Source organism: Schistocerca nitens, chromosome 1 (assembly GCF_023898315.1).
Source record: "Schistocerca nitens isolate TAMUIC-IGC-003100 chromosome 1, iqSchNite1.1, whole genome shotgun sequence".
NCBI classification, from domain to species: domain Eukaryota; kingdom Metazoa; phylum Arthropoda; class Insecta; order Orthoptera; family Acrididae; genus Schistocerca; species Schistocerca nitens.
Window position 1 is genome coordinate 423695808 of NC_064614.1, and position 72089 is coordinate 423767896.

Consider the following 72089-nt stretch of genomic DNA (forward strand, 5'->3'; position numbering starts at 1 on the left):
GTTTCAATAACTGCTACTCACAGAGTGGTTAAAATACGTCACCTCAATACAGGCAACACTGAGGATTAACTGTCACACATAATGAGCTCTAAATAAATGCCTACCACATAAAATGTTATGTTCTATCGTTATAGTAAACTGCGTTAGGTTACTGCAAACTGCAACACTAAAGCTGTTATGAGAGTCGCAGCAAGTTTTTGTTCTGAGTAGATCGGTTTTCTAGTTTTCGTCGATTACAAGAACTAGACTCAACTTACATTTACCAAGAAAAAATAAACATTAAACTCAAAACAGCAGTTTCTACCAAGGAATGAAACTGTACAATAAATTATCAAAAGAGATTAAAGAAATTGCAAAAATACACTTAATTAAAAAGGCAGCTAAAAAGTACCTGTTATGCAATACATTTTATACAGTGCAGGATTACTTAGATAAAACAGAGTAGGGGTTTGGTAAAAAAAATTTTATACAAATAAATAATAATAATAATAATGATTATAAAACATTTCACGTGACACCTTCACACTACGTTTTTTTCCTTCTTTTTTCACTTAATAGAAAAGCTTACTCCCAAGCTATGCATAGCACAATACTAACACCCCTTCCTCTTCCTGGGCTCAACATCTCACTCGTTATAGAGGGATGCTGGCTCAGTTTTTCAGGATAGAGTGATGGAAGTGTAATGAAACAATGTGTGTTTAGTGTGTGCAGTGACTGATAGAGAGATATGAGTGAACAGTGTGGCATTACATTATTTAATAAGATATTTGTAAGAGAAGTATTGTACACCAGGAGCAAATCTGATGATTTTCTCTAACTGGAAGCATGTAAATGTATGTGTATACGAATCAGCTTACTTTAAATTGGTCTAAACTTGCAAATTCTTTGACATGTTCCATATCCTTGTAAACAGAGATCTACAGATGATTAAAGCTACTACCACTACTACATAATGAGATCAGGAACAATCATAAAACGGTAATTCATCAAATCTGTTTACACAGAAATAAGAAAACATGAGCAATGAAATAGTAGCTGAGTGGTCAGCGCGACAGACTGTCAATCCTGAAGGCCCGGGTTCGATTCCCGACTGGGTCGGAGATTTTCTCCGCTCTGGGACTGGGTGTTGTGTTGTCCTAATCGTCATCATTTCATCCCCGTCGACGCGCAAGTCACCGAAGTGGCGTCAAATCGAAAGACTTGCACCCGGCGAATGGTCTACCCGACAGGTGGCCCTAGTCACACGACATTTATTTGTATTTGAAAGAATACACTGAGGCGACAGAAGTCATGAGATACCTCTTTATTTCGTATCGGAGCACCCTTTTCCCAGCATAGTACAGCAGCTCGACGTGCCATCGATTCAACATATCGTTGGAGGTCCCCTGCAGAAATATTGAGCTCCATTAGTGCTGCTTCTGTAACCGTCCACAATTGCTAAAGTGTTGCTGATGCAGGATTTTGTGCACGAACTGACCTCTCGTTTGTGTCGTGTCGGGTGTTCTGGATGGCCAAATCATTCACTCGAATTGTCCAGAATGTTGCTCAAACCAATCGCGAACAGTTGTGCCCGGCGACATATATCGTTGTTTAGGAACAAGAAGTCCATCAATGGCTGCAATTGGTCTCCTAGTAGCTGAACATAACCATTTCTTGTCAATGATTGTTTCAGTTGGATCAGAGGACCCAGTCCATTCCATGTAAACACATCTCACACCATTATCGAGCCACCAGCAGCTTGCACGGTGCCTTGTTGACAACTATGGTCCATGGCTTCATTCGGTCTGCGTCACACTCGAACCCTACCATCAGCTCTTACCAACTGAATTTGGGACTCATCTGATCAGGCCACGGTTTTCCAGTCGTCGAGGGACCAAACGATATGGTCATGAGCCCAACTGAGATGCTGCAGGTGATGTCGTGCTGTTAGCAAAGGCACTCGCGTCCGTCGTGAGCTGTCATACCCCATTAACGCCAAATTTCGCCGAACTGTCCTAAAATATACTGATTTCTGCGATTGTTTCAGGCAGTTTTCCTTGTCTATTACCATTGACAACTCTACGCAAAACGCCGCTGCTCTCGGTCTTTAAGTGAAGGTCGTCAGCCACTGTGTTGTCTGTGGTGGGAGGTAAAACTCGAAATCGGGCATTCTCGTCACGTTCTTAACACTGTGGATCTCGAAATATTAAATTCACTAATGATTTCCGAAATGGAATGTGCCTTGCGTCTAGCACCAACTACCATTCCGCGTTCAAAGTCTGTTAATTCCCGTCTTGCGGCCATAATCACGTCGTAAACCTTTTCGCATGAATTATATGAGTACAAATGATAGCTCCAGTAGTGCACTGTCGTTTAATACCTTGTGTACGCGATACTGCCGCCATCTGCATATGTGCATATCGCTATTCAAAAATGGTTCAAATGGCTCTGAGCACTATGGGACTTAACATCTATGGTCATAAGTCCCCTTGAACTTAGAACTACTTAAACCTAACTAACCTAAGGACATCACACAACACCCAGTCATCACGAGGCAGAGAAAATCCCTGACCCCGCCGGGATTCGAACCCGGGAACCCGGGCGCGGGAAGCGAGAACGCTACCGCACGACCACGAGCTGCGGACTATCGCTATTCAACCACAATAAAAATTTGGAATGTCTTCAATCAACTTCGTCCTTCTTTTGTATGGAATGGAACTATATATGGTTCCAGAGACCTATCCAAATCTCAAACGTCTATAATGTGTATATGGAGACCGAAGCGACGAGTGAAAATATACACCAAGGGGTCTCCTGCTAACTAGTTTAGCGTGTATGCCAAGCGAGGATTTGGATTGAGGTGGGAGGCGTTCCAGGGTAGTCTTTGCTGTTGTGCAAAGCTATTGTGCCAGGGTGACACAGTGATTAGCGCATCTGCCTAATGAACAGGAGACCAGGGTTCGAGTCCCGACCTTGATGCAAGTTATCATTCGTCTCTTGAGTCTGCATATGTACATTTTTCTATAGGGGTGGGGGGTGGGGGATGCTTAATGCCCATACTAAAGCCAAAATTGAGGAAAAAAATACAAAATTCGTTAATAGTTGTTGACTTATATTAATAACATACTTTTTAAAGATTTATGGATATGGTAGTTGTGTCCTGAACATGAAAATCTGTTTTAAGCACACTCAAAGCAACATCAACACACTTTCAAAAATTGGTTCAAATGGCTCTGAGCACTATGGGACTTAACATCTATGGTCATCAGTCCCCTAGAACATAGAACTACTTAAACCTAACTAACCTAAGGACAGCACACAACACCCAGTCATCACGAGGCAGAGAAATCCCTGACCCCGCCGGGAATCGAACCCGGGAACCCAGGCATGGAAAGCGAGAACGCTACCGCACGACCACACTTTCAATAATGTGCACTACCAAGGGTGGGGGGGGGGGGCTATTTTACGCCTACTCAAAAAAATAAATAAATAAAAATGCAAACTTCGTTAATTGTTGTTGACTTGTACTTACAACATACTTTTTAAGGATATATTGATGACTAAATAAGATCCTCAGTCTGAAAAAAATTAATGACATTCACTGGGTAAAGTGACTAATACTTAAATTCTTTTGGGTTAACTTTGAGCAATAAATTTCAAATACTTATGGAATCTGGTAGCAGAAATAATTAAAGAAAATAATTTTTTTCAGAATTTTAAGATATAAAGTAACTGACTAAATTACAATATTTTCAAAAGGTGAACACAAAATTCTCTCCTCCCTCCTCTTTGGTATTGCATGAGTAAAGAAACATTTCTTCTGTCAAATAAAGGACCTACCTCACATTGATGATTATTTCTGTAGCTGTCATAAACTGTAACCAGAAGCACAGTTGCATCGCTAACAAGAAACATTTTCGAATTTTTCTATGAAATAAAAGGATTTGCTGTAATGTTTTGAACGCGATGCCTGGTGAATTACTGAACTTCATCCATCACTGAATTCTTTTAGACAATCTGGGATGAAGATCACTTAACTTAAATAAGACAATGAGATAAAAGTAATATGCATCAGTTTCTACAGTTTCAGCTCCCTACTCTTCATAAACCGTAAGAGATGTGAAAATCTACTTAGGCATTGTCATTAGCACTGGTTATAAGAGCGAACGAAGAAACTGTCAAGAAAATCTGATAATGTTGACGTAGGCGGCAGTTGTGGGACAAGGGCGGCGTCACCCCACTCTGGATTGTTGCCAAATTTGTTCAAGATGCAAATCCAAGATGCCAGCGATAGATGTTGCAATGTCATAATGACGTCATGGCAGGAAGTTCAAATTTTGGTGGAAAAATAGGTTAATCAGGCTATGTCCACAAACCTGATCCCCCAGCTCCCTCCCCCTCCCCTTCCTCCCCTCCACCCAGCAAGAAAATGGAAAAAAGGTCACTTGGGCTACCTCCACTAACTTAAATATTTCAACCATCACCTCTTCCTTAGAACTGGCGGGAAAAGGACTCCGTCTGTGCCAGGCTTCTGGATAGGATAGGTGTAAGTCTTTATTTTGCATGCCTTCTTTGTTTAAACAAATTGAGTTGTCACACGCAGTAGCTCCATCCAGTGTGTTCAACATGATGTCCAGAGTCCAACTGACCTAGTACACAATACTGCCACTAGAGGGAGCTGTCATCCCTGCTATAAAATAATCCATGATGGCGGTCTGGGGAAAACTTGGTGGAAAAAGGATTCAGTCTGTGTCCAACTGCCGGAGAGGATGGAGTGTACTTTATTTATTTTCAGTGGGAAGCTGGAACAATTTATTTAGCGATGAACTGCACGTAGTTTATTTATTGTGCTGATACAAAACACTCGCCCTGATGTGATTGAGGTCACGATAAATATCCTATAGACCTACAAACTGCTCATAAACTACCGAAATAATACAGTGTGCTGAAGTACAGACAGACAAACAACTCGCAAATTGTTAAAATAATGCATGTAAAACAATCTGGAAACACGCTCACTAATTGTAAACTGTTGAAATAATGCACTGTACAGCCAACCGATATGTTCACAAAATCTATTCACTTATGTATAGACACATTCACTACACATAAAGTAATGCATGTATAAAGCTCTGCAAACACGCTCACAATGCTTAAACAGGCGAAATAATGCAGTGCACAAACACTCATTGCATGTAGAAACGCTTCCGAACTATCGTTAAGAAATTTGGCGACAATGTATCAGTGAACTGTTCCCTAAAGAGGTCCAAGGCATGCATGCTGGGGCAGCACACGCAAGCCAGCCCAGCCTGCCCCACATGCATGATGCCTCCAGCCACACATGTGTTTATCTAATTACCGTGGCTGGCACATCGCCTTTGTTCCTGTGGGTTCAGCAAGATGTTTGTCTAGCGATCACCCTCGCAGGTGCAACTAAAAGGTTGTCAGTGTTATACTGACACCTCATGTCTATGTAAATAACAGCCAAGTCTCTCTTTAGTCTCGCTATAGAAATCTTTTGCAATGCACTCAGAAACTGTCTGAAAACGAATCCCAGAATAAAACAGTATGCATTCTTCCTAGCGATCCTAGTGGGTCGGCGTGTCCATTACATGTCAACCCTTCCTGGAAATCGTAAAGTGTCGCAGAAATAGTCGCTTTTATTGTTGTAGGAGCTTTGGTGATGTCTCAGCTTGTCTGCATGGAAATTCTTGTCCTAACAGGACCTGTTTACGAAAATAGCCCAGAATAACAACGAATGCATATTCTACATTTGCAGTGCATTTGCTCTGTTTGCTGTGTGTCTGTCTCTGTGCATGTGTCACAGATGGCTCCCAGGACCCACAGTAGACCCAAGCTAGCGATCGAGTGTGGATCTGCCACAAGTTATATCTGGAACGATGTTGGTATGTGGATTCATAATATGCCACGTCTGGGGTAGGGTTTGATGGCGAATCCACCATGCATAATATCCGAGTTAGTGTGTTTGAGTGTGGATCCGCCACACATTACATCCAGGGTGATGTTCAGAGGCAAGCCCACCAAACGTCACATCTGGGATAGAGCTCGAAGGTGAGCAACCGTGCATTACTTCTGAAGATATGTTCTATGTTCGTAGCTGGTTCCACCAGCAGGAAAATAGATACTCGCGTAGTAGAGGAGGGGCGATTTAGCGATGATACAGACTCTGGGAAACATGCTGTCGCATCATTGGTCGGTGTTGAAATTACGATAAAATTGTTTGCATGATCCAACTTGACGTTTATTATTACAGTACGTCGACAGTGACTTTTCCGTCCCATCCATCGACTGGTGCGCTGTTAATTACCTCATAGTGGTTGACTGTCGTTGCTTGTTTAAGATGGAGAAAGAGACTTGGTGGAGGGCCAACACCACCCGGGGATGGCTAACACCGAAACAGTGATGGAGTGCGTAGCAGCAATACGAAGAATCAATCAAATGGGACACAGCGCCATTAGCTATCCCGTCAGTGTGACAGATGAGTTTAAATGTAGAGGCCATCAATCACCCTTGGACATCAGTTTGGGAATGCTCCACAACGCCGCAAAACTCGCCCAGTTTCCTTATGTTGTGACTGTCTTTTATTTCAATCATCCAGTGTGTATTTATGTGTGTGTGTGTGTGTGTAACTTGTCACTCTAACATTGCTGTTATGATTGTGTTTTTAACATCTGGCGGCTTGTAAGATGATTACGTTTCTCTTTCTAAGACACAGTGGTACCACATGTCCTCCCATCACTGCTTTTCGCTCAGTATTGTTTCATATCGCCAGCATTCAGTTATTGGCGAAGTACTGTACATAATAGTAGGGGATGTGTAATAGATTCGCCTTGAGCATCAGGCTTATAAAGTATGTGTGTGCGTTCCGGCTTGCGCAAAGAATATGAGTATGTCCTGTCGTAAGGGAAGGCATAAATTTGACATGGAAAACTGCAAAGCCGCAAAGGGAATGAAAGATTTTTTTTTTACTTGGAAAATTATATCGGGTCATAAGAATGGAACAGATATTTCTATTTCCAGAGCCATAGCCGTTAGCAGGGGGTATTTCCGATACTTCCTTCACTCATTGCCGAATGTCGTCTGATTGAGGTTGCAATCATAATGTTTAATTGTAAGTGTAGTGATTGAATATATATGTGACCAGTTTCCTAAGACGATTCTGACTGGGAGTGAGTGGCATGCGGCTGTGGTGGCCTGTGGCAGAAACGATTCACGTTTCTCGCTTACGGCAGGAGTTGTCCACATGGAAAGGCCGGTTGGTGTACAGGAATATAGCTGAACAAATCGTGTCGTCCTCTACATGGCTGAATAGTGAACTAATACTCAGTATGTGTTGGGCAGCCTTCGTGATCGCATGTGTTCTCCGTGGAAATTTGAGAAGATAAAATATGCACATGTGTTTGCTCTGGAGAATTGTCCCCCCCCCCCCCCCCCATTTAAATTGTCCAGTTGACTGCTTCTGCACATTTTCCGCCTTTGTTTGGTTGAGAGAATATCGATTGTGGTGTGTGTTGTGAGCATCTAGCAGGTTAAAGACGGATGGAAGACACGTTTGCTGGTTCTCTAGACATGAGAAACACCTTACATGAGTTGTAAATTATAAGAATGATTTGGAATCTGTTATATCACTGACATCAGTATTCGCGAGTGGAATTATCAGTTTCATCTATTTTTTCGAGTTCTCAGGTAAAGGACTTCGCAGACGAGATGAGTTATTAGTTACTCAGTGGTTTGCACCACGACCCACCTTGCTGCACCTCGCTAAAGTTTCGGGTTCCTAGAGATCTTAATATTAATGTGGTAATAATTAACTGCAGGAGCGTCTATAGAAAAGTCCCAGAACTGTTGTCATTAATAAACGGTCACAATGCCCACATAGTACTAGGGACAGAAAGTTGGTTGAAACCAGATGTAAATAGTAATGAAATTCTAAACTCAGATTGGAATGTATACCGCAGAGACAGGCTGGGCAGTGAAGGGGGAGGCGTGTTTATAGCGATAAAAAGTGCAATAGTATCGAAAGAAATTGACGGAGATACGAAATGTGAAATAATTTGGGTGAAGGTCACGGTTAAAGCAGGCTCAAACATGGCAATTGGATGTCTCTATTTGCCCCCTGGCTCAGCAGCTGTTGTGGCAGAGCACCTGAAGGAAAATTTGGAAAATATTTCGAGTAGATTTCCCCACCATGTTGTAGTTCTGGGTGGAGATTTTAATTTGCCAGATATAGACTGGGAGACTCAAACGTTTATAACGGGTAGCAGGCACAAAGAATCCAGTGAAATTTTTTTAAGCGCATTATCTGAAAACTATCTTGAGCAGTTAAACAGAGAACCGACTCGTGGCGATAACATATTAGACCTTCTGATGACAAACAGACCCGAACTATTTGAAACAGTTAATGCAGAACAGGGAATCAGCGATCACAAAGCGGTTACTGCATCGATGATTTCAGCCGTAAATAGAAATATTTAAAAAGGCAGGAAGATTTTTCTGTTTAGCAAAAGTGACAAAAAACATATTTCAGAGTACTTGACGGCTCAACACAAAAGTTTTGTCTCAAGTACAGATAGTGTTGAGGATCATTGGATAAAGTTCAAAACCATCGTACAATATGCATTAGATGAGTATGTGCCAAGCAAGGTCGTAAGACATGCAAAAGAGCCACAGTGGTACAACAACCGAGTTAGAAAACTGCTGCGGAAGCAAAGGGAACTTCACAGCAAACATAAATATAGCCAAAGCCTTGCAGACAAACAAAAATTACGCGAAGCGAAATGTAGTGTGAGGAGGGCTATGCGAGTGGCGTTCAATGAATTCGTAAGTAAAGTTCTATGTACTGACTTGGCAGAAAATCCTAAGAAATTTTGGTCTTATGTCAAAGCGGTAGGTGGATCAAAACAAAATGTCCAGACACTCTGTGACCAAAATGGTACTGAAACACTGGATGACAGACTAAAGGCCGAAACTCTAAATGTCTTTTTTCAAAGCTGTTTCATAGAGGAAGACTGCACTGTAGTTCGTTCTCTAGATTGCCGCACAAATGACAAAATGGTAGATATCGAAATAGACGACAGAGGGATAGAGAAACAATTAAAATCGCTCAAAAGAGGAAAGGCCGCTGGACCTGATGGGATAGCTGGACCTGATGGGATAGCTGGACCTGATGGGATACCAGTTCGATTTTACACAGAGTACGCGAATGAACTTGCCCCCCTTCTTGCAGCGGTGTACCGTAGGTCTCTAGAAGAGCGTAGCGTTCCAAAGGATTGGAAGAGGGCACAGGTCATCCCCATTTTCAAGAAGGGTCGTCGAACAGCTGTGCAGGACTATAGACCTATATCTCTAACGTCTATCAGTTGTAGAATTTTGGAACACGTATTATGTTCGAGTACAATGACTTTCCTGGAGACTAGAAATCTACTCTGTAGGAATTAGCATGGGTTTCGAAAAAGACGATCGTGTGAAACCCAGCTCGCGCTATTCGTCCACGAGACGCAGAGGGCCATAGACACGGGTTCCCAGGTAGATGCCGTGTTTCTTGACTTCCGCAAGGCGCTCGATACAGTTCCCCACAGTCGTTTAATGAACAAAGTAAGAGCATATGGACTATCAGACCAATTGTGTGATTGGATTGAAGAGTTCCTAGATAACAGAACGCAGCATGTCATTCTCAATGGAGAGAAGTCTTCCGAAGTAAGAGTGATTTCAGGTGTGCCACAGGGGAGTGTCGTAGGACCGTTGCTATTCACAATATACATAAATGAACTTGTGGATGACATCGGAAGTTCACTGAGGCTTTTTGCGGATGATGCTGTGGTATATCGAGAGGTTGTAACAATGGAAAATTGTACTGAAATGCAGGACGATCTGCAGCGAATTGACGCATGGTGCAGGGAATGGCAATTGAATCTCAATGTAGACAAGTGTAATGTGCTGCGAATACATAGAAAGATAGATCCCTTATCATTTAGCTACAATATAGCAGGTCAGCAACTGGAAACAGTTAATTTCATAAATTATCTGGGAGCAGGCATTAGGAGTGATTTAAAATAGAATGATCATATAAACTTGATCGTCGGTAAAGCAGATGCCTGACTGAGATTCATTGGAAGAATCCTAAGGAAATGCAATCCGAAAACAACGGAGGTAGGTTACAGTACACTTGTTCGCCCACTGCTTGAATACTGCTCACCAGTGTGGGATCCATACCAGAGGGGGTTGATAGAGGAGATAGAGAAGATCCAACGGAGAGCAGCGTGCTTCGTTACAGGATCATTTAGTAATCGCGAAAGCGTTGTGGAGATGATAGATAAACTCCAGTGGAAGACTCTGCAGGAGAGACGCTCAGTATCTCGGTACGGGCTTTTGTTGAAGTTTCGAGAACATACCTTCACCGAGGAGTCAAGCAGTATATTGCTCCCTCCTACGTATATCTCGCGAAGAGACCATGAGGATAAAATCAGAGAGATTAGAGCCCACACAGAGGCATACCGACAATCCTTCTTTCCACGAACAATACGAGACTGGAATAGAAGGAAGAACCGATAGAGGTACTCAACGTACCCCTGGCCAAACACCGTCAGGTGGCTTGCGGAGTATGGATGTAGATGTGGATGTAGATACTGAGCAGGCGATACTGCTACGCAAACGACATTACTATGTGCTTGTTATCGAGAAGTATCGCGTAAATGGAATGATATTCTACTAAACCATGTGAAAAGACATGTGTTCTTGCAACCCCAGAGTCTTGAGATGGGTGTAGAAAGCAGGCAAGCATGCTTTCATGTCAGAAGCAGTAACGCCTTTGTGCCGTGGGGAACCGACCCAGCCTTTGTACAACAGTTTGGAGAGTCACCTTATCCCGCTGAGCAATTTGATTGATTTATGTCTTTCCATATTTGATGATCTATAGACCACTTTTGCCGGGTTTAAGTATCAGTGCAATATGGCGATTGCTACTGAAAATCTAGTCTACAGAAAAAATGGCGGACAGTGATCCCACACTGGCAACAGCAGCAGTTTCGCTCGTAAATTTAGTAACAGCCAATCAGAATGGTGCATTCATTCATAAGACATAATTTATGCTGGGACATAGGAGCCTCTACAGACTGGTTCGAACAATATGGGGCAAGTTATCTACAGAAAGTTACGAGAGTAACGTTGTATCTTGTGTTCAAAGACAAGGTGAAGCAGACCATCCCTCCCTGGTGTGATGCTGTTCCTCATCCACCATTGTGGCATTATAACATCTCCAGACCAGTAGCTTTAGGACACCGAAAATTCCAGCCATTTGTCTCTTCTGTAGGACAGAGCTTCGAATTCTATTTGCATAATTGTTCTGGTTTTCCTGTCTGTGCTTAGACAGGTCTCTCTTCCTGAATAACAAGAATACTTTTATGATTAACGCTGTTTTCGCAAGCATGCACAGATATGATTAAGGCTTTTAGCAGTTACAACATGAGCTCCCATTTACTGTTTCTGAACCGTATTTTGAAAGCAGGACATTACGGTTTTCAGGAAGTGTAACGTGTGATGGATGGGATGTGTCATTAGAACCATCAGGGAGAATGCATTCGGTGTTATTCTGGGCTATTTTCGTAAACAGGTCTTGTTAGGACAAGAATTTCTATGCAGACAATCTGAGACACCACGAAAGCTCCTACAACAATAAAAGCGACCGTTAAGTGTTTCTGCGACACTTTACGAGTTCCAGGAAGGGTGGATATGTAATGGACAGTTTGTCTCACTAGGACTCCTAGAAAGAATACAACCTGTTTTATTCTGGGATACGTTTTTAAACAGTTTCTGAGTGCAATTCAAAAGACTTTTATAGCGCGTCCAGAGAGAGACTTGGCTGTAATTTACATAGACATGAGGTTTCAGTATAACACTGACAACCTTTTAGTTCCACCTGTGACGGTGATCGCTAGACAAACATCTTGCTGAACCCGCAGGTACAAAGGCGATGTGTCAGCCACGGTCGTTAGGTAAAGATATGCGTGGCTGGAGGCATCACGCATGTGAGACAGGCTGGACCGATGTGTGCACCCCGCGTCGGTGTGTGTGCCTTGGACCTCTGTAGGGAACAGTTCACTGACACGTTGTGGTCGAAAATCTTAACCATAGTTCGAAAGCGTTTTTACATCCAATGATTGTTTGTGCACTGCATTATTTCGGCTGTTTAAGCATTGTGAGCGTGTTTGCAGAGCGTTCTACATGCATTATTTTGACATTTTAATGTGTAGCGAACGGGTCTGTACGTCAGTGCACTGCATTATTTTGCGAACGTGTCTGTAGACTGTGCAATGCATTACTTCGACAGACAATTTACGAGTTTTTTGCGTGTCTGTACATCAGTGTACTGAATTATTCCGCTAATTTACGAGCAGTTTGCAGGTCTGTAGGCTATTTACTGTGACCTCAATCACGGCAGGCGAGTGTTTTGTATCAGCACAATAAATAAACTACATGCAGTTCATCACTAAATAAATTGTTCCAGCTTCCCACTGAAAATACACTCCTGGAAATTGAAATAAGAACACCGTGAATTCATTGTCCCAGGAAGGGGAAACTTTATTGACACATTCCTGGGGTCAGATACATCACATGATCACACTGACAGAACCACAGGTACATAGACACAGGCAACAGACCATGCACAATGTCGGCACTAGTACAGTGTATATCCACCTTTCGCAGCAATGCAGGCTGCTATTCTCCCATGGAGACGGTCGTAGAGATGCTGGATGTAGAGGTTAGGTTAGGTTAGGTTAGGTTAGGTTAGGTTAGGTCCTGTGGAACGGCTTGCCATGCCATTTCCACCTCGCGCCTCAGTTGGACCAGCGTTCGTGCTGGACGTGCAGACCGCGTGAGACGACGCTTCATCCAGTCCCAAACATGCTCAATGGGGGACAGATCCGGAGATCTTGCTGGCCAGGGTAGTTGACTTACACCTTCTAGAGCACGTTGGGTGGCACGGGATACATGCGGACGTGCATTGTCCTGTTGGAACAGCAAGTTCCCTTGCCGGTCTAGGAATGGTAGAACGACGGGTTCGATGACGGTTTGGATGTACCGTGCACTATTCAGTGTCCCCTCGACGATCACGTGGTGTACGGCCAGTGTAGGAGATCGCTCCCCACACCATGATGCCGGGTGTTGGCCCTGTGTGCCTCGGTCGTATGCAGTCCTGATTGTGGCGCTCACCTGCACGGCGCCAAACACGCATACGACCATCATTGGCACCAAGGCAGAAGCGACTCTCATCGCTGAAGACGACACGTCTCCATTCGTCCCTCCATTCACGCCTGTCGCGACACCACTGGAGGCGGGCTGCACGATGTTGGGGCGTGAGCGGAAGACGGCCTAACGGTGTGCGGGACCGTAGCCCAGCTTCATGGAGACGGTTGCGAATGGTCTTCGCCGATACCCCAGGAGCAACAGTGTCCCTAATTTGCTGGGAAGTGGCGGTGCGGTCCCCTACGGCACTGCGTACGATCCTACGGTCTTGGCGTGCATCCGTGCGTCGCTGCGGTCCGGTCCCAGGTCGACGGGCACGTGCACCTTCCGCCGACCACTGGCGACAACATCGATGTACTGTGGAGACCTCACGCCCCACGTGTTGAGCAATTCGGCGGTACGTCCACCCGGCCTCCCGCATGCCCACTATACGCCCTCGCTCAAAGTCCGTCAACTGCACATACGGTTCACGTCCACGCTGTCGCGGCATGCTACCAGTGTTAAAGACTGCGATGGAGCTCCGTATGCCACGGCAAACTGGCTGACACTGACGGCGGCGGTGCACAAATGCTGCGCAGCTAGCGCCATTCGACGGCCAACACCGCGGTTCCTGGTGTGTCCGCTGTGCCGTGCGTGTGATCATTGCTTGTACAGCCCTCTCGCAGTGACCGGAGCAAGTATGGTGGGTCTGACACACCGGTGTCAATGTGTTCTTTTTTCCATTTCCAGGAGTGTAAATAAAGTACACTCCTTCGTCTCCAGCAGCCGGACACGGACCGAGTCCTTTTCCGACCAAGTTTTCCTCAGACCGCCATCATGGATTATGTTATGGGAGGGATGACGGCTCCGTCCATTGGCGGTACTGTGTACTAGGTCAGTTGGACTCTGGACTTCATGGTGAACACACTGGATGGAGCTACTGCGTATGACAACTCAAATTATTTAAACAGCCTGAGTCCTTATCCCGCCAGTTCCAAGGAAGAGGCGGTGGTTGGAATATTTAAGTTAGTGGAGGTAGCGCAAGTGACTTTTTTTCCATTTTCTTGGGGAGTGGAGGGGAAGTGGAGGAAGACGGGGGGGTTATGTTTGTGGACGTAACCTGATTGACCTATTTTCTCGCCAAAACTTGAACTTCTCACCATGACATCATTGTGACATTGCCACATCTATCACTGACATCTTGGATCTGACATCTTGAACAAATCTGGCAGCAATACAGAGTGGAGTGACGCCGCCCTTGTCTCACTACTGCCACCTAAGTCAATGTTATCAGATTTTCATAACGTTTTCTTCGTTTGCTCCTACAACCATTGGTAATGACAATCCGCATAGAATATAATGTAATCATTGCTAACACTTGGTTTGAGAATCATGAAAGAAGATTGTATACGTGGAAGAGACCTGAAGACACTGGAATGTTTCAGATTGGTTATATAATTGCAAGACAGACATTGGGAATCAGATTTTAAATTTTTGAGACATTTCCAGGCGCAGGTGTGGACACTGACCACAATCTATTGTTTGTGAACTATAGATTAAAACCGAAGAAATTGGGAAAAGGTAGGAAATTAACCAGATGGGACCTGCATAAGTTGAAAGAGCTACAGGTTTTGAGAGTTTCAGGGAATAGGAATACAGTCGAAGACGTATGGGTAGCTTTAAGAGACGAAATAGTGAAGGCAGCAGAGGATCCAATAGATAGAAAGACCAGACCTGGTAGAAATCCTTGGGTAACACTGGAGATATTGAATTCAACTGATGAAAGTAGGAAATATAAAAACGCGGCAAATAAAGCAGGGGAAAGGGAATACAAACATCTGGAAAAATGAGATTGCCAGGAAGCGCTAACTGGCTAAGCAAGAATGGCTGGCGGATAAATGTAAGGATATAGAAGCATATATCACTAGGGGAAAGATTGGTGCCGCCTACAGGAAAATTAAAGAGGCCTTTGGCAAAAAGAGAAGCGGCTGTATCAATACCAAGAGCTCAGATGGAACACCAATCTTAAGCAAAGAAGAGAAAGCTGAAAAATGGAAGGAGTACGGAAAGGGTCTATACGTGGAGATGAACTTGAATACAGCATTATTCAAATGGAAGAGGATGTACATGAAGAGAAGATGCGAGTTATGATACTGTGAGAGGAATTTGGTAGCGCGCTGAAAGAGCTTAGTCGAAACAAGGCTCCAGTAGGACACGACATTCCGTGAAAATACTGACAGCCTTGGGACAGCCAGACATGACAAAACTCTTCCATCTGGTGTGCAAGATATACAAAACAGGCGAAATACCCTCAGATATCAAGAAGAATGTAATAATTCCAATTCTAAAGAAAGCAGTTGCTGACAGGTCTGAAAATTTCCGGACTATCAGTTTAGTAAGTCCGGTTGAAAAATACTAACACGAATTCTTTACAGACGAATGGAAAAACTAGTAGAATTCGACCTCGGGGAAGATCAGTTCTGATTCTGGAGAAATGTAGAAACAAGTGAGGCAATATTGACCCAACGACTTATCTTAGAAGATAGGTTAATGAAAGGTAAATCTACGTTTTTAGCATTTGTAAACTTAGAGAAAGCTTTTGACAATGTTGACTGAAACACTCTCTTTAAAATCCTGAAGGTAGCAGGGCTAAAATACAGGGAGCGAAAGGCTATTTACAACTTGTACAGAGACCAGATGGCCGTTGTAAGAGTCGCGGGCATGAAAGGGAAGGAGTGATTGAGAAGGGAGTGAGACAGGGTTGTGCATTGAGCGAGCAGTAAGGGAAACCAAAGGAAAACTTGGAGTAGGAATTAAAGTCGAGCGAGATGAAACAAAAACTCTGAGGTTTGTTCATGACATTGTAATTCTGCCAGAGACAGCAAGGACGTGGAAGAGCAGCTGAACGGACTGAGCAGTGCCTTGAAAGGAGCATATGACATGAACATCAGCAAAAGCAAAACAAGGATAATGGAATGTTCTCGAATAAAATCAGGTGATGCTGAGATAATTAGACTAGAAAATTAGGCATTTAAAATAGTACATGGGTTTTGCTATTTGGGCAGCAAAATAACTGATGATGGTGGAAGTAGCGAGGATATAAGATGTTGAAGAGAAATTTGGTAACATTGAGTATAGATTTAAGTGTCAGGAAGTCTTTTCTGAAGGTATTTGTCTGGACTGTAGCCATGTAAGGAAGTGAAACAGGGACAATAAACAGTTTACACAAGATGAGAATAGAAGGTTTTGGAATGTGGTGCTACAGACGAATGATGAAGACTGGATTGGTAGATCACGTAACTACTGAGGGAGTGCTAAACAGAATTGAGAAGAAAAGAAATTGTGGCATAACCTGAGTTGAAGAACGGATAGGAACCACCAATTTAGTCTTGTAGGGAAGTAGTGGTAAAAATTGTAGACGGAGACCAAGAGATGAATAAAGTGAGCAGATTCAAAAGGCAGTATAATAGTTATATGGGGATGTAGAGGTTTGCACAGGATAGTGTAACCAGGAGAGCTGCATCAAACCGGTCTTCGGACTGAAGACCACAACAATAACAACTGGGAGAAGTCATCTCTGAAACCTGCTGGGCCATCGTCAAACACTGAAGCTAGCACGATTGCGAGTAAGTGGACCGCACTATATTTACACAGCCTCGCAAAAAAGTGAATCACCCTGAAGGGGAAGAAGATGCAAAATGAAACTTCACAGGTTAACAGGGGATGTTTGTTGTTTCAATGCAAGTCAAACGTGCAAAGAGCTTGACTCCACGAGCCCACTTATCAGTATTCTGCCGGCCGGGTTGGCCGAGCGGTTCTAGGCTCTACAGTCTGGAACCGCGCGACCGCTACGGTCGCAGGTTCGAATCCTGCCTCGGGCATGGATGTGTGTGATGTCCTTAGGTTAGTTAGGTTTAAGTAGTTCTAAGTTCTAGGGGACTGATGAAATGAAATGTCGTGTGGCTAGGGCCTCCCGTCGGGTAGACCGTTCGCCTGGTGCAGGTCTTTCGAGTTGACGCCACTTCGGCGACCTGCGCGTCGATGGGGATGAAATGATGATGATTAGGACAACACAACACCCAGTCCCTGAGCGGAGAAAATCTCCGACCCAGCCGGGAGTCGAACCCGGGCCCTTAGGATCGACAGTCTGTCACGCTGACTACTCAGCTAACAGGGGCGGACTAGGGGACTGATGACCTTAGAAGTTAAGTCGCATAGTGCTCAGAGCCATTTGAACCATTTGAATCAGTATTCTGTTGCACCTCCTTTGGCCTGGCTGCAAGCATTGATTTGTCTGGGGAGTGTCATGAAGCCGTTGTATCCTTTCCTGAGGCAAGCTGGCCTGCCACTGCTGTAACTGGTCCTTGATATCCTGGGTACTGGCACTGGGGCAGATCTGACATGTGATCTGACCCAACACATGTTTTATCTGGCGCAGATATGATTATCCTGCTGGCCATGGGAGCACCTCAGCATCATGTAGACAGTTCATAGATACCAATTCCATGTGTAAGATATCAAATCAAACACCTTTCAGTCGTCTAATTTCCAAATTGTTACTGTAGTTGACTACCAGTTTCGAAGATTTACTATGTCATCTACGGTCGCAGGATCGAATCCTGCCTCGGGCATGGATGTGTGTGGTGTCCTTAAGTTAGCTAGGTTTAAGTAGTTCTAAGTTCTAGGGGACTGATGACCTCAGAATATAAGTCCTATAGTGCTCAGAGCCATTTGAAATTTTACTTTGTCATCTTCAGGCCCCTGACCGACGTGTGGGAAGATTTCAACCCCGGTTCCGGTCAAAATAGGGGACAGCATTCAAATACTGGTAACTGTAGATGTATGCTTGCTACAGTGATCACTTCAAACCGTCACCTGCCGACTGTCATGTGTGAACGAGAATTGTTCTGTTGAAAAAGGGTAACACGTGAGGGCACAGGTTGTTCGTGATGTACCGATATGCCGCCATATTCCGTCAATCACTAACAGCCATGACCTTAAGTCGTACCTCCGCTCGCCATGACACCAGGAGTAACACAGCTGTGCCTCCAAAACACTGGAAGTATGTGACTTCTGCTCAGGCCGCCGCCATAGTCATCTGGGAAAGTGTAGAACCGTGATTTATCGCTGAATACAATGCGACGCCATTCAACGGCAGTTCATACTTCCTCGTCACAGCACCACTCCTAATGCAACCGTTTGTGTTGTGGGTGTTGACAGCAGCGTACGCATGGCCTTCTTAGTCCTATAGCTCCTAGACTCCAACTAGTCTTGTGGAATGATGCAGAATGTCGCTGAGAGTTGTTACCTTTTCTCGGATGGCAAGTACAGATGTAAGGCGGTTATGACGTGCCTGGTGCTCAGTACGACGATCCTCCCTTCTGGTGGTCAGATGTGGGCTACCTGAACCTTGACGATGAGTACGTCGGTTCCCACGTCCAGTATCTGGCCACTGTCACTTCAGGATGCCTAACAAATCTAGGTATTGCAAGATGCGACCAGTTGGCCAAATGGATACCCACAACGAGGCCTCTTTCAAAGTCTCCCAGCTGCCGACAGCGCGTTTCACACGAGTACGTGGCATCTTAGTGTCCTTCACAATGATCATCCACCATCTGATGCTTTTATTGCCACTTATATAACCTAACACTCCTGATAACAACGCTAAACACGAACAACATTAATGCACTCTGGTGGCCGCTTTACCTGTCACAAAGAATAGCACTTACCGTCATTTACATAGCCCCTGGTAGTGTGTACCTGTACACAGTTACGCTGACATCCGACGATGTCTTCTGGGTGTTTCACTTTTTTGTCACGCAGTGAAACCTAACAAATAAAAATCTATTGCCGCTTGTATGAAAGATCATCACCTGAGAACGCCTTCACCGATTTGGTTCTTTTTTTTTTTCGTTGCGTTCGATAATATCAGGGCAAGGTTTGTATGAAAGAAAATTTTTGTAAAATCCAGCGGAAAAGTCGAAAAATAGCATCAGTTGCTGCACGTACGAAATATCATCAATTAAGAACTGCTTGACAAATTTGGTTGATTTTTATCTTTGTTTCGTTCGTAATTGACAGGATAACGTTTGTAAGAGAGAAAATTTTTGGGAATATATCGGGAAAATCGGAAATTAAAATCAATTGTGAAAGATCATCAGTTGAGAACGGCTCCACCGATTTGGTTGATTTCTTCGTTATGTTCGTACCTGTGGATGGTAATGGTATTTTTCGCATGAAAAAAAGAAATTAAAAAATGCGTGCAATTTCATAGTTCTGCTGTCACTTGTTTTCATAACAAAAAAAGGATGGTTTCACAGTTATATATGTAATATATAAATCCAATTGGTTCAATTTGCTCTGAGCACTATGGGACTTAACTTCTGAGGTCATCAGTCCCCTAGAACTTAGAACTACATTAACCTAACTAACCTAAGGACCTCACACACATCCATGCCCGAGGCAGGATTCGAACCTGCGACCGTAGCGGTCGCGCTGTTCCACACTGTAGCGCCTAGAACTGCTCGGCCACTCAGGCCGGCATATAAATACATATGTAATATATAAAGGGGAAACTTTGCTACCGAAATTTTGAAAATTTCTTGACCGATTTACTACAGACTTTTGCACAACACTCTAATGGACGTTCTGACGGACGAAGACTATATATTTTGTCATATATATACAGAGTGTATCAAAAGAGTCATACAATTTAAAAAATATATCATAACTGTTATGTTATTTCAGATATGTGCGCGAAGAACGTGCTGTTGGAAAGAACAAACTCTGGAGTCGTACATGGTTCCCGCTAGGTAGTAGCAGTGTGCGCCCACTTCATTTCTAGTAGAAATGGTGTCGGGGCAACAGAAAGCGTTTTGTGTTCTACGTTTTGCGCACTGCGGGTCACTAATAACTATTCAGCTTGTCTTTCGTTCTAGGTATGGTGTGGATCCTCCTACAACACAGAGAATTAGACGATGGCACGAAAAATTCCGAGAAACAGGCTGCTTGTGTAAATGCAAATCGCCGAACCTTCCCCGAGTGTCTGACACAGATGTCGAACACATCCGCCATAGTTTCACAAAGAGTCCGCAGAAATCCGTTTGCCGCGCAGCTCGACAGCTCAACATGCCCCCGATGTCCTTCTGGAGTGGTTGCGTCGATGTTACGGATGAAACCATACAAAATTCAGCTGCTGCAAGCTCTTCGTGAAGTTGACAAACAACAACGTGTGGAGTTCTGTAATTTCGTTCTTGGCAAGATCGAGGATGACAATTTTCTTCCACGCTTAGTCTTTAGTGACGAGGCAACATTCCATTTAAATGGAAAGGTGAACTGTCATAATGCAAGACTATGGGGTACGGAACAGTCATATTAATCTGTACAACATGAGAGACACTCTCCAAAACTAAATGTAGTTTCACGGGAAAGGGTGTACGATACATTTTTCTTTGCCTACAACATTGTTACAGGAAGGACATATCTCGATATGCTTAGGAACTTTCTTTTCCTCCATTTGAAGACTGTCTGGAATGACTTCATTTAGCGACGGGTTGGGGCACTGTCACACTGGCATTTGGAAGTGTGGGAATTTTTAAATGATCGCTCGCGCTGGACCAAATGATTCATCCTTACGTTACTGGCCTCCAAGGTCACTGGACATGACTGTATGTGATTTTTTCTTGTGAGGGTTTATAAAAGACTCTGTCTATGTGCCTCGGTTACCAATTACAATGAATAAACTGAGACACCGCGTAACAGCAGCTGCGGATGTTGTAACACAAGACATGCTCGCTACAGTGCCAGAACAATCTGAATACAGCACTAACATATGCCGTGCATCGCAAGGGGGTCGTATGAAGGGGACACAGTCGCGAACAGGCTCAAAAAAAATCGATTTTTTTAGTCTTAATCTATGCTCCAATTATTTGGCTACAAAATTCCGTTTGTTTCATACAAATCTGATTATTAGATTCGGAGTTATTAATTTGTTCGTGAAGCATGGTAACTAGCGCCACGTCCATTTTTGCTGTGTCTTGCGCAGTAGTCAGCATTGATTATAGTACAACAATCATTTATGTTCCGCGGATATAAATACTCTTTATTTGGGTTGCAAGAGAGAATTGTTGTTCTGATGTTTGCCAGCCTGTCTGCATTGTCGACTATCGTTTGTCAGTTTCTTCATCCAAGTTGTTTACGTTTTGGTGATACAAATGTAATGATTTTGTGAAACGTTATAACACAATGGGTAGAATAAGGAAGTTTGGATATAAGCCTAAGTTTCGTGGAAATAAATATGTAAAAATAAACCGCGAAACTGCTAGTTTTGAACAGGGGGCAGAAAATAATATTGAAAGTGAAGTCAGTGCGAGTGTCAGTGCTTCAAGCAAGAAGCTTCTAGGTGCTGCCGGTTCTCCAAGTGCCACTCAAATGCGTGACAATGCAATATGTGGTGTGAACAATGTTTCTGTTGTTACTGACACAAAAATTCTGATCTCCATGAGGTTATTACGTGAACTTATCGAAAAACACAAATTGTAAAAACTGTGGTGGAAACGTTACTTTGCACGAAGATGTGGTGAAAACCAAGGGAATTGTTTGTAATTTAGTTTTGACATGTTTGGAATGTAGCTGTACTGCCAATACAATGTCATCCCATGTAACAAGAAGCAGATTGTATGAAAACAATATAAGATTAGTGTATGCACTTAGATCTATTGGAAAAGGGCGAAGTGCAGGTGCTGTTCTTTGTGCAATGATGAACATTCCTCCACCTCCAAGAAAGTTTGATGTTTACAACAAGACTATTGGTGCAGTTGTAGCTGAGGTAAGTGAATCTACAATGTTGAAAGCAGCCAAAGAAGCAGTTCAGTTGAATGATACGAAATCTGACCCAAGGCAAATTTCTGCTGGTTTTGATGGCAGTTTGCAGAAACGTGGGCATACATCCCTAAATAGCATTGTGTCAGCAACTTCTATTGATACTGGGAAGGTTCTGGATATTGAAATTATTACTAAGTTCTGTGACATCTGTAGCAAAAATCCCACTATACAACATGTGTGCAAAAAGGACTATGATGGTTCTAGTGGAGGCATGGAAGTGGCTGGTGTTGCTAACATTTTCAAAAGGTCTGTGCAGTCAAGAGGTATCCTCTATACAGGTTATCTTGGGGACGGGGACAGTAAGGCTTATCAGAAAGTGGTAGAAGATAAACCTTATGGGCCTAGAGTCAAAATTAATAAACTTGAATGTATAGGACATGTACAGAAAAGAATGGGATCACGACTTCTAAAGATATGTAAGGAAAAAAAGTTAGGTGGTAAAGGGCGCCTGACAAAGGCTGAAATAGACAGGATCCAGACTTATTATGGTATGGCCATTAGAAATAACTGCAACAATGTAGAAGCAATGAGGAGAGCGATCTGGGCTATATTCTTTCATAAAATTTCAACAGATGAGGAGCCACAACATAACCTTTGCCCACCGGGACCTGACAGCTGGTGTAAATTCAACAACCCAGCTACATCTTCCAGCTATAAGTACAAACATTCAATTCCAGAAAAAATCCTGCTAGCCGTGAAACCCATTTTCAGAGACCTTAGCCAACAAGAGCTCTTGAAAAAGTGTCTCCATGGAAAAACTCAAACCCAAATGAAAGTTTGAATTCTGTCATTTGGACAATTGTTGTTGTGGTCTTCAATCCTGAGACTGGTTTGATGCAGCTCTCCATACTACTCTATCCTGTGCAAGCTTCTTCATCTCCCGGTACTTACTGCAACCTATGTCCTTCTGAATCTGCTTAGTGTATTCATCTCTTGGTCTCCCTCTACGATTTTTACCCTCCACGCTGCCCTCCAATGCTAAATTTGTGATCCCTTGATGCCTCAGAACATGTCCTACCAACCGGTCCCTTCTTCTTGTCAAGTTATGCCACAAACTCCTCTTCTCCCCAATTCTATTCAATACCTCCTCATTAGTTATGTGATCTACCCATCTAATCTTCAACATTCTTCTGTAGCACCACATTTCGAAAGCTTCTATTCTCTTCTTGTCTAAGCTATTTATTGTCCATGTTTCACTTCCATACATGGCTACACTCCATACAAATACTTTCAGAAACGACTTCCTGACACTTAAATCTATACTCGATGTTAACAAATTTCTCTTCTTCAGAAACGCTTTTCTTGCCATTGCCAGTCTACATTTTATATCCTCTCTACTTCGACCATCATCAGTTATTTTGCTCCCCAAATAGAAAAACTCCTTTACTACTTTAAGTGTCTCATTTCCTAATCTAATTCCTTCAGCATCACCAGACTTAATTAGACTACATTCCTTACCCTCGTTTTGCTTTTGTTGGTGTTCATCTTATACCCTCATTTCAAGACACTGTCCATTCCGTTCAACTGCTCTTCCAAGTCCTTTGCTGTCTCTGACAGAATTACAATGTCATCGGTGACCCTCAAAGATTTTATTTCTTCTCCATGGATTTTAATACCTACTCCGAACTTTTCTTTTGTTTCCTTTACTGCTTGCTCAATATACAGATTGAATAACATTGGGGAGAGGCTACAACCCTGTCTCACTCCCTTCCCAACCGCTGCTTCCCTTTCATGTCCCTCGACTCTTATAACTGCCACCTGCTTTCTGTACAAATTGTAAATAGCCTTTCGCTCCCTGTATTTTATCTCTGCCACCTTTAGAATTTGAAAGAGAGTATTCCAGTCAACATTGTCAAAAGCTTTCTCTAAGTCTACAAATGCTAGAAATGTAGGTTTGCCTTTCCTTAATCTTTCTTCTAAGATAAGTCGTAAGGTCAGTATTGCCTCACGTGTTCCAATATTTCTACGGAATCCAAACTGATCTTCCCCAAGGTTGGCTTCTACTAGTTTTTCCATTCGTCTGTAAAGAATTCGCGTTAGTGATTTGCAGTGCGCAGTGATATGCTTAAATGCTGGTGTGTCAAAGAAGACTGATGTATTAAGACTCTTGAGAACAAAGGATGGTATCAATACTGAAAGGGGACTGAAAAAGATTGACATGGACCGTATCCGTTATGCTGATATTTCTGCAGGAAATGCTACCAAGGAGGCCAGGATAGCCAGAAGATCAAAGAAAAGAAGATAAAGATCAAGAAGCTGAGCCACAGTATGGCCCTGGAATGTTTTAAAAGTGTGTCTGTATGACAATATACATTACTTTCTTGCATGTAAAACTTTAATACCATTTTTCTCAAAACTACATTTTTTGACCTTCTGGTACACTTTTCTCAAAAACTATGACTGCTACAGACATCAGACTTACAGTATCTCTTGTTAATATAACGATGATTAATTAGATAAAAAAATAGACCAGTAGTGATAAAAAGAACATACACTCCTGGAAATGGAAAAAAGAACACATTGACACCGGTGTGTCAGACCCACCATACTTGCTCCGGACACTGCGAGAGGGCTGTACAAGCAATGATCACACGCACGGCACAGCGGACACACCAGGAACCGCGGTGTTGGCCGTCGAATGGCGCTAGCTGCGCAGCATTTGTGCACCGCCGCCGTCAGTGTCAGCCAGTTTGCCGTGGCATACGGAGCTCCATCGCAGTCTTTAACACTGGTAGCATGCCGCGACAGCGTGGACGTGAACCGTATGTGCAGTTGACGGACTTTGAGCGAGGGCGTATAGTGGGCATGCGGGAGGCCGGGTGGACGTACCGCCGAATTGCTCAACACGTGGGGCGTGAGGTCTCCACAGTACATCGATGTTGTCGCCAGTGGTCGGCGGAAGGTGCACGTGCCCGTCGACCTGGGACCGGACCGCAGCGACGCACGGATGCACGCCAAGACCGTAGGATCCTACGCAGTGCCGTAGGGGACCGCACCGCCACTTCCCAGCAAATTAGGGACACTGTTGCTCCTGGGGTATCGGCGAGGACCATTCGCAACCGTCTCCATGAAGCTGGGCTACGGTCCCGCACACCGTTAGGCCGTCTTCCGCTCACGCCCCAACATCGTGCAGCCCACCTCCAGTGGTGTCGCGACAGGCGTGAATGGAGGGACGAATGGAGACGTGTCGTCTTCAGCGATGAGAGTCGCTTCTGCCTTGGTGCCAATGATGGTCGTATGCGTGTTTGGCGCCGTGCAGGTGAGCGCCACAATCAGGACTGCATACGAACGAGGCACACAGGGCCAACACCCGGCATCATGGTGTGGGGAGCGATCTCCTACACTGGCCGTACACCACTGGTGATCATCGAGGGGACACTGAATAGTGCACGGTACATCCAAACCGTCATCGAACCCGTCGTTCTACCATTCCTAGACCGGCAAGGGAACTTGCTGTTCCAACAGGACAATGCACGTCCGCATGTATCCCGTGCCACCCAACGTGCTCTAGAAGGTGTAAGTCAACTACCCCGGCCAGCAAGATCTCCGGATCTGTCCCCCATTGAGCATGTTTGGGACTGGATGAAGCGTCGTCTCACGCGGTCTGCACGTCCAGCACGAACGCTGGTCCAACTGAGGCGCCAGGTGGAAATGGCATGGCAAGCCGTTCCACAGGACTACATCCAGCATCTCTACGATCGTCTCCATGGGAGAATAGCAGCCTGCATTGCTGCGAAAGGTGGATATACACTGTACTAGTGCCGACATTGTGCATGCTCTGTTGCCTGTGTCTATGTGCCTGTGGTTCTGTCAGTGTGATCATGTGATGTATCTGACCCCAGGAATGTGTCAGTAAAGTTTCCCCTTCCTGGGACAATGAATTCACGGTGTTCTTATTTCAATTTCCAGGAGTGTATTTACAAGCTCCAAGGTGTTTAGAAAAGTTATAATTTTTTGTCTTATAGAACAAAAAAATGATTGCTTATGAATTATATAAAATACATTAACCATTTTATGTGATTTGAGAATGATGTTTCAGCTGTCCACTGTAAAAGTTTCAGGTCTTTATCTCCATTAGTTACTTCAGAAAGTTTACCTGACGTTTGCTCGTTTTAGCATTGATTCCATACGGGAGTTCCCTCGCGACTGTGTCCCCTTACACCTATGAAAAGGTATGAAAAAAGCTTTTTGAGTTTCCTGTTCATCAAAAAACAAAATTCATTATATATGTTTATTACTTTCAGAAATATAGACGTGCCAAATCGGATGATTCTTTTTGACACACCCTGTATAATATTTAAATATATATTTGTATTATACAAAGAGGAATCATAGTTACCACAAATCACGAGAAGTTCTTGACCGATTTACTTCCAGTTTTCACACGCTACTCTAATGAACATTTGGACGGACACAGGCTATATATTTTTTGTAATGCAATACTTATATAAATATGTATGTAAAATGTTGTTACCAAAAATCTCGAAAACATCTTTATGGACTTCCTACAAATTCTTGTGCGATACTCTACTAAACATTCAAACTGTAATGGACGTAGAGAGGGGGGAAGAGGAGATTCTGCACAGAGATATGAGTGGAGGAGGAGATGTAAAGAGAGATAGAGAGGATGAGAAGACGGGCAGAGAGAGGGGGAGGGGGGCAAGGAATTTAGGGTGTATATGCAATTCCCATACATATTTAGCAATTGTGAAGCATTGCCGGGTTCGGTAGTTACATGTAAACTTATCTGTTAAAAAGTCTAGGGTTACTTACGAGAAAATTGTTATTGAAAAATAATGCTTTTTTAAAGTGAAAATGAACTTTGTTCTTACGCAATATAATCAGTAATTTTGACAATGTGGCTGATTGTCACTTTTAGAAGGTGTTCCATCCTATCTTGTATTATGGTGTTGCAGTTATTTAGGTTGATATGCTCCTCCGTCGAACTTTTGTACAGTGTTTTTGCACTTGCGTTGCGTCATGTTGGAGCAAAAATAGAGATGGAGATCGCATTAGATGCATATATGTATTCGTTTGTGACGTGAAAACCCTGAAGAAACATTTAATTGCCTCGTGTTTGCTGAAAGAAGTACGTCGGAAATAATTTTTGTTGCACTGTCCTTTTGTTCAATGTTTGTAACTTTATGAAGCTCGAGGCCCACACTTTTTGTAAAGGCAGTGCTATAAGTACCAGGGGCACAATCTTCATTCTGGAGACACAGGGGCACCATGTCCGCTAGACGAGACAGACACCACATCCGCTGGATGAGACCTCTTTTTCGCCCAGAACGCTATCTCGTGAGCTCGACCACTACTCTTTCTTACTGAAGTAGGTGTTGTAGCAGCTGTCCTTCCTGTTAAAGGAAGCTTCCATGAAACGTTCACCTAAAAAGCAAAAGCCTGGCTGAAAAATATGCTGTGTTCTCTTTCTTTTGTGCGACTGTACCACTTAATCATGCATTGGGCTAATTGTATCATTTTTTCATTTCAGACTCCTTCATCTCAAGAAGAATGGAGAAATGTTGTTCATTAGTTTAAAGAACTGTGGAATTTTGAAAACGGCTCTGGGGCAGTGCACGGTAAGCACAAACTGATTAAACAACCAGAAAGTAGTGCTTATTACTACGATAATCATGAAGGTACTTTCAGTCTTTGTTTTTTACTGTTCTAAATGCAAACTGCAACTTTCTGTGTGTTCAAAACAAAAGATAACCAGATAGCAATGGCGGAACAGATTTATTTATTAAAGATTAATAACATGTGCACTCCAACGTTCACTGAAACAAAACATAAAATAAGTCACGTCTTGAAATAGAGAACGCCGGCCGCGGTAGCCGAGCGGTTCTAGGCGCTCCAGTCCGGAGCCGCGCTGCTGCTACGGTCGCAGGTTCGAATCCTGCCTCGGCCATGGATGTGTGTGATGTCCTTAGGTTAGTTAGGTTTAAGTAGTTCTAAGTTCTAGGGGACTGATGACCTCAGATGTTAAGTCCCATAGTGCTCAGAACCATTTGAACCATTTGAACCTTAGGTAGTACAATTGTGTAAGTCCAGCGTGCAGCCATTTGGAAGTTAAACAGGAATAAATAAACGTAGAAGCCCACAATCACAGGGCCCCCATCTTCTTTGGTGAGGGGCTACGAACACTGTTTAAGTCCACAACTGGCAGCGTCCAGGGTGTGAAGTCAGATGTGAACGGCAGCAACGTTGGGGCTGCCTCTTGAATGAGATTCATGATTGATGGAACCCTTGTGGAATTGATGCCTGGCCCAGGAAAAGTCACTCAGAAAACCGGGCTGGCCTCGCCCGGACGCTGCGCTAAATACCACTTGGCACTAGGACACTGCCAGGCCTATTTTCGATTATGTGTCTTGCGGCCTCCAGCGGCACTTGGATCGCCTCTTGGCGGACGGTCAAAGCATGACCGTCTGTCTTCCGGAAAATTGACTTCTGTATCACCGATGAATTTCAAGACACTTCGATTATTTATATTTATTTACGTCTAGTGCATAATTTACACTGTTTATGTTAGCTAAATAAAAACATTGACGTACTTACAACACCAACATCAGATTCATCATTAAGTTCCTTAGTTAGTTTGTCTCCAGATTACTTCCTTGTGTTAAGGAAAATACGACACATTGCAACACTTATTGATCCAGGATGAACTGGAGCAGGTCGTAGTACCAGAGTGTTGGTTCAGGCATGTTTTCAGCAACGCTTCCAGCTGCTGATTCAGAGTTTTGGATATTGCTGAACTTATGTTGGAAAGACGGCTGTAGAGAATTAATGTTTTTCTACGACAAATGCCCTGTCTGAAGCTCTGTTTATCTCTTTGCCCTTTGCTACAAGATCTTCGCACGCATCGTTCCTCATATTGCTCTTGGAACAGTCTTTCGATTTTATTTCACACACGCATGGCTGTTTTCCACACAGTTTACCTTAAATGACACCGTACAAACAGCGTTGTTGAGAGAAGGGACAAGAGCGAAAGGACCAGCGAACAACACAAAGTTGGACACTGTACTGAATAGTGTGAGCTGTCGGACAGTGGTCTGGGTAACCAGCCTAGCTTGAGAGTCCTTGTCCACTGGAAACGCTTCCTACAGGTGTCCGTTCACAGCCTGATTGGTCAGCCAGTCCGCTCGCCAACCGCTTCCGTGACCTCTCTGGCAGTGTGTGCGCACTGGCGACCAATTGGTAGACCCTATGTGACTGTACTGATGGAGTGTGGACTGATAGGTAGCGGTTGTGGACTGATAAGTATCGGTTTGATAAGCAGGTGCGTTTCACTGATAGAAGCGGACTCAGACCACGGAGCCGACTGCGAGTCCATTGCCCACACACAGGCTAGCGGATCAGAGATGACCTACTCGGTGCATAGGTCAGTTAGACTAGTCCATCAGAGTAGAGGGGCCTTATGAGTAGTAGCCTACTTCCACAGTGAAAGCCGGCCGCGGTGGCCGAGCGGTTCTAGGCGCTCCAGTCCGGAGCCGCGCTGCTGCTACGGTCGCAGGTTCGAATCCTGCCTCGGGCATGGATGTGTGTGCTGTGCTTAGGTTAGTTAGGTTTAAGTAGTTCTAAGTTCTAGGGGACTGATGACCTCAGCTGTTTAGTCCCATAGTGCTCAGAGCCATTTGAACCATTTTGAACCACAGTGAAAGTCGCAATCTCCTCCAGCGGATGACCATTTGAACAACAACTCTTAACATGGCTAACAAATAAGGCGAAACTTAGCATAGATAACATCGAAGAACTTATGGAAATAATGATTTGGAAGAATGGAGATCAGAGAGACTGTTAAGTGAGCAAAATTAATTTGCTACCGTCTTCTTTGATCTGCTCATATTAACCAGGTGTAGTGATTTGTTTCTGCTGGTGCTGGCTGGCGCTTGCAGTGAGGTGGTGTGCCGTTCTGTCAGAGCCACATTATGCCACTTCACAAATGATCACCAGCATAAACACCCTGCTGCTGGAAGACGAGCATCACGAATAATCGCCCTAATGTTCTACAATATCGCTTCTTACAAATGCATAAGATACTAGTACCAGGTGTCTTGACGCACAAATTCTGCTGTTCCCTCTTTTATTCTCCATACTCTGTCCTAATACCAGAGATCATGTTATGCACTGTCACCTTAAAAAACTTTTTGAATGGTATTATGCAAGTTATTTTGAGTACCCTGTCCTTTTAAAGTACATCTTACTTAACATATTATTTTATAATGCTCATAAATCATGCATGCCTGGCATTACTGACAGTGATATGCAGCATCATAAATATAAAGAAAACTGTTTTCATGTTTTGAAGTTACATATAGAAACGTGGACATTTAACGCTAGGAATGGGGGGAGAAGCTGTGGACAGTTTATGTCACCTACATATGGGTCATACTCCTGGCGTTTTAGTTAGTATGACTACTAATTTAATGTACATTACATGTACTATATGGCGATTCACAGATATGGACCATATTTTATTTTAATGTTTAATTTTTCTAGTAGGACTGATACGATTTTTAAATTCCTTGTTTGTAATCTGGACTTTATCTTATCCATTGTACTTTCTGAACATCTGGCCATAAGAAAAAAATTGCGATTGTGTCAGACAAAAAAATAAATTATCTTCACTTTCTAATGTGAAAGTTTAGATATCACAGTTCTTGTTCGAGGATCTCCAGTTTCCTTCATCAGTAAGAGTCCTCTGCTCTTCTGCCTGCCACACAAATTGTGGGGCTCAGACAGGAGGATTAGTGGACGTTCCCTCAACCTTTTCTGGACACTAATTTCACAGGGCTGCGTTCACAGGACACTGACCAAAAAGGCACTGCGATCGTGACAGAAATAAATTCCCCCGGATCAATGTACCGATGGTTCTAACAATCGGTGGAATATCCACAGAATTACGAGCAAACTAATGTATGAGGCTGTCTCTTGTAGGCCTGATGAAAATCGGGAATATGGCGAGAGGACGCGGCACTCAAACTGGGCTAAAGGAGTGAGGACAGCTCACACTTAGCTTAAAAGTTGTCAGAGCAAAGGACTGAACGTCAGCAGGTGGCGGAAGGCTGACCAGTTGTGTACACGACGGATGCTTCCAGACAATACACGCTCTGTCAAAAGGCATTATCTACCTGTGACACAAACTAACAACATGAAATAAGCAAACATTTCGACCAACAGCGGACAATTCATCAGCGTGAGCAGAGCATGTCCAATTTGTATGGACAATGCACCAAACGAACAGTGAAGTAGAAAATGTTAACAGCAAAATCAGAGATTCTCACGTGGAAAGCACTTACGAAGAGTGCTGGAAGATTATTTTAAGAGACCAGTCGACGTAGTCAAAGCACAGATAAGATGAAATGTAATGAGGTTGATGTTGTAGACTGAAAGGAACAATGGACTCCACTGAGAGATAAAGGACACAAATTGATTGTAAAGTCATTCATTTTGATGAATTATGCAAATATCACTATTTTTTCAGGTAGAAAGCAAAGTTTACATATGCACGGTACATCGTGTGATGAATTTCGTAATGCATAGCAAAAAGATATTAGTTAGTAGCGTATTTCATTGTCTATACAGTTTGGTGATGAATTACATGTAGCCTATGTACCTACACTACAGCTGTCATTGTGGATAGTGATAGCAACTACCAAATCCTCGAATGGAGCAATAGGTAACGATTGAATTCACTATATCCAGGTTTATGGCTCTATACGATATGTTCGTTTATTTGAATGGATGCATATGGGTCTGAAAGTGGCATAATGAAATGCTGAAACTGATAGCCTTCACAATAAAATAAAATATCTTAAGTTACACGGCTGTTGGTGAATTTTATTATCACTGACAATTAGAAAGTATGTGTCCTAACTGTATCTTGTGTTACATGACTGTGAAGGTATTTGTTTACTCTCTCTCTCTCTCTCTCTCTCTCTCTCTCTCACACACACACACACACACACACACACACACACACATACACACACCTTTTTACACCAAGCAACAGATCTCACTCCACACCAAAATATTCAGTATTCATGTATCAGTCCAAAGCCCAAAAACAGTCAAAATCATCATATTACCTTACATCACTCAGCAATCACAAATATCCGTTACCAATGCAGTAACCCATTCTCTAAATTGCACATAATACACAGCAAAATGATTTTTCCATATCATCACACTGAGATCACATAATATTCACATACCGGTATCATAGCATCAGAAAATTAATGAAATAAACCACACAAGAGACATCCTGCAGTAAACTGTACGCATCAACTACTATCTGTAGCGCGTTACTCAGTCCTCACATTGGGCCACACATACAAACAGACAATGGTATCTATATCAAAGAAAATTACTTCATCAAAGCTATAAGCAACAGTACCATAAAATACACAGGAAACTACATCACAGTAGGTTGAAAGATCTAACCATCATCTGAAACTCATTATGTGCGTTCACTAGATGTGTGTCATCCAAATATGAAATACAGGATTACGCAGCTCATTATTCGAGGAAATACAACGACAAGAGAGAATATACACTAATACACTAGGGTGCTCCCTGATTTTAGGCATAATTAGTTGAGACACAAAATAAGAAAAATAGGCAATAGCGTTTCAATACAGTGCATCATAATTTTAGCACTGGTGAAAACTGCTACACTGGACCTTAATCCGTCTCCACTGTGTAGAACCTGAGTTTTGTATCTTACCTTCCTCCAGCTCCACTGTATCACATGAATTAAGAGATGATGTAGTGCCTGCTGAAAATCTTTCAAAGCAAGACGTAAAAGTGCCACTCCTCCTGACATCATCACAGTAAAGAAAATCAGAAATTGATTCACAGTCATCTGGTAACAAACAGACACAAATTAAATTTCATAAAAGATGTTACCTATGTTGAAGCTTTGCTCTTCATGGCATAATACTCACATTAACTAATATCAACCCAGATCCAACTTTTAACTTTGGTGCAACAAGTAAAATGGTGGTCAGTAGGTCCAACTAAAATCTCCCCCTGTGAAGCTGTGAGCTCCACTAAATCATCACCATTGCCCGAGAAGGTGCTATCTGAATTCTCTTCAGCATTACTAATAAGCTGATGGAGAACAGTATCAACTTCAACCTCATGAGTACCTTCTTGCACCTCACTGTGCTCCTGAATTTGGCTTACAGCTTCATAGATAATGAATAATTGCAAGTTTCTCCAAATCAGCGCGGCCACTGTAAGCAGGAACTGTACCAGTAGAACTCTAGAACTCCTCTCAGCATTAACCACTAATTGAGCAATTGAGATACCCAACTCATCCATCTTCTTTACAGTTTGCTTAATTTCCTCTAAACCCTCTGTACTAAGTTTTAATTCATCAAAGTTCTTCTCTGAACCTCCTAAAAGTGTAGCATGTTGTGTAATCTGTTCTTGAATTTGAATCCTATCAATTCGACAAGGTACTGCTTCACTTCTTTCTGATAAATCTGTCTTTCTTTTGTCACATTCTTCTTTCAAGTTTTTAAAATCTTTTGTAATTATTTAAGTTGTTCATTAACTGTTAACTGCAATTGGCTATTATCTTCTTCAGTAGTAGCAAGCTTACGTTCAACATACAAAATTTTGATATCAAACTCAACATTTCACCCTACCCTTAACTGAGTACATAGTTCATTAAGTTTCTCTTATATCTTCGCTAATGGGCTGACAGTTTTGTTTTATGTTGTGTGCACTGACGTGAGAAAAGTCATGGGACTGCAGTATGCGCATATACAGGTTGGGGCAGATAAAGTGGCCCAGACGAGTAGGCAGGATTGAACGAGAATGTATGCATATAACCGCATCCCGTGAGGCACACACCAAGAGTACGCCAACCATGTGATCCGCACCAGTTCAGAGCGTAGTGCTCGGTGTGTCAGTTTGAGTAGAGCAGAGTAAAGAGCACGATGGTAACCAGAGTGGAGCAAAGAGTGTTCGTTGTGGAAAGTTACGAGGCAACAAAGTCGTGGAACGTTGTGGTCAGTTGTTTGCTGAGACGTTTAATAGTGTTGCAAGAGAGACGCATGTCACGTCTCTCATGCAGTCAATGCTCCACTGGGAGCTGCACCTGCATCCCTATCGATTGTCTGTTGTTCATGCATTAAAACCAGCGGATGTCCCTCAGCGCCTTCAGTTTTGTGAGTAGCTGTTCGCTGAGATAACAATCAATGACTTGGATATGGATCTGTTCTTTATGGCTGATGAAGCCTGGTGTCACGTGAGTGGTTATGTCAACTCACAGAATCACAAATGGTTCAGATGGCTCTGAGCACTATGGGACTTAACATCTGAGGTCATCAGTCCCCTAGAACTTAGAACTACTTAAACCTAACTAAGCTAAGGACATCACACACATCCATGCCCGAGGCAGGATTCGAACCTGCGACCGTAGCAGTCGCGCGGTACCGGACTGAAACGCCTATAAACGCTCGGCCACCCCGGCCGGCTCACAGAATCACAGATTCTGGACACCGGAGAATCCAAGTAACTTCCACAAAATACCATTGCATGATCAGAAGGTTGGTGTTTGGTGTGCAGTGTCTATACGCCGCATTCTTGGTCCCATATCATTTTATCAGACACTGATTTCGGCGCGTTACATAACCAACATTTTGAAACCATTTTTAGCAGCATTAATGGAGGAGGAAAAGAACTAGAGTTGCTTCCAACAGGGTGGAGCGACTGCCCATACAGCCGGCCGAACCTCGGAGCGCATTTACACAATGTTCACGCCTCACAGAGTTGTTAGCAGAGGTCAGACTGGTCGCGGCTCTAGCTGGCCACCCTTGTTACCTGATTTGTCAGTGTGCGATTACTTTGCGTGGGGAGCCCTCAAGTCTAAGGTGTATCGCAACAACCCACATAGTATTCAAGAACTGCAGCAGAACATTTCGGATAAGACTGCAGCAATTCCAGCAGTACAGCTTCGAGATGAATGGTGGTTAATTTCAACATCTGCTATAGTCAGGTTAGTATTGTATTTCCTTTTGTCTGCTTTGTTTCTTTGTACCCTGGACCTCTGTTCTCTGAGCCACTTTCATTTGCTCCCTCCTGTACAGATAGCAGTAGTATCGCGTACACGAGGTACACAAGGGCAGTGCGTTGGCGAAGCTTTCATTTGTACTCAGATGGTTTATGTGAAAGGGTTTCCGACGTGATTATAGCCCCACGACGGGAATTACTTTGAACGTGGAATGATAGTTGGAGCTAGATGCATGGGACATTCCTTTTCAGAAGTCGTTAGGGAAGGTAATAGTCCGAGATCCGTACTGTCAAGTGTGTGCCGAGAATATCAAATTTCAGACATTACCTCTCACCACAGACAACGCAGTGGTCGCCGCTTCACTTAAAAAATGAGAGCAGCGGCGTTTGCGAAGAGTTATCAGTGCTAACAGAGAAGCAACACTGCGTGCAGCAACCGCAGAAAACAATGTGAGACGTACGATGAACGTATCCCTCAGGACAGTGCTGCGAAATCTGCCGTTAATGGGCTATGGCAGCAGACGACCGACAGGAGTGACTACTAATAGCGCGACATCGCCCGCAGTGTCTCTTCTATTCTCGTGACGGTATCGGTTGGACCCTAGACGACTAGAAAACCACGACCTGGTCAGATGAGTCCCGATTTCAGTTGGTAAGAGCTGATGGCAGGCCTCGAATTTAGCGGCGACCCCACGCAGTCTTAGACCCAAGTTGTAAACAAGAAACTGTGCAAGCTGATGCTAACCCCATAATGGACTGGATTCTCTGGTGCAACTGAACCGATCATTGACTGGAAATGGTTATATTCGGCTACTTGGAAATATTCCCAAACAACGATATCATCTCACCAGGCCACGACTGTTCGCAACTGGCTTGAATAACATTCTGAACAATTCGTATGATTGATTTGGCCACCCAGATCGCCAGATGTTAATCCAATTGATCATCTATGGAACATAATCGAGAGGTTAATTCGTGCTCAACATCTTGCACTGGCAACACTTCCGCAGTTATGGACGGCTATAGAGCCAGCAGGGCCCAGTAATTCTGCAGGGGAGCTCCAACGACTTGTTGAGTTCATGCCACGTCGAGCTGCCGCACTATCCCAGGCAAAAGGTGGTCCGACACGAAATTAGGAGGTATCCCATAACTGTGGTCACCTCAGAGTATCTGAACCTATATTGCAGTAACAATGGCTTGCTGTTCCTCTTGAAATATGTTCACTTGTTCCCTTACCCTATCTGTACCCTCTTTCTGTCCTTGAGCACTGTTTTCTACTCTCTTTTCTAGTCTTTCACTTAATTTACCACTATCCTCCCATAACGTTTCGAATTGTAATCTGATATTAGTTCTTGTCTTTTCAAACTGTGTTTGTTTATTTTCTATTAGTCCCTTTAAAAATGAAATGAGGTAAGTTTCTCCTGGGGCATTCTTCAATGATGTCCGACATATCTGCTGTCACACTTGAGAATTAGTAAATATTGTGCATATGGGACCTGAAGTCCCACACTGTGAAGCTGACTACTCCTTACCATAAAAACTGATGAAACATGCGCTAAAGCGTTACCATCACCAGTAAATTCCACTGTGTGAACCACACTATGAACAACTGTATTCTTATTCACAACTACATTACTGGTTTCCTGGATTCCTAAATTTACGACACTGCTTGGGTTACACTTTCCTTGACTAGTAGTCATACTGACTGAATCACTATTTACTGCACTGTCACTCCCTTGGTTGCCAGCCACTGACAAGACATCTGAATCAGAAAGTTCCACATTTCTGACCTCCTTCCTTCCTCTACTCTTTGCTAGTCTAGCCCTCCTAGTACCTGTATGGTGGATTGTAATTTTCTCAGTTATTTGCTGTCAGATAGTATTAAGAAGAATGAATAAACAGTTTCAAAAGTGATCTCTCAAGTTACCAGACACAGTGAAATTCTGCAAGTCCAAAATGACCTGAAAAGTAACCTCAAATTCCCCTTCTAAATATTCGTAGAACACAGAATTATGAAAACAATGAAAAAGCATCACGAAATTCTCTCTCATCTTCATCAGGAACGAATAAAATTCACATTGCACCAGAAAATTATCACATAGAAATATCTTAAATGTGATAACGCGTCATCATATAACTGAAGTAACTAATAATCCCCTGAAAAATGTTCATCAGAAGCAATGTGCAGGTAAGCTCAGTAATTTCGATCTAGAATATAAATAATTAAATGAAATATAGTGTAATCACAAAGTTCAGAAATCCTAGCCATCTAACAATGTGTCAACAATCAACTTCTAGTAGCCGGCCGGAGTGGCCAAGCGATTCTAGGCGCTGCAGTCTGGAACCGCGCGACCGCTACGGTCGCAGGTTCGTATCCTGCCTCGGGCATGGATGTGTGTGATGTCCTTAGGTTAGTTAGGGGACTGATGACCTCAGAAGTTAAGTCCCATAGTGCTCAGAGCCATTTGAACCATTCAACTTCTAGTAGCCGGCCGCAGTGGCCGAGCGGTTCAAGGCGCTTCAGTTCGGAACCGCGCTGCTGTTACGGTCGAAGATTCGAATCGTGCCTCGGGCATGGATGTGTGTGATGGGTTAGTTAGCTTTAAGTAGTCTAGGGACTGATGACCTCAGATGTTAAATCCCATAGTACTTAGAGCCATTTGAACCATCAACTCCTAGTACATCTCCGTAGGGACCGTCAGAGTCAGACTGGAGGGGAGATTGTTCTCAAACTCAAAATCACTGACTCGATCACCTAATCGCACTACTGCCTATCGTATCACACTATCTACTGCTGCTGAATACCACATGAGGTATAGACATGAGATTCTTCTTCATCAAGAGAGTTCAAAACGTGGACAAAATAAATTATAACCCCCACAAATACTTCACAGAACAAACAGATGACCAGCGAACCAGTTATGAAAAATGAATTGTACACTATTTCAAACATAGATAAGAACAGGTATCAGCACTGCAAAATGAGGGCAGGATAGGTCGCGCTGGAAGGTGTTGATTCCAACCGTAGACCCCATAGAGGAAGGCAGCTCTCAGCATTAGTGCTCCCTTTGCAGGCTGAGATGGACAAGAACACTAAGTGTGCACAGGTGAAAGTGGCTGAACGGGTGACCAACTGTGGACGAGCAGAAGCCGTCCAGGATAGGAGACTGGCAGCGGCTGGAAGTAGGCCGAGACGTTACCACCCGGCTGGAAGACGTTGAGTCCATAACATCGCAATCATAGTCAGCAGTACGCCTAGTGTTAGTGGAGACCAAGTCTAGTGGTAGCAACCTGTAGATTCATATCAACTCGCAGTCCGGCGTGGACATCTCCTTGAATACTGCGGTTGCCAGTCTGCATGCATATATTTAGAAAATGAGGAGCATTAACGCGCACTTGATGCGTAATTGTTTTGCCAGTACATTCCCGTCCTGCCGTGAAGTAACCGGTCCACCACCCTGCAGTGGCCCTGCCCTTCTGCTGCCTCATTGTTATTACTACACTGGTCCCTAGGCTTGCGTGGCTATGTTGTAATCGCCCGGCGCCATGGCGGCAGTTTCTGTCATGTCAGCAGGTAGTCCCTGACGTATCAGTGTTTGGTCGGCTCCGGTCTGACCCGCTTCCATGGATTCTTGCAGTCGCGGCAGCGTCGTTGTTTTTATTCAGTCGCGCCAAAAACTAGAGGCGGCGCCACAGTGGGGAAGGTACTTCTATCCTTCTCCACTTAGTATCGTATCCTCCCCTTCCGTTATTTGCACCCCATTCATTTACTTAACACTGATTGTCAACATTTTCTTACGCATTCAGTCCATACCATCATATCTTTCTCGTTCCATTGTCAGTAAATTTAATTACATTAGCAGCAAGCTGTCCAAGCTTCCCGCGAAGGTACTGTGGTTCAAAAAGGATTCAAATGGCTCTGAGCACTCTGCGACTTAACTTCTGAGGTCATCAGTCGCCTAGAACTTAGAACTAATTAAACCTAATTAACCTAAGCACATCACACACATCCATGCTCGAGGCAGGATTCGAACCTGCGACCGTAGCGGTCGCTCGGCTCCAGGCTGTAGCACCTAGAACCGCACGGCCACACCGGCCGGAGAAGGTACTTTCTGTTATATCATTTCGCGATCGCACTGCGTCCTACTTTCAATTGGAACGTGACCAAGTTACACTCCTGGAAATTGAAATAAGAACACCGTGAATTCATTGTCCCAGGAAGGGGAAACTTTATTGACACATTCCTGGGGTCAGATACATCACATGATCACACTGACAGAACCACAGGCACATAGACACAGGCAACAGAGCATGCACAATGTCGGCACTAGTACAGTGTATATCCACCTTTCGCAGCAATGCAGGCTGCTATTCTCCCATGGAGACGATCGTAGAGATGCTGGATGTAGTCCTGTGGAACGGCTTGCCATGCCATTTCCACCTGGCGCCTCAGTTGGACCAGCGTTCGTGCTGGACGTGCAGACCGCGTGAGACGACGCTTCATCCAGTCCCAAACATGCTCAATGGGGGACAGATCCGGAGATCTTGCTGGCCAGGGTAGTTGACTTACACCTTCTAGAGCACGTTGGGTGGCACGGGATACATGCGGACGTGCATTGTCCTGTTGGAACAGCAAGTTCCCTTGCCGGTCTAGGAATGGTAGAACGATGGGTTCGATGACGGTTTGGATGTACCGTGCACTATTCAGTGTCCCCTCGATGATCACCAGTGGTGTACGGCCAGTGTAGGAGATCGCTCCCCACACCATGATGCCGGGTGTTGGCCCTGTGTGCCTCGGTCGTATGCAGTCCTGATTGTGGCGCTCACCTGCACGGCGCCAAACACGCATAACCATCATTGGCACCAAGGCAGAAGCGACTCTCATCGCTGAAGACGACACGTCTCCATTCGTCCCTCCATTCACGCCTGTCGCGACACCACTGGAGGCGGGCTGCACGATGTTGGGGCGTGAGCGGAAGACGGCCTAACGGTGTGCGGGACCGTAGCCCAGCTTCATGGAGACGGTTGCGAATGGTCCTCGCCGATACCCCAGGAGCAACGGTGTCCCTAATTTGCTGGGAAGTGGCGGTGCGGTCCCCTACGGCACTGCGTAGGATCCTACGGTCTTGGCGTGCATCCGTGCGTCGCTGCGGTCCGGTCCCAGGTCGACGGGCACGTGCACCTTCCGCCGACCACTGGCGACAACATCGATGTACTGTGGAGACCTCACGCCCCACGTGTTGAGCAATTCGGCGGTACGTCCACCCGGCCTCCCGCATGCCCACTATACGCCCTCGCTCAAAGTCCGTCAACTGCACATACGGTTCACGTCCACGCTGTCGCGGCATGCTACCAGTGTTAAAGACTGCGATGGAGCTCCGTATGCCACGGCAAACTGGCTGACACTGACGGCGGCGATGCACAAATGCTGCGCAGCTAGCGCCATTCGACGGTCAACACCGCGGTTCCTGGTGTGTCCGCTGTGCCGTGCGTGTGATCATTGCTTGTACAGCCCTCTCGCAGTGTCCGGAGCAAGTATGGTGGGTCTGACACACCGGTGTCAATGTGTTCTTTTTTCCATTTCCAGGAGTGTGCTTCCCGCTGCAGCCGATTACAAGTTCGTCTTGCCAAGTAATACTTGCCGTCTTGTTTGGAAACATTTCAGTAAGACAACCGTATTTTTTGTTCGTCTAGCATGTGCCTAGAAGCAAAATTTTTTCTGCTGTAATCATACTCAGTTTATCATGTTATTTCATGACTGTCCAGTGAGAGAGAAAATATTCCTTAAAATCCTAAAAATCAAATAAAAACAATCTCGATTGCGTTTCCAGATTTTTATTTATTAGCAACTGGCTTAGGCCCTATGCTCAGATCATCTTCAGGCTTTTTCCAGCTGCAGTGCAGTAATAATACGAATTCAGTATAGAGGGATAGCTAAACAAAGTATAATAAACTACAATAATTAGAAAGTACGACGTTATACTAATTATGGCTGCTGATGGCGGCAGACGGAGCGAGATCTGTAGAAGTAAGAATTATCAGTCAAACGGCAAGGAAACTAGTATAGGCATGCGTATTCAAATAAAGATATATGTAAAGAGGCAGAATATGGCGCTGCTGTCGGAAATGCCTATATAGGACAACAAGTGTCTGGCGCAGTTGTTAGATCGGTTACTGCTGTTACAATGGCAGATTATCAAGAGTTAAGTGAGTTTGAACGTGGTGTTACAGTCGGCGCACGAGCGACAGGACACAGCATCTCCGAGGTAGCGATGAGTGGGGATTTTCCCGTACGACTATTTCACGAGTGTACCGTGAATATTAGGAATCCGGTAAAACATCAAATCTCCGACATCGCTGCAGCCAGAAAAAGACCCTGCAAGAACAGGACCAACGACGAGTGAAGAGAATCGTTCAACGTGACAGAAGTGCAACCCTTCCGCAAATTGCCGCAGTTTTCAATGCTGAGTCATCAAAAAGTGTCAGCGTGCGAACCATATAAACTAAACACCATCGATATAGGCTTTCGGAGCCGAAGGCCTACTTCCACAACGAAACATTGTCTCGAAATTTGGTAGAAAATCCGAAGAAATTCTGGTCGTATGTAAAGCACACAAGCGGCAAGACGCAGTCAATACCTTCGCTGCGCATTGCCGATGGTACTGTAACTGACGACTGTGCCGCTAAAGCGGAGTTATTGAACGCAGCTTTCCGAAATTCCTTCATCAGGGAAGACAAATATAATATTCCAGAATTTGAAACACGAACAGCTGCTAGCATGAGTTTCTTAGCAGTAGATACCTTAGGGGTTGCGAAGCAACTCAAATCGCTTGATGTAGATGTGTATCTTTGATGACTGCACGACACAAAGCCTTACGCCTCGCCTGGGCCCGTCAACAGCGACCTCGGACTGTTGTTGACTGGAAACGAGTCTCGTTTCAAATTGTATGAGCGGATAGACGTGTACAGGTATGGAGACAACCTCATGAGTCCGTGTACCCTGCATGTCAGCAGGGGACTGTCCACGCTGGTGGAGACTCTGTAATGGTGTGTGGCGTGTGCAGTTGGAGCGATACGAGACCACTGATACGTCTAGGTACGACTCTGAGAGGTGACTCGTACGTAAACATCCTGCCTGATCACCTGCATCCATTCGTGTCCATTGTGCATTCCTCCGGACGTGGGCAGTTCCAGCAGGACAATGCGACACCCCACATGTTCAGTAGTGCTACAGAATGGTTCCAGGAACATTCTTCTGACTTTAAACACTTCCGCTGTCAGCATATCTGGGATGCCTTGCAACGTGCTGTTCAAAAGAGAGCTCCACCCCTTCGTACTCTTACGGATTTATGGACAGCCCCTGCAGGATTCATGGTGTCAGTTTCGTCCAGCACTACTTCAGATGTTAGTCGAGTCCAAGCCACGTCGTGTTGCGGCACTTGTATGTGCTCGCCGGGGCCCTACACGATATTAGGCGGGTGTACCAGTTTCTTTGGCTCTTCAGTGTGTTATCTGTTTATCGAAAATAATAAAAAATGAGAGTAGATGAGTGCACAACTTACGGCACTATGAACTGAAAGTCAAAAACTGTTTTTTTTTTATCTTTTTGCTCATTGCATTTACTAAACGCAGCACAACAGTAGTACTGCTTACAAAGTGTAATTAACTATGCCTGAAAGATTTGTCAAAATTATATTCATAAAATATCACTGTCATTTATGTATGATTCGTCGTCATCAAAGCTTGAGGGCGTGGTATGGATGATAACTTCATCGATGACCATTTCCATTGTTCCATCTCGTGTCCAGTACTCTTGCTCCAGCTGCTGCACTACCCTGTAATAACCTAAATGAAAGGAAAGCAGCATTAACAAGATTCTGCAATATTTTCTTCGGTATGCCAACAGTTACATTCTTCTCCCTAAAATTGTTTTTTTTTTTTTTTTTTTTTTTTTTTTTTTTTTTTATTTTGGCCCATGTCTGTTGTATGGCGTCTTGATCGCAGTTGCAGGGCTGTAAACGGACCTCTGTCCTCAGTGAATTTATCTACGCCTTACACTTTCACGGCTGGGTTGTTTTCCTTTATTTTAGACAACAGTTCAGACTTACTCACTGAGTCGTTGCAGTTTATTTGCGTGTCTCGTAACCACTCTAACATCGTAATCCAGAAATCATATTCATGAGGCATTCTATCAAACTTTCTGCTGTGGTATGATACATTATCCACACAATCACAGAATTGGGTGAAATGTTAGAAACCAACATATCTCAATCTCCTACCCCCACCACACCTTCCCGTCTACGTCCGCTAGTTTTGTTAACTTCAAGAAGTTCGCAGGTTAGTGGAAACAGTCTCTTGTTCGAAAGTACCTTACAAATTAGGACTGTGTATTGACCGGGTTCCCAGGTTCGAATCCAGGCGGAGTACACTGTTTTAATTTTTTAGGAAGTTTCAAATCAGGACACATTCCGCTGCAAGATGGAAATTCTGTCTAGATTCTTGCATTTTGCTGCAAGTAATTGCTCAATTTGTCATTTCGTGGAAGTTTTTCTCAAACTTATATACGTTGTGTGTGTTCAGCACAGGTTCGAAAATATAAGCGTCGTAAAGGAGAATGGCAAAAAGACAGATGTATTGAAACAATTGTAGCCCTGGAACCCCCTAAACACACATAATCGTCACCACCAGTCAAGGAAGTGCGAAGTAAGTTTACTATTCAATTTGTATCGCTACAAGGGAAGGTAGAATGGCAGTACAGAAGTCTTTAAAGTTCAGCTGATTTTTAAATGTCTTGAACATAAATGCAATACGTTTGTGATAAAAGTAGTAAATATTTCGTGCAAAAATCGAAGAATAATTAAAATGCAGTCTCTCGGTGAGATACCGAGGCGCAGTTTTGTTTCCTGCTATCGAATATTTCATCATACAACAGACAAGAAAGGTTTGAAATTTGGATACGACATCCTGTGCTCCAGTAAGACACAAGTGATCTAAGTTCAAAATGGCTCTGAGCACTATGGGACTTAACAGCTATGGTCATCAGTCCCCTAGAACTTAGAACTACTTAAACCTAACCAACCTAAGGACAACACACAACACCCAGTCATCACGAGGCAGAGAAAATCCCTGACCCCGCCGGGAATCGAACCCGGGACCCCGTGCTCGGGAAGCGACAACGCTACCGCGAGACCACGAGCTGCGGACAAGTGATCTAAGTGAAGTCCTCTGATTTTAGTTAGTTGAATCGTGTTTCTTTTATTTTTATTTTTGTGTTTCGTCACGATTTTTATTCATTAATAATAATGCAACAACAATGGGCGACTGCTGTGGTGTCTAAGAATAGCTGCACTTGTGCAACGAGTACTTGCAGCAAATTCTTGAAATAAACATAATACAGTGACTTGAAGAAGTAACTTGAGTAAGTTTTTGTTATAATGTAAACATCTCAGCGAGTGCTTTTAGAAGTGACTTGCTAGTGGACAAAAGGCTTTCGCAATATTTCGCATCTAGGGGCAACTTGACGTTGGCAGCGCTCAGAAACAAATGAATATCTTTCAAGCAGTGCCGATTTTGTCCGTTTCTGGCAGCGCTAGCAAATCGTCAAGTTATTGTGGCCTAATAGTTGTAACGAGCTTCTGCCACCACAGCTTTGGAAGTATTGCGTCTGAACCCTGGAAGTGAAGCGTGGTAATTAAGTGTCAGCTGGCTCGTGAACCGGGGCACAGCTACGCGGTTGACGCATTAATCCTCATGTAGAGAGACGGGGAAACAACTGTTGGCCGGCTGCTTGATACGGGGGGGGGGGGGGGGGGGCTGCAAGCAACAGGTGCTGCCTGCCCTAGCGTCGTCACGGCCCACCTACGCACAGGTTAGCGCTGCGCCACGGTACACGGCGAAACTCAGTGTATCTTCTGTGGCAGTAACGTTTAACAAGCCAGTAGCATAAAACACCGAAAATTATAGCGAGGCACTCTGGCGTGCAGTGGCTGTGACTGATATTCGGCCAGAAGCACTGTTTTAACACTTTTGTATATCTTCTTTTATTTTATTTATTTTGGCTTTAAGCTACATTGACCATACAGTCAGCAATAGCTGTAACTGTTCACAGCTAGCATATGACTCTGAGTTAACTTTCCGATAGGCGCATCTTCTAGTCGGACGAGGGCGATCGCGTGTATCTCATAGATACCTCTTGTTGTTAACAGAATTTGGCTTTTTGAACGCTAAATGTTTGTCATAAAAGTAATATTAAGTATTATTCACGGGCTCTACAAACAAAAGCGACGTAAACAATTTATTTAAATATAAAGTTACATTTCATAACACATGTTTTCTTCCGAAAGCTTTTCGAGGTACTGATACATACTTCCTGTATACGAATGTCAGATTTGTAAAAGATTATGCTTGAAATTTTGATTTTTCAGTATACTGAAGTTATTTAGGAGTTGAAGTACAATCAATGTAAACATTTCTTGAATGACATAAACAAGAAGGATTGTCTATATTCTTAAATTTGAAACAGATAATTATTTAGAAGTTGAAATACATTCAATGCAAACATTTTTTGAATGTTGTAACCAAATAAACTGTCTACATATTTCACATTTGGAATGGATGATTATCTTTTTCTTACTAACTAAACATAGCCTATATCTTTTCTTCGGAATAGGTTTGTCATACTTCCCGATATATCGGCACAGACACCGTTATGGACTTCCCGACCTAATTTTGTCCCCATTTTGCGAAATATTGTTACGAGCTTGTCAGTCTCACAGTGCTAGTTTAAATACGATCTGACTTGCATGGAGTCTTATACATATGTAAAAAGGAGAAAAGACTTGCTGAAAAAGATGAAATCTTCCGAAAAATATGGTGTACCAACAACTACTTCTGCCGCAACAACTTCCACGTAATTGTGTTCTAAACAAAAATTAATTAAATTTTACCCCCCCCCCCCCCCAACTCAGTGAGCATACGATATCCCAGTTAGATATGGCAACCCTGCTTCAGAGGCTCCTGAGGTTGCTCTTCTCCTCTGCTTTGTTGCTGTTGGTGCTCATCTCCCGTGCGCGACGTATTTAAAACTTTTGATGGAGTTCTCCTGTTACTTTAGTACTTCTCCTCTTTACGTGCTCCTGGACAAGTTCTGAGATATTTTCTTCTCTTGAGATTATTGTTGGTGTTTCCTTTCCAGATTATAAATGACTTTATTGCAGCGTTCATCAGCGGGAAAAAAAGCGCCACTAGAGGCCATCGCCTCGTGTTTCTCGCAACGTTGAGGGACCCACAAGGACATTGTCAACTCCTCCTTTTGTGTGATTATGAAAAGTTATAATTTCTAGTTTCTTGAGATCACCTGTTTCTTCATCGGTTCTTTCATCGTTGTGAAGGCTGGATATCAGCAAAACATTCTTGTACTCTTTTGGCACGTATGAGACAAGTGTTGCCTCCTTACGTAAATCAGACAGACTTGAGTGGGGCTTCCACTTTCTGGTCGCTGTGAATTGAGGAGGAATCTGAGGCTTATTTTTACATGAAGTTCCAACGTATGAAACTTATTTATGCCAATTACTTTACCAAATCGTAATCTGTAAACCAACTGTCGGCCGTGATATTTCTCCCACTTTAGAAAATGTGTGCCGCTAACCTTTCTACGACATCGGATGGTTTATTGCATGCACTGAATGGGCCTTTTGGTTGGGTTCCGGCGTGTATTTCCGTATTATATTATATATAATATAGCTGAGAGTCGACCAAAGCATAAATTTTCTGCCATATTTGCTTGGCTTTTTTGGAATATGTTGTATGTAACAGCATCTCAGTCGAAAAGCATAGAGTTTTTCATAGATTGTGACATATTCTCCCAGTAAGTAGCATTTTTGGCACTTCCCAGCGAAGTCCTCGAACATAGCTCTTATAGGAGATAAGTGGTCAGTTTTTCTTTGTTCTCCTCTCTTTTCCATACCACCAAAACGAGTAGATCACATTAAAAAGTGAATATTTTTTTATACTCGTGAAGGTTAGGACGTCATCCATCCTCTACAAGGCGCCGAGATTCAGACAATTCATTTGGTACACCCCAGCCAGACAAAGTAAACCGAATAAGTCTTTCATTTCCACCGTGCCTATCTGTTGAGCGTCCCTTGAACGAGAATAGTTATCTTGTATGGTAAGAATAAATTCGTTTGTATTTTCTACAATACGCTGAATCATTCTGTCAGAGATTAAGCATTTCCATGCCTCACGCATAAAATGGCTCTGAGCACTATGGGACTTAACATCTGAGGTCATCAGTCCCCTAGACTTAGAACTACTTAAACGTAACTAACCTAAGGACAGCACACATATCCATGCCCGAGGCAGGATTCGAACCTGCGACCGTAGCAGCAGCGCGGTTCCGGACTTAAGCGCCTACAACCGCTCGGCCACAACGGCCGGCGACTCACGCATAAAAGGCTCGTTTCTCGTAGGCCCGTTTATTCCGGGCAGATGTAGTAAAATATTTTGTTTTGCTCGTCTGTGCCTGTTTCTCGGCTTTTTTTTGCTATTGCCAAACCTTGATTATTTTTTTAATTTTTCCTCTGAACAGCTTGAAATGTCGATTAGGTTCTCTCAATCTTCGTCGTCTTCTGAGATTGACCGTGCACTCAGTTCTGTGTCACAGTCTCCATCTCTTTCCGATACGTGCTCTTCTTCATCAGTATTACTGTTCTGATCATTCTCATTGTCGATAGCATGCAGAATTGCATTTTTCACAGCTTCAACATCCAAAGGATTATTTAAATTATACATCTCATTATCCTCAATAGTACCTAAGAAATAAATATGAAACGAAACTGAATAAATAACGTGATCCAAGCACTGAAGGTCGCGCGTATCTGACATACAATTTCTTTTGGTTTCATTGTCGATTCGAGACACATGTAACTTCTCCATGTATACTACTTTAAATTACTAATCAGCATTAAAATATTAACAACAAATTTTGGAATTGCTGCTCCGTTGGTATGATCCCTAAAGGGATTATACCTTGTTTGTGACGACTGCACGCTACGTAAAGACTGCACGTCACTTAAAGTCTTCGCTGTATTTAAACTAATCAGGCTTCTTAAGGTTTCATTTATTAGGTGGAGTATTGACTGTGATGGGGTTCTGAAAAAATAATTGCGTAGTAATCAGATCCCATACAGTTAGGAATAGTGTCCCATTCAAAAAGCGAAGAGATATTTGCCGAACACTTGGTCAAATCGCTCTCTGAGTCTCGTATTCGTACCGTCGTTTAATATGATAAGGTAAAATAGTCAATTATCTCAAGAACGCCGTCGCCCAACCTGTCGTTTATTTCGTAGTTCCACATTCTGTCACGCGCTTTACGGTCCCCAGTAAATATATGAGGTTCCAGAAAGCTGTAGCGTAGCTTATCATCCTGCTAGGTGTACTACGGCAAGTTGAGAAAAGAGATATTCGGAGAGAGAGATTGATATATATACGTGCGTATGATAAACCCCATCCATCGACAATCTCTCTCCTTCATACCTCCTCTGTGTTCGCACAGATGACAGGTCGCTGATCTCATTCGTACTAAGATTGTAGTACACACAATGTGCCTATTTGCTTCCACCGCTCCGAGTGGAATGCGTAAGTTCTAACAAATGTTCTATAGATGTTGTCTACTACGCAGAAAACAGCACGTAAGTCGTGAATCCGTTATGTTGAGGCTGTAATAAACTCAGCGAGGAACGAATATTTTAGAAATAATTAAATTTCCAATTAGTTTGTTTATACGGGATGCCACTGGCTCTTTATTAGCAGAACACGAGTAACTGCACAATTACATTTCACATTAGAGTCACAAATAATTTCCATTCTCCAACTAAACAATGAACTGCGTATTTCCGTAATTACTATCACACTGGTCTCAACTTCATGTCCAATTAACCACACATTGGTTATAAAGTCTTAACCTGATGCCGACTGCGGCAGACAACATGTCTGTCCTCCGACACTGCCGAACCAGCTCTCATCTTTACAAACTAGACATTGCAAATTAAGTCTTAACTGATACCGAACGCGTAGGCAACATGTCTGTCCTCCGAGACTGCTGAACCACCTCTGATCCTACAGCCGAACCACTTTGCCCGCCGTCCAAGTTAGGTGCGATCCGAAGATCTCCGAAGTGCTTCGTCTGACTTTTTGTTTAGCAGTTGTTTATTATTCTACTGATTATTAATACTTGAAAAATAATGGAATGATGGCACGCTATTGAGAGATGCTTTAATTTGAAATGCAAGTAAATAATCTCTTTGGTTGGTCTAATAGTAACACTTTTCCGTCCGGCGACACCACAGTGGTGTCGTGAGCATAGTATCGCTCAGCGGCAGGCGACACCACAGTGGTGTCGTGTGCATAGTATGGCGGAGTGGTCGGTGACAGCACTTCAGTATCTTTTTAATTCTGTTGGTGTGTTGTCTAGGTAACAATAAGTTACACACGTCAACAAGTTTTTTTGTTTTTATAAGTACTTTTGCACTTTCATCATGGCAGACGAAAGAGACGATACGATTATTTACGATGAATGCGCGGACGTCTTGTCTGACGTTCCGAACGACTTGGGCGATTGCGAAGAAGACATTGGATATCAAAAAAATGAAAGTGAAGCAGAATCGTCGGAAGATAGTGAAATACGTCCAAGAAGAACCCGGCGAACGCAACGGATGCCAACTGATTCGGATGAATCAGACGAAGAAGACAATGATTTATTGAGGACCAATAATAGATTTGGAGGATCTCCGGGTCCACACAAATTTCCCAAAGATACACAGAGCGTCGTGGGTATCGTAGAATAATAAAATGGGAACGATCCATTTGAATATATTAGTATCGAAACCAACAAGTATTACAGTCAAAATTTCAGTAGAAGGAATCTGGATTTAAAAAATGCCAAATTTGTCAACAATACGGTCTCCGAACTAAGAAAAAGATTTGAGCTTGCTATCCTTATGGGAATTGTAAAAAAGCAAGGATCGATCATTACTGGTCAACGAATCCGTTGATAGACACACCGATGTTTCGCAAAACGATGTCCCGCAACCGATTCAGACAAATATTATCATTTTTACATTTTTCCGACAATAACAATAAATCGGATAATGCCGACCGGCTTTTAAAAGTGGAATTTGTAACTGATTATTTTTCCAAAATATTTAAAGAAACGTTTAATCTAAGTCGAAACATCTAAATTGATAAAGAAATGATACCGTGGCGCAGAAAGTTAAATTTTAAAGTTTACAATCCGACGAAAATTTCGAAATATGGCATACTCATTCGGATGCTGTGTGATTCGAATAGGGGATACATTTCCTCATCCAATATATATTCCGGCGCTGGACAACCTTTGGCAAAAACAGCGATGGAACTATTGTCACCTTCTTATGGTAGGTGGCATCATCTCTTCGTGGATAATAACAGTGTAGAGCTTGCAGAGAAGTTACTTGAAAAGAAAATTCGAGTTTGTGGAATGATACGGCAAAATAGAGGATTTCCGAAAAAATTAAAGCGCGCAAAAGCCAATGTGTTTGAAGCATTGTCATCAATAGAAAGGTGACAAGCAGCCGGTGACTAGCCAAGTAATCCGAATTAGCGCTGCTGGCGCCAAGCGAATAAATTTGTACGAGACGTGCGGACGGCAAAGTGTTAATAACAGAAGATTATCATTTTAGCGCGCAGCTTCGAACGTAGTAGCCAGTCGCGGAGAAGGACGACAATTTAGTCAGTCTTTCTCACGATACCCGTACCGAACAGGCCATCTGTTATCGGTACCTCACACCACATTACGTCATCTTGCCACTGCTTCTTTCTCAACTGCCCTAAGAAGAACTTCTTGTACCTGAATATGATGACTGCAAAGCTAGAAATGTAACCTTGGACGACAGTAGATGGCCAAATTGTTACTCTGCGAGTTGGAGACGATAATCTGACCGTTATTGATTGAAATTTTTCGATATTCTGTTGGTTTGACATTATTTAGGTGTGTTTTAGTAGGTTGTTAATCAAAACGGCAACTCTTCCTTTGCCATCTTTTCTATCATGCCGATAGACTTGATATTCTCGAAATTATGCAATGGCAACTGGATTAAACCACGTCTCGGCTTCGACAGCCACTGCTATGCACCATTATCAGCGGTGGCAGATGTTCAAATGTTCAAATGCGTGTGAGATCTTATGGGACTTAACTGCTAAGGTCATCAGTCCCTAAGCTTACACACTACTTAACCTAAATTATCCTAAGGACAAACAGACACACCCATGCCCGAGGGAGGACTCGAACCTCCGCCGGGACCAGCGGAGGCAGATCGTGCATCCCACTGAAGTAATATAACTTCTGCCAGCGCTGCAAGTTGTTAGGAGAGTTGTTAATAACTGGCTTATTGTTGCATCTGAAGAGCCCCAGGTCATTTTATGATCACGTCTTCGATTAGATGCAGCTTAAATCAGATAAATTTGTCCGTGATATACTCGCTGTTATTGCTAGGCAGCAGTTACTTGTTACTGAGGAGGATAAGGGTTATGTGATGTTGGAGCCTGGGGAAGGTGATGAGGGGTAGAATATTCCTGATAGATTTCTAGAAGCCCCTGTCTCCAAGTTTGTCCGTAGATCTCTCGGGCCGCATTGTATTCCCCGTTCTCTCTGTTGACTGACAGTTGTTCTATCTGGCTCTCTCCGATGAGAGTCCATTTGGGTTTGCAATAGTGGTGGTAATGCTTCCACAGGATGGTCCTGCATAACTACCAGTGGTTGGGGTGCATGCCAAGGTGGTAGAGGTGGAAACTCCGCTTAATTCTGGTGACTGGGAACTTGCCAGAAGGCAACTGAGTACGTGTGCTGAGAACTTCCGGATAGCCTACCAGTTGTAGCGCAAGCCCTTGCATGTTGTAGCTCTAGTTCTATAAATACTCCGCGTGTCCTGTCTGTGGCTGAGAACCGACCAGAACGATGACAACAGTCTGGAACTGTTGCAATACACGTATTCAATAAATGCTGATCCCCACAATGGATGCAACGAATTTGGCTTCTGGACTGGCTCGCCCAATGAAGAAAACGCCAACAACTACTGCGTTGAACTTTTGGGGAGACGTATGGCTCAACCGAAAAGCGTGTCCCCAAGTTGCATGTCGGAAGGAAAAGATATTGTAAGTTGAATAGATTCTGCATGCCTCGACGGGCATAACGATCATACCGACACTGATAATGTTTCACTGTAGTCTGATCTCCTTGTTGTGGGGAATCACGTAATGTACAAGCATAAGGGGAAGTAGGCAGTGTGGCATATGGAGCTCAGTCCGAGAAGCGTCCACGAATACCGAAGTTGTTAAGGCGACTCCTTGCACTAAGCGGGAAATTTTGTTTCTAGTCATGGTGCGGCACAGATTTTTGTCACTGGTTGGTAGTATATCTATACCTACTACAGCTTATGTCAAAGAAATCGCCGTCAGCGAATGATTTCGTGATATCTACACTACTGGCCATTAAAATTGCTACACCAAGAAGAAATGCAGATGATAAACGAGTATTCATTGGACAAATATATTATACTAGAACTGACATGTGATTGCATTTTCACGCAATTTGGATGCATAGATCCTGAGAAATCAGTACCCAGAACAACCACCTCTGGCCGTAATAACGGCTTTGATACGCCTGGGCATTGAGTCAAACAGTGCTAGGATGGCGTGTACAGTTACAGCTGCCCATGCAGCTTCAACACGATACCACAGTTCATCAAGAGTAGTGACTCGCGTATTGTGACGAGCCAGTTGCTCGGCCAACACTGACCAGACGTTTTCAGTTGGTGAGAGTTCTGGAGAATGTGCTGGCCAGGGCAGCAGTCGAACATTTTCAGCATCCAGAAAGGACCGTACAGGACCTGCAACATGCGGTTGTGCATTATCCTGCTGAAATGTAGGGTTTCGCAGGGATCGAATGAAGGGTAGAGCTACGGGCCGTAACATACCTGAAATGTGACGTCCACTGTTCAAAGTGCCGTCAATGCGAACAAGTGGTGACAGAGACGTGTAACCAATGGCACCCCATACCATCACGCCGGGTGATACGCCAGTATGGCGATGACGAATACACGCTTCCAATGTGCGTTCACCGCGATGTCGCTAAACACGGATGCGACCCATCATGATGCTGTAAACAGAACCTGGATTCATCCGAAAAAATGACGTTTTGCCATTCGTGCACCCAGGTTCGTCGCTGAGTACACCATCGCAGGCGCCCCTGTCTGTGATGCAGCGTCAGGGGTAACCGCAACCATGGTCTCCGATCTGATAGTCCATGCTGCTGCAAACGTCGTCGAACTGTTCGTGCAGATGGTTGTCGTCTTGCAAACGTCCCCATCTGTTGACTCAGGGATCGAGACGTGGCTGCACGATCCGTTGTTACAGCCATGCGAATAAGATGCGTGACATCTCGACTGCTAGTGATACGACGCCGTTGGGATCCAGCACGGCGTTCCATATTACCCTCCTGAACCCACCGATTCCATATTCTGCTAACAGTCATTGGATCTCGACCTACGCGAGCAGCAATGTCGCGATACGATAAACCGCAATCGCTATAGGCTACAATCCGACCTTTATCAAAGTCGGAAACGTGATGGTACGCATTTCTCCTCCTTACACGAGGCATCACAACAACGTTTCACCAGGCAACGCCGGTCAACTGCTGTTCGTGTATGACAAATCGGTTGGAAACTTTCCTCATGTCAGCACGTTGTAGGTGTCGCCACCGGCACCAAACTTGTGTGAATGCTCTGAAAAGCTTATCATTTGCATATCACAGGATCTTCTTCCTGTCGGTAGCACGTCATCTTCGTGGTGTAGCAATTTTAATGGCCAGTAGTGTATATTACTAAGCGACTATCCCAGAACCTGGTATCAGGGGATAAAAAATCTGATTTTCAATATTGCGCGTAACTATTGACTTAATTTAAAAATTTAAAATGCCTTCATAATCTACTCATTAACAAGAATATTCTTATGTCAGAAGTTTAACACAGAAACATAATTACTACAGCTAGAAACTGTGTGCTTTCCTTGAAGAACGTAACTGACGGAGCGCAGGTACCCAGTCTTTATTCATCCGTTATTTGAGAATCAGCAGTTAACGACTTCCAACAAGCTTCACACACAATTTCAAACCTTAGCGAAACTTTTTCTCACTGACACACTCTGCAAAATGATGAAAGGAAAAAAAGTTTGTTTGTTACCACACTTTCACTGTTCGTGCATGAGGCATGACATTTCAGTCCATTACGTCTTTATTACTAACTGTATTTGCAGCAAAGTTTGCAGACAGTATCCACATATACCATTCAATGTAAGCGCAAAATTATATCATTTTATGCCACATAGCTCAGGAGATATGACGTCATAAATAAGTTGATACGTGAAAAACTAGCATTTGTTTAAACTTGAGCGCGTGTTACACACACTGTATTCAACCAGTGTTTGATAATGAGAGCACTTAGAGAATTTCAAGCATATCTTCGGATGTTTCCTAAACTTTTTCTCGCGCGCATGCCTCAAGTCAAATATTTAATACTGAGTCACTTTCAAAGTAATCAGAAATTTGAGACTGATTAAAACACTGGAGTTCGATTCTTTAGAGAATCGAAAGTTTACTGGTACATGTGTAACTTATGATCTATGAGAACGAATGCCTCTTTTAACTTACTGATTATCTCAGAGGATTTCAATTTAGTCTTCAGCATTAGTAGCATCTGACTGGATTCTTCTTGGAGGAGTGAATCAAGCAGTGACTTTGAATACGGATTAGTCGAAGCTAATCATGAGGATCTTAGTATCACAATCATAACAGTGGGAAGAGCCAGAATGCGACGCCATAATATAGATATATTCTTCATTCAGAATTTATAAGGCAACATGAAACGAATATTAAACAATGAAACGGGAGGAAACACAGGTTACGAGACAAGTTCTCCACTAAGCTTTCAGTTCTAGAAAAGGGTTATACGCCATATTATCGGAGTATCTGGTTTTTAACGATGGATCGGACGAAGGGGAAAACGTTGGGTGTTCTCTTATCTTTCCACACTTCTGTCCTTAAACTCCGACCACTTGGCCACTTCTCAGAGTACCGTGCAGAGCTGTGGGTGGTCAAGACGGCTCTGGAGCACATGGCACATCTTGCTATAGGGGGTAGTTTCCTGTCTGTACTAACTCTCTTAGAGCGCTACAGCTGTTTAGCAAATTTTCGTAGCAGATAGGAAAGTTCAGATGGTCCAGGACACTATCCATTTCCTGCAGAGGCAGAAGAAGGAGGTGGCTCTGTGCTGGATCCCTGGACATATGGGAATCGAGGGGAATGAGGAAGCTGATAGAGTAGCGAAACCAGCCTGCCAGAAAAATAGCATTCTTTAACGTCACATCCCCCCTACGGGCTGTTGTGTCAAGGACAGAAAATCAGTGTTCCAATGAAACTATATGGTTCCAGACACCATTTCAGGTCTCAGACATCTATTACGTATATATGCAGACTGAAGCGGCGTATGGAAATTGGTACCAAGGCCAGCTACGCAGGTCTTCCGCCCACCAGGCAGATGGGCTAGCCAGTACGCTACGCTGGCACAATGACTTTGCACAACTGCCTTAGCTCGCCACCCTCCTCAAAACAACCTCCCGTTCACACTCAGTCCATTTGGTATTCCCCCTAAACTCGAAAAGCATTGCAGAGGCTCTCAAACTGTATTGGAATAGGACCTCAGCATCGAAATAAATGGGGAACGCTTCCTGAAAACAAGGCATAAGAGCATTAATCAAATGAAACTGAATGGTTCCAGAGACATTTTCAAGTCTCAAACATCTATAATGTATACATGCAAACTGAAGCGATGAATGAAAATTCATACCAAGGCTGGGGTTTGAACTGGGCCTTCTGCTCTTTTTTTTTTCGTTGCACTTGTCCGGTGCGGGTGTCCCATGACACCCGTTCAAGTTCAGTGTTGAGCCGTTGACTCAGTTTTTTATTATAAATAATTATAAAAAACGTTGTTATTAAGCTGTTTTTAAACGTTTACAGTTGTCATAAATATAATCTAAGTGTTGTTAAATTAGTAGGAGTGTTAGTGAAGTATAAAATAAGATTAAACGGGGTAAGAAGCGTATTTTTCTTCTCGCGCCTGTAGCACGAATCCTAGGCCTAATTTCGCGCGTGCGAATCGTAAGTAAGCAGTGAATTAAACTTATAGGTAAACGTTTCCTGAGGGTATAAATATAATATAAGTGTTGTTACATTAGTGGAAGTGTTAGTGAAGTGTTAAAGAAGATTAAACGGAGTAAGAAGTTTATTTTCCTTCTCGCGCCTATAGCACGGACTTTAGGCTTAATTTCAAGCGCGCGTATCGTAAGTAAACAGTGACTTAAACTTATATGTAATCACCAGTTTTTTTATTCAATAATCTTTCAATTTATTTATATCTGTTTGAGTAGTTTCTAGGGTCCTTTGTTTACGTTTTTGTCAGTACTTAAATCAGTTTATACGATTTCTGTTTTTACCACGAGTGAGAAGTGTGTGACATGCCGTAGGATCGTTATTTCCGGGGTGTGGTGTGATGGGTGCTGTAGTTTCTTTCATTGGGGCGAATGTAGTGGCGTGGGAAATCGGTTGGTTGGTTGGTTGTGGGGAAGGAGACCAGACAGCGTGGTCATCGGTCTCATCGGATTAGGGAAGGATGGGGAAGGAAGTCGGCCGTGCCCTTTCAGAGGAACCATCCCGGCATTTGCCTGAAGTGATTTAGGGAAATCACGGAAAACCTAAATCAGGATGGCCGGACGCGGGATTGAACCGTCGTCCTCCCGAATGCGAGTCCAGTGTCTAACCACGGCGCCACCTCGCTCGGTGGGGAAATCGGGACATAAATGAGGTTCACCAGTGGTATTGTAGGATCTGCATTAGAGACAGGAAAATACTGGAACAGGAAGAGAAAATTGCAGCTCTTCAAGCCGACTTAGACAAGGCAATGGAGGAACTGGACAGGTTAAAGAGGGAGAAGGGTGAACAGAGGTGCGAAGTGGCAACAGGTAATAAGGGGAACAGGCAAAGGAGAGCATCAGACAGCTTTGTCATAAATCTTGAAAATAGATTTGACCTGTTGCCTCAGTCAGAACCGGATGAGCCTCATGTAGCTGAAGCCGTAGAAAGGGCACAACAAGCTTTGAAGGACTTGAAAAAGGTAGGGCAATTTGTAAAGAAAAAGAAAGTTCTGTTGTTAGGTAGCTCCCATGGTAGAGGTGTTGGCCAACTACTGCAGGAAAATCTAGGTCCAGAGTACCAGGTCACAAACTTTTTCAAGCCTAGTGCAGATCTGGGTCAGGTAACAGAGGATGTAGATTCTTTGTGCAAAGATTTCACGAAGGAGGATGCCATGGTTATAGTGGGTGGTCCGGGAAATAGCATTGGCAGAGACTCTGAATATTCCATAGAGAGTGACTTGGTGAAGATAGCATCAGCAACGAAGCATACGAGTGTGGGATTTGTGTCAGTGTTGAGACGCCATGATCGGCCTCATTTGAACTCTTCCGTCAGGAGGGTGAACTTGGAGTTGGAGTGGCTGCTTAGGACGGATATAGGGTCCCATATTGGTTTGATTCCTGTGGATGCTATCAATAGGTGGGACTACACTAGGCATGGCCTTCACCTCAATAGGAAAGGGAAGGGAAATCTGTCTGGGTTGATTGCAGAAAACTTAAGGGGGGACACTGGCACAAGTGGTAAAATACCAGTGGTCACAGGTGTCAGAGGGATGCCTTTTTTAGGATAGGGAAGGGGGAAAGAAAACGAATTTTAAGAGAGATTGGCAGACACACTCAGTTTGAGAAAACAGATGAACAGGAGTCAGATTTTAGCATACAGATTCCATTTAAACAATGTTTAACAGAAAGTAATCAGAAACTGCCAGTTCATCTTCGCCAAAGCAGTTATAATCTCATTAGTATGCAGTATCAGTTATCTGTATTACACCAGAACATTCCGGGACTCAGAAATAAAATTGATGAACTACTCATTTGTATTGATGAAATGAATTCATCTAACCAAATTGACTTAATCTGCCCCTCTGAACATCAAGTGACCACTGGCATAGATATGTTAGACATTTCAGGATTTAAGCTAGCTTCCTACTTCTGCAGAGTGGATATGGATGGAGGAGGAGTTGCCACATTTATTAAAAACTGCCATAAATTCAAGAACATTGACATTAATAAATTCTGTTTAGACCAGCATCTAGAAGCATGTGCAACAGAAGTAGAGTTCCATAACAGATCCTATATAATAGTAACTATTTACCGAGCACCTGCAGGAAATTATAATCTATTCATAAATCATCTAGAAGCTCTTTTGGGTTATTTAACAGGAATAAACAAAGAAATTTTGATTGCTGATGACTTTAATACAGATTTTCTAATGCAATCTTCCAGTAAACATTTACTGCAATTACTAATGTTGTCTTTCAATCTAACTCACACTGCAAACTTTCCAACTAGGATCACTAAATCCTCAAGGACAGCCATTGATAACATTTTTATAGACAAATCAAAGGAACAAAATCATATCATAAAACCTGTAATAAATGGACTATCAGATCATGACATGCAGCTCCTTGTTTTAGAAGTAAATTCTGAGCAGATTACCAAGACTGCTAAGTCTGAGTACAGGAGAGTAGTCAGTCAACCAAAAATTGAGTGCTTTAGAAAACTGCTCAAAGATATGAACTGGAAAGATGTTTATAGTGCCCATGACATGAATGAAAAATATAATACATTCATGAACAATGTCAGTACCATGTTTGAAAACTTTTCCTCTAAAAGTTACTCAAATTAAACAGAAGTCTATAAAAAAACCGTGGATTACACAAGGAATAAAGATTTACTGTAATACAAAAAGGAAAATGTATCTGTCGACCAAGAATAGCTCCAATACTGATGATTTAGCTAAATACAAGGAATACTGTAAAATATTAAAAAAAGTAATTCAGACATCTAAGCAAATGCACTACGAGAAAAGATAGCAATGTCAGGGAACAAAATAAAAACAATATGGCATATAGTGAAAGAGGAGACTGGTAGAACCAGAAAGGAACAGGAGCAAATAGCACTAAGGGTAGATGACACATTATTAACCGATGGGCATAGTGTGGCAAATATATTTAACAAGTACTTTATATCCGTTACTGATAGAATAGGATTGTCAGGATCAGTAAATATTGCCCTTGAATATCTGAAACTAGCCTTTACAAATAGCTTCAGCTACATGAATATGTCACTAACTTCACCAAAAGAAATAACTTCCATAGTAAAATCTTTGAAAACAAAGCATTCTAGTGGTTATTATGAAATATTAACAAAGTTAATTAAGGCATGTTTTTGTGAGTTTAGTGCAATTCTGAGTTACTTGTGTAACCAGTCAATTATAACTGGGACATTTCCTGACTGGCTAAAATATGCAGATGTTAAGCCTCTATTCAAGAAAGGGGATAAAGAGATACCATCAAACTACAGACCGATTTCACTTTTGCCAGCATTCTCAAAAATTTTAGAAAAAGTAATGTACAGGCAGCTTCTCAACCATCTGACCACAAACAACATATTATCAAGAACAAAGTTTGGATTTCTGGAGGGTTCTGATATCGAGAAGGCTATTTACACCTACAGTGAAAATGTACTTAATTCATTAAATAACAATTTACAAGCAGCAGGTATTTTCTGTGATTTGTCAAAGGCATTTGATTGTGTGAACCACAACATCCTTTTAAATAAATTAGAATTCTATGGTGTCACGGGTAGTGCTGGAAAACAGCTAACAGGAAACAAAGGGTGTCAGTGCAAGGGACTAGTGAATTAAGTCATCAGTCATCATCAGAATGGGAAGAAATTACATGTGGTGTCCCACAGGGATCCATCTTAGGGCCATTGCTTTTTCTTGTGTACATTAATGATCTCTCATCAGTTACACTGCCAGAAGCAGAGTTCGTTTTGTTTGCAGATGACACAAGTATTGCAATAAATAGTATGTCAAGTGTAGTTCTAGAAAGATCTGCTAATGATATTTTCATGGATATTAATAAATGGTTTAAAGCCAACTCATTGACATTAAACTTTGAAAAGACTCACTACATGCAATTCAGAACCTGTAAGAGGTTTCCACCCAGCATATGCATAAAGTATGAAGAAGAGCAGATAGAAGAGGTTGACAGTCTTAAATTCCTGGGATTACAACTTGATAATAAATTCAGTTGGGAGGAGCACACCACAGAACTGCAGAAACGCCTTAACAAATCTGTATTTGCAATTCGAGTGTTAGCAGACATAGGCGACATAAAAATGAAAAAGCTTGCACACTTTGCCTACTTTCATTCCATAATGTCATACAGTATAATATTTTGGGGTAACTCTTCAACTCAAACAAAAGTTTTCAGAGTCCAAAAGCGTGTAATACGTATTATTTGTGGAGTAAATTCACGGACGTCATGTAGAAACCTCTTCAAAGAACTGGGTATACTAACCACTGCCTCTCAGTATATTTACTCCTTAATGAAATTTGTCCTAAATAATATATCTCTTTTTCCAACAAACAGCTCAATTCATACATACAATACCAGGAACAAAAATGATCTGCACAAAGACTTAAAAGCACTTACTTTAGTTCAAAAAGGGGTCCACTACTGAGGAACACCCATCTTCAATAATTTGCCAGCAAATACAAAAAATTTAGTTACAAATAAAGATCAATTTAAAAGGAGCCTGAAAGACTTACTAGCAGCCAACTCCTTCTACTCCATAGACGAATTTTTTAATAGAAACAAATGATGTATTGTATATATTCATACTATTAGTATTGTTATTTCAGCTAAAAAAAAAAGTTGATGAGGATATCCTCAGCATGGATCTATGGAACTAAAAACTAATCTAATCTAATCTAGATAATCCTCTGACCGAACATGCTGAGCTACCGTGCTGGCATATTTTGTTCGTTGCATTTGTTCGGCGCGGACGTCCCAAGACACCTATTCAGGTCTGTCGATGATCTATTCACTCAGTTTCTTTATTACAGAAGGCAGCTAACCCTCTGACCGAACACTCTGAGCTACCGTACCGGCATTTTTTACAGTTCAGGTGAGTTCTGAACTCACGACCCTCCATGTAACAATCTAGTATAATAACCACTACACCACGGTGACTGTGCTGCTCATTAGGTAGATGAGATATCCACTACGCTACTCTGACATAGTGAATCTGCACAGCTGCATAGACTAGCCTAGCACACCTCCCTCCTAATTCCCCACTCATTCATGGTGTTGTAGTGGCTAGCGCATCTTCCTAATGGGCAAGAGACCGGAGTTCAGATCCCAGTCTTGATACAAATTTACATTGGTTACTTTATTCTGCATATATACGTGTACATCAGAGCGAGTGTTGGCTGAGTGGGAAAAGCGGAGGGCGGAAGAGGGTAAGGACAAGCTGCGGTCACTTCAAAATGGTTCAAATGGCTCTGAGCACTATGGAACTTAACATCTGGGGTCAATGTATTTGTAGTGGCTGGCTCCTCCTTTTAGTTCCGCGATGAACCAGCCTTCTTACTGACTTTCAGTGTTTCATTACTTCTTTTAATGACTAGATTTCCTGGAATCTGAATGTCATTTCGATTGCTATGGCTATCGTTATATGGCATTTGCTTTCCGTCCTAACGAGAGTGCTCCCCATTCACCCGTTACCAGGATATTGTGAAAGGGCGCTGACGACCAAGCTTTTTAACGCCCATCACTTTTAAATCCATCCATCAGTAATAATAAAAGTTGAAAATGCGATCAATGAAGTCCCTGAAGGATTGAGACGGGCGAGAAAGAGAAATGCTAGTAATGAGGAGCATCAGTGGAGCATGATGATGTTACCGATCGTGTAGGCCGTAGAATCCCGCTGTGTTATGACTGTCTCCATGAAGGATCGCACGCTGCTGGCAAATCTCTTTTACAAGAGTGCGCCAGTAGCCCTGCAGAAATTCTGGAGACTCAAGGGTATGAAAAAAGGCATTGGTCGGATGTCTGCTAAGAGTCTGGAGAAAATGATAACAAAATTCGGAAAGATAAGTTCTTCTGAAATGCAATATGGCAGAGTGACGAAATCAGTTAATCCGATGTCTGTCGACGATGTGGCCTCAGCATTGCGAGGGGGGGGGGGGGGGGGAGGGGGCTCGAGCGGTGGTGTGAAACATGCAGTGCATGATGGGGAATTGCCCAAACGTTGGACATGCCTGCGAGCACAGTGCATAAAATCCTTCGAAACATCCTACATTGCTATCCATACAAAATCACCCATGTTGAAGAGCTGCTTTCTGCCGACCTGCCAGCAAGACATATGTTCGCTCTGTAACTTCTTCCTCGTATGGAAGGGGGCAATGAGTGAGCATGGAAAATTCAGTGGATAGACGAAGCCCATTTCCGTCTCCAAGGCTATTTCACTACGCAAAATTGCAGAATATGGGCAATGGAAAATACGTACGCAAATGAACCGATACCACTTTATTCTACAATTGTGACTTATGTGATGGCATCGTTTATAGTAGGGGTGTATTTTTTCGAGGAGATGAGTCCTGCGGGTCTTGTCACCTGTACTGTCACTAGTAAACGTTATGAGAAACTGTTGCATACCAACATCATTCCAGCCCATCAACTGTGTTGATGTTGGGTAGGATAATTTTTATGCAAGATGGCGTTATGAGAAACTGTGCATACCAACGTCATTCCAACCCATCAACAGTGCGGATGTGTGGGTAGGATAATTTTTATGCATGATGGCGCTCCTCTGCAGATTGCACAGCCAGTGAAGCGGATGCTACAAAGGCATTACGGAAATGCTACAATCATCAGCCGTCATTTCCCTTCAGCTTGGCCATCCAGATCACCTGTTCTTAATCTGTACGACTACTGGCTGTGGGGTTATCTGAAAGATGTGATCAGTGCTCCAATTACAAATGTAGCTGAACTGAAGCCATGCCTTGTGGAACGTTTTCTGGACGTGAGCCCTAAGACAATCTGATTTGTTGTGAAACATACTGTTTCCCGGTTTCAACTTGTTGCAGAAAATGGTAGACAGCATACTGAACATGTCTTGCGCCAGTTTCACGACCGTTAGAAACTGATATCGTTTTGCTTTTTATGCGGATTCTCGCCACAGGACAAGTGAAAACCGATGCCATTTTGCCTTTTATGCAGTTTTTGGCCGCAGGACAATTAACAACTGATTTTTCTCATCCTATTTAATACGACCTTGCTGTGGTGGAGAGGCTTACCTAACTAACTGCCGAACTAGTGCAGTCAAGCATATTGAACAGTATGGATGGTGTATTGTGCAGCTCAAATCAAAATCATTGTATTGCAATGTCTCTGTCATTTGTAGCTTACCGCATTTACGTTAAAGTGCTTACAGCATCATCTATTGGTAAAATTTCCATTACATTTTTTGTTACATGACGTTCCTCCAGCATCAATAATATGCTACTCAAATTTGACGTTATTTTGAGCAGTGGTGCCTTTTGTACAGCCTCATGAGTATGGAACTTTAATTATGGACAATCTGTAGTACACCTCGGACGGTCTCCTGAAAGTAGGCTAGGGTAATTAGAATATGACCTTGAATTGTGCGAAATGTCTCGAAAACCCCCTACCATAAGGAAATTTCAGGAAAAAGAAGCTCGAGAAGCAGTGCACAGTAAAAAAGACCAGTTTCCACGGTTATACGCCAGCCTGTTGGTCATAGATTCTTTTGCCGGTCGAAGTGACCGAGCGGCTCTAGGCGCTTCAGTCTGGAACCGCGCGACCGCTACGGTCGCAGGTTCGAATCCTGCCTCGGGCATGAATGTGTGTGATGTCCTTAGGTTAGTTAGGTTTAAGTAGTTCTAAGTTCTAGGGGACTGATGACCTCAGATGTTAGTCCCATAGTGCTCAGAGCCATTTGAACCATAGGTTCTAAAGGAACTCTTTTTTGTAGGTGTGTTCAGGTTTTAGTAAACATGTCCTTATCTTGTAAGCGGTCCACTGTGCGTCCGTGACAAGATTGTGGGCTCTTTAGTTCCATGTATCTAGCTTTTGCTCACTCATCCTAGAAGACATTACAGTACATTTCAGCTGCATGCACTGTTCACTGCAAGTATTTTAGAATTTCATGAAAAATAAACTACCTTTAGCTTTCCATCGGTAAAGAATGCAGTTGAAAATTTCGAACATGTCAGAATATAATTTCTTTTACTGCTATAGCATGTCAGGTGCTTTAAATAGATCAAAATGAACAGTTTTATGATCATTACACACTATTGTTCTTGTGAGGTTACTAGGCAGATCACTTTCCATTCCACCCAACTTTTATTTTCGTAACCATTTAGCTTCGCTTCACTACTGCACGATTTAAGTTATATTTTTCTTTTTCCTAAATTTATGCTGCACATGTGTAAATTTAAAGATTTTTCGTGTCGAAACTCTTACGTTTCTGTTACCTAAATTATTTAAATATTCATTATATCATTTCAACATATCATTATGTATTACATTTGGTTCCATTTACAATGTAAGTTTCAGAATCCACTTTAAATGTAGTCGATACAAAAACTGGAAGTGGCCATGGAGTGAAATAAAGAATTTTTAGTAACGGGAGTGGTTATTCGTCAGTTCAGTACACAGCTACAGAGGAGCTGCGTTCGTCTAACATGAAGAAACGAATACTTTGAGATTTGTTGTATGCCACCTACCTGGTGTTGCAATTTTTATGATCAGATGTGTATCTCAGTTTTCAAAATAGGCCACATGTACTACCCAAAAGTGCACATGATCTTCCTGAAAACTCAGTAGTTAATACTTACATGCGTGTCTCAAAGAACAGACTCTGTTGACAATCCAGAGCTGTACGTAATAATACGGAATTAATTCGCTCACTGAGAATTCTTTCACATCAGCCGTATTATGTGTAGATCTACAACCCGACAGTGGCATACGAAAATTTGAGCCGGACCGATACGCTAACCCAGATTTCCCATTTATCGCGAGTGGTCTACGTAACCACTTCAGCTATATATATGTGACCGTTCCCCAGGTCGACCCAATCTCTCGTCAGTCACACTGCCTACATCCCTATGTCATAGCCCACTGAATTCATCACCTGATGCTCGCAGCATTACTTGGATATCCGCAACAGGGAAGATGAGACGAGAAATGGAGACCAATGTTGTTATCACAATGTGCCCGCTAGGTTTGTAATACTTACATCCCTCCCTTGGGTTACCTTTGTGAGCTCGCGCATGGAACTTCAGCCCACTTATTCTGCGCAGTGTCCTCGCTGATATGGACCCCTCGTAGCGGACTGCATTTCGTACTGGAAACATTAAAAGCTGCAAACAATGTAACAATGTGGCTATGATTGGATGTGCAGGTAGCTAATCTACTTTAAGTAGTATTATGGGATGCCATTGCGGTTGTTTGACGAATACTCATTTACTCTGATTGTTACACTTAAATTCACTGATTACAGAAAATCGAGAGCACGGTCGCCGCACAGATCAGACCTGGGGTACATCCTAACACCACCTGCACTGCTTGGTACACAACATGAATTACTATCAAATTTCATACGGAATCGGAAGGATTCGCACTTCATCAGTAGCTTACTAACCATCATATTAAAAAAAGAAGAGTAGGTAAGAAAAACTTTAGAATTGTCAAGTACGCGTTTGTTCACCCATACGATGTTCCCTCTCCGCCAGCGCGGCTGAATGCCATGCGAGGGGTACGCGTTCGATTCGCGGCTGGGTCGGAGATTTTCTCCTCTCGGGGACTGCGTGTTGTGTTGTCTTCATTATCATATCATCACCATGGGCATGTCAGTCTCCCAGTGGCGTCAACTAAAAAGGCTTGCACCACGCGACCTGTCTGCCCGACGGGAGGCTCTCGCCACGCAACATTTCATATCATACGATTTGCATGTTCAAATTTACCTTCATTAACAAAGTATATGGTAAATTTAGCCCGAATGTTATCCGCTGATGAAGTGGGTCGTCCATTGTGGGCAGCATTTATACTCGTGAGATTTCCTTCTTATGTCTAAGATGTCTTCGTGTTTCAATCCATCTTTCATTCAAACATAGTTGTGAAGCACTGTAATCGCCCTTACAGTGTGTTCTGCACAATCCACACTGACATCTATCGGGCGATGTAGTATTCTCCACGTATTACACATTACACCAAAAGTACGCTCAACATAGCTACGTGCTAAAGTTAGCCGATAGTGAAATATCTTTCTTCCTAAGGCAGTTGCTTTCCACCGTAGGGTCTCATTAAAATTTTCCATCGGACCACGATCACGTAAGGAAGTATCACGTCGTGTTTCCCTGATAAAGGTCTTGGTTTCGGTACACCCAAATAGTTTTCTGCGAGCTTTTGATATAGAATGGAATCCCTGAAAATTCCCGATTCACTGTCTTTCTCGTAAGCACCAATGTCTACAAAGATAAAGTGATAGAATCTCACAATGCTGACGCCACTAGAGAAAAAGCATGTGTATAACTGAAGTACAAGCCACCTGAATGTTCTGAATTTTATATTGCGGTGTTTACCGTCGAGAGCTCCGATACAATGAGAAAACTTTGTGTACTGTTCAAATCCATGAGATATTTCAATCCATTTTTCTTCATTTGGTGCTGACATCACAATGTCTTTTAATTTCATCCAGATAAATTCTCAAGTTTGACAAATTATCCCAGGTATCGTCAATTTTTCAATATAGTATGAATAGTGCAGCTCCGTCATTGAACACCTGCTCCCAAGATATCTGTAATGAATAATACAGATTACTATTTATTGCTTACAGATGCTTTGATACATTTGAAACGGTAAAACTTGAAGGATAGTTTCATTACAGCGACGAAGAAAGGAAAATCTGGTTTAGGTGCATGCAAGAACAGCTACATTCATATCGAAATACCCCTGTTCCTCAAGTCGGTGTACCAGATAAAGAAAGGCATAGTAATTTGAGTGCTGACACAGATGAAGCTGAGGCAGGAGAAAGCAATAGTGCGAAGGCTAATAACTATCCACATGTACCACCACCATCTTCCCAGCCCAGCCGACAAAGAAATTCAAACCCACTGACAGCGATGACAAACTCACAAAATTTTTAGAGAGCAGTCTAGAATAGAGGCAGTTTGAGTTCACCGAATTAACAATGAACAAAGATGGTGTGACGGATGAAGAGAAGTTATTTCGCTTACCTTTAATGAACGAAATAAAGAAAATGCTTGAACATAGGCGCCTCTGAACTAAGAGCGACATATGCAATGTAATAGCACAGTACCTAAGCAAGTGCAATGACTTCAACTTTCTATCGACTTCGACATGAATTTACTCACAAGAAACAATTAGCCCGCTCAAAAATATTCGCCTAATTATGACTATACAACGAGCGGGCGGGATTTAGCACCAGGTACACCCTCTTCAGCTGTCTCCGGCGGTGATTCATAACTTTGTTTCCCGAGTGTTAAATTGTTAAATGTTACCATTGATAAAACTAAATAAATACTTAACTTAAAGTATTTATGAGTTTTAATTATGAGTTTTTCTTTTGGTGAAATGCGGTATCTAATGGCACTCTGACGTGCTTTAATATCCTCTTGGATGAGGCGGAGCAAGTCATCAAATGATTTTATAGACATTCTGAAGTAAATAAATAATTTAGATTCATCGTCCCTCAGCTGCGGATATAATGTGATAAATAAACTCGTAGAGAGTCTATCCTTTAAAATTGGATGAACCCAGTGTGTGCGTTTTCGCTTTTTTCTAATTGCATCCGCAAAATCATAGCTTCTTCAGCGTCCATATTCTGGGCTCCACCGAAACTGCAGCGACTAACGCGCGCTACAGCTCCTCATCCGAACTCTTCAGAAATTCGGTCGCGTGTTAAAGCACGTCAACGCACATGTGGTAGTCTTGGCCTGAGAGTGCCAAGTTAAATACGTTCTCACGATATGTTCGTTCCTCACCCCACTGACGTACTTTCAGCGCCATATGGAGTTACCAGCCTCGCTGCCTGTGTTACAACCGTGGGAACGGCGTATTTAGTCGTCGTTGTAGCGATCTATATCACAGCTCAAGGTCACAACTCATTCTTCTTAACTGCAGTGTGCAAATACAATTTCAAAAACAGCAAAATAAAAGATGTCCGGAATAAGAGGAACGTCACAATAGCTGTAGCCACTCCCCGATGTTATTCAGTCCTTACATTGAGCAAGTATTAAAGGAAAATGGAGAAAGGGCATTGAAGTTCACGAGAAGAAGGAAAACTTTGAGGCTAGCTGATGACACTGTGATGCTTTCTTCGTTGACGAAGGACATTAACGGAGTGTATAGTGTGTTGAAAGCGGGTTATAAGATGAGCATCAATAACAGTAAAAAAGAGCAATGGAATTTAGTCAAAATAAATTAGGAGATGCTGGGAAAATTAGAATAGGACATGAGACAGTAGTAGAAGCGAATAAATTTTATTCTTTGTGCAGCAAAGTAACGTACCAAGGCCAGAGTAGAGAGGATATAAAACAGAGATTGGCAATAGCAAGAAAAGCATTTCAGAAAAACACAATTTTTTATCATCGAATACAGACTTTAATGTTAGAAAGGTTTTTCCGAATACATTGTGTGGACGGTAGCCTTGTACGGAAGTTATGCGTCTGGATAGCAAGAGAGCAGGAACTTTTGAAATTTGGTGCTGCAGAAGATTACTGAAAGAAGATTGGCAAAGTTTAGCAGAAGTTCGAAATATAGCGCGTGCTTCAATGCGAGATGTTTTTAATAATTTCCATAACGAAACTCTGTCTCGGAATCTGGTAGAAAACCCAAAGATATTCCGGTCATATATAAATCACACAAGTGGCAAGAAGCAATCAATACCTTCACTGCGCGATAACAACGATGAAGTCACTGATGACAGTGCCACCAAAGTAGAGTTATTAAACACGATTTTCCGAAACTCCTTCACCAGACTAGACGAAATAAATATTCCCGAATTCCAGTCAGGAACAACTGAGAAGATGAGAAACATAGGAGTAGATATCCCCAGTGTAGTAAAGCAGCGTAAATCACTTAATAAAGGCAAGGCCTCCGGTCCAGATTGTATACCAGTCAGGTTCCTCTCAGAGTATGCTGATAAAATAGCTCCGTATTTAGCAATTATATACAACCGCTCCCTCACAGAAAGTTCCGTACCTAAAGACTAGAAAGTTGCTCAAGTCACACAAGTACCCAAAGAGGGAAATAGGAGTAATCCGCTGAATTACTGACCCATATCACTAACGTCGATTTGCAGTAGGGGTTTGGAACATATACTGTATTATAACATTATGAAGTATCTCGAAGAAAACCGTTTATTGACACATAGTCAGCACGGATTCAGAAAATATCGTTCTTGTGAAACACAACTAGCTCTTTATGCTCATGAAGTAATGAGTGCTATCGACAGGGGATGTCAAATTGATTCCATATTTTTATATTTCCAGAAGACTTTAGACACCGTTCCTCACAAGCGTCTTCTAAGCAAACTGCGTGCCTATGGAATATCGCCTCAGTTTTGCGACTGGATTCGTGATTCCCTGTCAGAAAGTTCACAGTTCGTAGTAATTGACGGAAAGGCATCGAGTAAAACAGAAGTAATATCTGGCGTTCCCCAAGGAAGTGTTATAGGCCCTCTATTGTTCCTGATCTATATTAACGACGTAGGAGACAATCTGAGTAGCCCTCTTAGATTATTTGCAGATTATGCTGTCATTTACCGCCTTGTAAAGTCATCAGATGACCAAAATGAATTTCAAAATGATTTAGATAAGATATCTGTATGGTGCGAAAAGTGGCAATTGACCCTGAATAAGGAAAAGTGTGAAGTTATTCATATGAGTACTAAAAGAAATTCGCTAAAATTCGATTACGCGATAAGTCACATAAATCTGAACGCTGTAAATTCAACTAAATACTTAGGGATTACAATTACAAATAACCTAAGTTGGAACTATCGCATAGGAAGGTGCAACAGTCGATGTACCCAGATCCTCAGAACAGAGCGCTTCTGTACTGGGTGGTGACAGCTGGTGGCGTGCAGATGAAAATATCGGACATCACTCTTAATATAAACGGTGGATTGCAATGAGTACGGCCTGTATTGGGAACTGGAGGTATACGCAGCGGTCGCACCACCAAAACATTACAACATGTGGTGTAGAACTGAATACCAGTGACGTCACTGGCGACGATGCGGTTGCATGAGCACGGCAGCGGCATCCACACGCTAGTCAACTACTTGACAATGGAAGAGGAGCTCTCTGCCGAAAGCTCGAGGGCAGTTAACCACTTGAAGCAGCTTGAAACGCGAGAATATTTTATTAACGAGTATCGCCGCGAGAGCATGCATTCGTAAAAAGTATGAAGCTAACGAAATACAAAATTATGCGGGGTAGCCTCCACATTTCATCAGTTAATACGACATCACGAAGGAATTACGTAACCATTCCAATATTTCTATAGATGTCTGTATAGGTAAGTACCTTAATCAGCAACATTGATAGCTAGAACAATTATAACGACGTTACAGAGGAATATCAGTTGGATTATACAGAGTCATTCTAGGTATAAAGAAAAGACGTATGCCAAGAGGTGATAGTGCTTTAAAGGAGATAGTCTTCTCTGGGAGCAAATTAATACAAAAGAAGTCGCAAAATTATTTGCAGAATGTCTGCTTACAAGTTAATTCTGCAAACCTGAGACAGTACTTTAATTGTTCTACTTTGCAAAAAAGGACACAGACAAGATATAAAAATTTATAGGCATGTCAGTCTCCTATCTGTAACGTGCACGCTAGTGTGGTCTTTCTTAAACTGTATACGAGTCACACAGGAGGGCACCCATCGTCCCAATCACCATTACTGAAGTTATTGTGGAGCCACGCAAAACTCTTCTACGTAAATTTTGTAGAATGTTGTTCACACCATTTATTAGCGTATTTCTTAACCTACTTTGATCCATATGATCACCATCAGAAATGTCTGCCTAGCTATAATAGTGTATAAAAAATAAAAAATATACAGGTATTGACCCGATATTAAGAGTCATTGTCTGTTTTTCGATTCATTATTGTCAGATTCTATCTCATGCTTTTAGCTGGGCCCCAATTTATTTGGCAATTCATTATTGCTGGATTCCATTTCCTGCTTTCAACCACTTTAATTCATTAACACCAGAGTCTGTTGTAGCAAATAGCAGCTGGATCCAATTTGGCGTCCCTGTATTTGTACTTTGAAACCAATATTGTCATGCAAAGATGTCTCTTGCATTTTCATATTCGTTTGAATACATGAATTATCAAACTCAGTTTCGATATCTATTACACAAGTCCTCTTTTCACTTTTGAAAAACCCTCACTTCCCCATCTTCTTCAGAGACTGGTTTTAGTTTAATTTTAACTGCTTCCTCTGCAGTGGATTTCATCTTTGAATTACTATCTATTTCTTGCACATCATCATCAGAAAGGAAATTTCTTCAATTTTAAATACATCATCCTTTCCAGTAGGTTCCATTTTTAACAACTGGTCAGAAGCAGTTAATAAATACATTTAAGTACTGTTGACCTAATTGCTTGAGCTTGATGAGCACTGTCGGCACATTGTACCGACAAATCAAACGTATTGCGACGTGTCGCAATGTAATGCAGGCAGCAGAAGCAGCAGCAACAGTTTTGAAGGCTGTGGAGGTAGAGGGAATCGCCTACTGCGGCAGTAAAGGCGAAAGGGTGTGACGGGGGGGGGGGGGGGGGGGAAGGAGGGAGGAGGGGCTCTGACACCAGGGGGCGTGCACAGCAACTTG